This window comes from Acanthaster planci, linkage group LG10, assembly GCF_054643075.1.
Source record: "Acanthaster planci isolate LZ-2023a linkage group LG10, COTS_SCS, whole genome shotgun sequence".
Taxonomy (NCBI): domain Eukaryota; kingdom Metazoa; phylum Echinodermata; class Asteroidea; order Valvatida; family Acanthasteridae; genus Acanthaster; species Acanthaster planci.
Genome location: NC_141786.1, coordinates 12692147 through 12754310, shown reverse-complemented (window position 1 = coordinate 12754310; position 62164 = coordinate 12692147). Strand labels below are relative to the sequence as shown.

The 62164-nt window shown below is 40.9% G+C and overlaps 4 protein-coding genes, 1 long non-coding RNA gene and 1 pseudogene across 11 annotated transcripts in view; 3 read left to right on the top strand and 3 right to left on the bottom strand.

The window, feature by feature from the left end:
• The first annotated feature begins 18591 nt into the window (after positions 1-18591).
• LOC110990446 (uncharacterized) lies at positions 18592-21692 on the top strand. Of its 3 annotated transcripts, XM_087142897.1 has the most exons (4): positions 18592-18905; positions 19017-19219; positions 19317-20548; positions 21300-21692. In XM_087142897.1, the coding sequence occupies exons 1-3, from the start codon at positions 18887-18889 to the stop codon at positions 19755-19757; spliced, it is 663 nt and encodes a 220-aa protein (XP_086999023.1). In that variant the 5' UTR covers positions 18592-18886; the 3' UTR covers positions 19758-20548; positions 21300-21692. The 3 variants fall into 3 exon arrangements, with proteins under 3 accessions (XP_086999023.1, XP_086999021.1, XP_086999022.1); XM_087142895.1 differs by lacking the exon at positions 18592-18905 and having other exon boundaries at positions 18941-19219; XM_087142896.1 differs by lacking the exons at positions 18592-18905; positions 21300-21692 and having other exon boundaries at positions 18941-19219; positions 19317-21118.
• LOC147797817 (uncharacterized) lies at positions 21333-25550 on the top strand (annotated as a pseudogene).
• Positions 25551-25639: 89 nt separating this feature from the next.
• LOC110990451 (uncharacterized) lies at positions 25640-30219 on the bottom strand. 3 transcript variants are annotated; one of them, XR_015427013.1, is made up of 4 exons: positions 28666-30219; positions 27967-28163; positions 27021-27684; positions 25640-26906 (listed from the first exon to the last, which is right to left on the bottom strand). XR_015427013.1 is itself a non-coding variant. In XM_087142898.1 (3 exons), the coding sequence occupies exons 1-3, from the start codon at positions 28896-28898 to the stop codon at positions 27605-27607; spliced, it is 510 nt and encodes a 169-aa protein (XP_086999024.1). In that variant the 5' UTR covers positions 28899-30219; the 3' UTR covers positions 25640-27604. The 3 variants fall into 3 exon arrangements, 2 of the variants coding, with proteins under 2 accessions (XP_086999024.1, XP_086999025.1); XM_087142898.1 differs by having other exon boundaries at positions 25640-27684; XM_087142899.1 differs by having other exon boundaries at positions 25640-27684; positions 27994-28163.
• A 30-nt stretch (positions 30220-30249) lies between these two features.
• On the bottom strand, positions 30250-42834 carry LOC147797816 (uncharacterized). Of its 2 annotated transcripts, XR_015427018.1 has the most exons (5): positions 38327-42834; positions 37020-37140; positions 36345-36580; positions 35485-35662; positions 30250-34816 (listed from the first exon to the last, which is right to left on the bottom strand). It is a non-coding gene; the product is annotated as an uncharacterized LOC147797816 (long non-coding RNA). The 2 variants fall into 2 exon arrangements; XR_015427017.1 differs by having other exon boundaries at positions 37020-42834.
• Positions 42835-46756: 3922 nt separating this feature from the next.
• Positions 46757-51765, top strand: LOC147797815 (uncharacterized). 2 transcript variants are annotated; one of them, XM_087142894.1, is made up of 3 exons: positions 46757-50746; positions 51100-51183; positions 51283-51765. In XM_087142894.1, the coding sequence occupies exon 1, from the start codon at positions 49520-49522 to the stop codon at positions 50738-50740; it is 1221 nt and encodes a 406-aa protein (XP_086999020.1). In that variant the 5' UTR covers positions 46757-49519; the 3' UTR covers positions 50741-50746; positions 51100-51183; positions 51283-51765. The 2 variants fall into 2 exon arrangements, with proteins under 2 accessions (XP_086999020.1, XP_086999019.1); XM_087142893.1 differs by having other exon boundaries at positions 51097-51183.
• Positions 51766-57209: 5444 nt separating this feature from the next.
• Positions 57210-62164, bottom strand: part of LOC110990770 (uncharacterized) — a 10694-nt gene continuing 5739 nt past the window's right edge. Inside the window, exons 5-7 of the mRNA XM_087142900.1 lie at positions 60957-61016; positions 60537-60645; positions 57210-59648 (exon numbers count right to left, since the gene is read on the bottom strand). Coding sequence (XP_086999026.1) covers positions 59633-59648; positions 60537-60645; positions 60957-61016 — 185 coding nt within the window. The 3' untranslated portion in view covers positions 57210-59632. The remainder of the gene's footprint in view (positions 59649-60536; positions 60646-60956; positions 61017-62164) is intronic.

The window sequence follows — 62164 nt, the reverse complement described above, 5'->3', positions numbered from 1 at the left end:
ATGTTTGGTATTCTAGTGAAAGTAGATTAGTTATTGCGCCTGGTGAACTTGTTGAAGGCGATGGACAACCAAATGTTCGTGTGGACCCCATATTTAACCGGCTTTTTTCAAAGCGAGCGTTTGAGTCAGTGAACGTCTCTGGATCGTCTGGTAGTATCGTCTTAGAGCCCGGTTACTACGGTATTGACTGGTTTGATTTTATTTTAAACGCCATCCCGGGTGTTATTTTTAAAGTTTACGAAGAGTCTCAAACAGTTGCCCTGGTCCTAAAACTAAACAAACACGTGGGTCAATTGCTCGGCCTGCCCCAAGACGAACTGCAAAACTTGGTTGTACACAAAGGCAACTACAACATCGAACGCATTAAATATCTGTTTATACACTGCGAGCAGCTCGACCCAGATTATAATATTTATGATGAGAAGTCTTCAACGGTACTCAGCACCAGAGACACAGGCCTGGGCAATTTAGAGGTCAACCCCACCTTTAAAAGGCTTATGGATCGGAACATAGACGAACTCACCTTTTCTTTAAAAACGACCTGGGTAGGTTAGTAAGCAGTAAAGGAGATGGAATTTTCTTCGAGGTGAATATTTATTAAAACTCTTAATTATAAAAGTAATATTATTATAAAAGATGACGGCTAACATATACCTGGATTTAAGTAAACACCCGGAGTTGACTTTAAACTCGGCTGAATAAGCGGAAACCAAAATATACAGACTCGGAAAGATCGAAGAAATAAAATCCCAAATCCAAAGAGAACGCGAGGCGAGGGAAAATAGTTACAAAAAGATCAAACGACTTTTAACCGCGCTCGGATACGTGGAGTACGGCGTGGAAGCCCTGGGCGTTACTTCGGCAGCTGTCGGCATTCCCGCCATTTTGGGTGTTGGTACCGGGCCCGTCGGACTTGTGATGGAAGGCATCACTATCGGTGCATTTGGCGCTTACGCGATTCTAAAGCACAACTCCCGTAGATTCACCCACAAAACTAAAAAAACATGACCAAACTAGAATGTTGGCAGACGCTAAATTAAACACCATCGAGGAATACGTATCTGTCCTTATTTTATCCGAGCTGAAAAATTTCAACAAAATGAAAGAAAAGATCAGATCAAATTCTTCTACAAAATTGGAAGAAACTAAAGAAACATCTAAAGAAGAATTCGAACGCCAAGTCAACGAAAAAGCAGAAGTGCTAGCCGACGAACGGGCGGCGGTTTTAAAAAAAGATCTTATGAAAAACGTGGCGAATAAGTTTAACAAAGTCGGTTAAGTACGAAGAGAAACCAGAATCTCCACCCGCTTATCGAGAAGCGAGCAAAACGAGCGAAGCGAGCATTATTCTGATCAACCCGACCATTTTCACCCAACCGACGGCCCCTCCTTTTTAAAAGTCTTTTAAAATAAATGGGAACCAACTATAGTCAGTTAAACATTGTAGTCAACAAAGACAATTCCTTTACAGTAAACCTCATTGACATGACAACACCTTATAAATTACCAAAAGTTACTACGGACGAAGTTATAGAACGCTGGAAAAAAGTCAAGATGTCGTTTTACCAAAACCAAATTAACTTTGCGGTCTATTGTGCGACGACGGCATGCGGAGTAGACTTTGGGAGAATCGTTGACGCGGATCCATACACATCCACCTTGTACAATTTTCACGTATATTACACGGTAAGAAGAATCTTTCATTTGTGTGATTTTAAATTGCCTACCGAAAAATTGCTAAACCCGATTGATAAATATTATGATAGCGAAAAAATTTTGGACATTTGTAGAGATTTTGGAGTTGACTCGGACATGAGCTTTAGGCAAACCGTTGACCCCCATACAAATGGCCTTGGTTCAGCTTATTATTTTGACCAAGCCGGTTTGATGGACACGAGTGTTAGGAGGTGGTTACCCGTTCCAGGTGGTGACTTTAATCCAGACGCGCTTTCTCCTATGCCCAAAAAATATAAAAGATATAAAGAAATGGAAGAAGAATTGGGGGATGGAGGCTCGTTAGAGCGACTTTTAGGTTGTCACTACAGCCTTGAGTCAGAAGATCACAAGGTAATGAGTTGGCATTATACACCAGTTAACTCTGGCAAAACGGTACAATATGTAGTAGAATATATCGAGCAAGACTCAAAAGTCGCTACTACTGGATGGTGGGGTTTTATACCTCGCAAAAGGACTCAGTTGACAGACGTGGGAAATAGAAAAGCGAATGAATCAATTCGAGCTTACGTCTACGCCTTACTGGGGCACAGGCCAGGTCAAGCGTTTTAGCAGCCAGCACTGGATTAGACGCGCAACAACGATTTAAAGAAAATATAAAAGCTTTATTTAATGAAGCTCCTGACCTCGAACAATCGATCAACCAATTTCAAGATTCGTTACAGCACGCTAAAACCCCTTTAGACTATGTAATCGGTCCGGGGTTATACCTGGTGCCTTCAGACATGGACTTACGCGTAGGTACGTTTGAGGGTTATAACAATAACTTACAAATCGCGACAGCAGACATGCAGACTGGATATGTACCGGATTTAAATTTGAAGCCCGAGGTTGAGGACAGTTTTGCAGAAGAAACGGAGCGAGCGGAGCAACGAGCATTACCGAAGCGATCATTCCTGTACCAAAACCAAGCATCGATCCGGCTCCCCCTTCTAAACCGCTCGACATACACAACGAAGAAAAACTATCCTTAACCGTCGGAGCCGTTGCCGTGGGTGTCGTCGGTTTTACGTTATATACAATTTTAACTTAAACGGTTTGATTTAAGGCATAAAAAACCTCACCCAAATTTGAGGTGAGGCTTAATTTTTTTGTCCTTTTTACCCATTCTTTTGCACGTACGTTAAAATCAAAACACCCAAGCCTACAAACAAAGTCCACACGTGCTCCGCCACCCATCCGACCGCTTTACTCGCCACGTTGAAAATCCAACTCAAAACGCTACCGATGATTCCGGGCAAAGCGCCCAAAGCTTTCAACCCGGGTTTTTTCAACAGGTTTGCCAGGTTCCACAGTTGACCTTTGATCCAATCGGTATTTCCACCTTTGGAAGAAGGAGCCAGCGTACGTTTAGGTGCGGGTGTTGGTTTGCTCGCTCCGCTCGCTCTGACCCTAGCCACGATGCTACTAACGATGGTACTCACGGCTAACCCAAAAGCCGTTAAAATGCTTACGATCGTAACGCCTTGTTCTCTGAAAAAAATATTAACTCGTTCGCATCGCGTTAAATCTTTACCTAGAGCTGTTTGTATCGTTTCTTTTAACGTTTCAAATTGGTTTCTAAATCCCATGTTTAAATGTTTTCGCTGGGTATTCAATGCTGCTAACTCATTGTTAAAATCTCTAAGAATTTTAAGCTCTGAGTTTTTGTGTTCTTGCGTGATACCTGGTTCCTTCAATGCATCTTCAGTTGTCTGAATATTTTCTTTTACTCTTGCAATCTTACATTCTACAAGTTTTAATTTGCCTCTTGTTGTTTGTAAGCTTTGGTCGAGTCCTCTCATCTCTCTGAGAGTAAATTCTGAATTTGCATCTTCTGGGTTTAAGTTTCTAGACGGTTGCGCTATTTCTTGAAGTTGATCGAGCGCCTCATCTAGTTCGTCTACAGACCCGTCTTCATTTGTGATCTTTTCTATTTTGTCTGAAACAGCTTCTACCTCTTCAATTAATTCATTTGCAGGGTTTTTGTAATTTGTTAACCCTAAGGTGCCTGTGATAAAATCTATACTGCTTGCTCTTTGTTCTAAGGTAGATAAAGAGAGAAAGAGCCTTCCTCCTGGGTCTCTGGTTAATCTAGTCAGGCAGATTTTTTTTTCATTAAAGTTCGCATAAAGTCTTTTTTTTTAGAATCAACGCCAAATTTATTTGTGTCTTCCATGATCGGTTTAAGTCCGTCAAAATTTTTAATCTCCTTATAAAACTATTCATTGCATCTTTAATGACATCATTGCGTTGGTTTTCATTGGTTATCCCCGGCCTCACTATGGGGTCATCTGTGACTTCTACGAGGGACGTTTCTAGTTGATTCGAGGGTAGACTATTCTCAACAAAATCTTGATCGTCTTGTTTGTCCTGTTGTAATTCTTCTTGTTCACGCTCTTGTTCCATTTCTTCCATTTCGAATCCCTCTTCCTCCATTTTAAAATAAGGAAATTTAACTGCTACTCATACGAAAACTCGCGGGCAGGATACCTTGCGCTACCAACCAAACCTGAGTGGCCAATGAACCGCTAGACAGCGCGGTCAATTTCAACACATCTTCGGCAGACAATTATTGAAATTCGGCGGTTTGATTTTAAATAGCTTGCTCGGTAGCATGGCGTAACCGAGCGATAGCCCCGAAACGACTTCACCGTGGTAAGCAGTATTGGCGATTCCGTTAACGTCGATTGATTTAGCGTTACTCATATTTAATAATAAGGAATTTTTAAATTAAGGAATTTTTTTATTCCAAGTCTAAAATCTGTTCTTCAATTTTGTTGGTTCAGATTAATGTTCGTTGTTCGGTAATGCTCGCTCAGCTCGTTCGCTCCGCTTCTCTCTGCTCGTTCGCTTTTTGGTTGAACGGTTTTGTTTTTCCAAATTAAATAGACCGCAAGCGCTCCAATGGCCAATCCACCAAATATCAAGTTTCTGTTCTCTGTAACCGTTTGATAAATTTTATTTTCTGAGCTGAAGTTCTGGTTGCTCTCTTCGCTCGCTAATTTCATCTTGGCGAGCTGCTGCTTCATCTTTTTGTTATGCTCGGCTAATTTCTTACCTTGTTCTACACGCTTCGGATTTTTAACGTTTACTTTATTTTTAGTTACCGTCTGTACGTTCCTCTTTGCCGGACTGTTTGTTGGAGTGTTCGAGAAAGCTCGCTCCGCTCGTTTCGTTCGTTGACATCTTCTTTTAATATAACAGAGCTTTTGTTGAACTCCAGGTGTTTAGTGGTAATCAGCATAGCTGTAAGTGGTGACAGATACACTCTGTACTTGTAACAAACCTCAGTGAGTAAGTGACCCATGGTCTGACTGATAATCGGGTCGTCGTTTAGGTCTTTGGTCAGCGCTTCTTCGAACGTTAAGTTGACGTTAAACCCGAGTAGATCGATCGGAGAAGCTATTCCTAACAAGCGAGAATAAAGGCTCAAAATCGCGTTACCTAGAGTTTTTACGATCTCTTTGCCAAATTTAACTTCGTAGAGGTTAAAAGCTTTTCTTGGTCTTTGGGGGATAATGTTTCAATCTCCTTGATTGAGTATTCTTTACCTAACTATTTCTTTACTTTCACCAGAGGCAGCTATCGAACAGAGTCTGTCTTTGACGCTCGCTTCGGTTGGTTCGCTGCTCGCTCCGCTTCGCTCGGTGGGAATGCTTTTGATGTCGTCCATTTTAATAATAAGTACTCTTTAAATTTGTTGTAGGTGTGCTTTAGGCGTACATACTCAATTGTGTAGTAGGTCAAGTTCATTGCTATAACTAGTTGAATAAGTAGTTGAACTAGCTCTAACATTGTTGCTTATTTGTTATAAGCAAAATAAAAAAAATTGTAACTGGGCTGACGTAGCCTAGCTATAACAAAAGTTAAGTAGTTAATAGATATTTAGTAGCCAGTTTTTAAATCATTAGACGACGTGACAATTAACTTATCACTCTTTTTAGCGAGGTTACACTTTAAACAGCAAAGCACAACGTTAGCCTTAATGTGACCAATTTCGTTATCTAATCGCTCGATGGTGCATAGATCATCTTTATATTCGATAAGTTGCATCTGTCAATCTGGGTAAAAGCAGCAAGGATAATTTTCAATTAAGCCACGGCAGAAGTCCGCATCAATAAAATGGTCAGGGTCAAATCGATTATATTTCTTATCTTCAAAGCGAGAATGACTTATCCAATTTCGAATCGTCACTTCAATTGAATCGGTACAAATTTTACAGTGTGATCTCTGTTTCTCGTGAATGCAAATTGATGACCTGTTACATTCAACGCATTGAGATCTTTGTTTTTCGTGCTCACAAATTGATGCTCCTTTGCATTCTTTACAAATATCTTTCTGTCTCCATGGGAACACTTGTTAAGCTCTCGATGGGCTCTTACTTTAGCAATGCAACCGTTACAAGTCGCGTTAATTTTACCCGTTCTCTGTATGGAAAAGTTTGTCAAGTCCAGGAGCCAACGACACTTAGCGCAGTTTTTTTACTTTCAATCATTATAACTTTACTTTTAATAGATTTTAAAAATTTTTCTCATTTTTATTGAACGCAGAAATGAACTGGTTTTTCCGTATTTAAAATTAGCTTACTAAATTTCACGTCTTGGAAATATTTTTTGATTTGATCTCGTTTTTCGTCAGGAACTACGTCGTTTTCGTCTAGACATTGGTCGAACGAACCAAGATCCTTGCAGTGAAATATCGCAGTCCAGGCAGTTTTCTCTCTGAAATCTTTTAGCACCGAATTGTACTTTTGCGTAAGTAGCCAGAACGAATGGTTATAATGTCTACCTGAGAACGCCATCTTACTGAGAGCGCAGGTGTTACTCGCCTTTGACCTCTTTCTTAATAAATTGATCGGCCGCACAGTCGTCGATGATAAACAGAGTATTCACCCCGTCAAACATTTTTTGGTAAAGTTGGATCGCCTCGTTTAATTCCAACTTTTCCCGATCTAAATCACACAGGTAAACGTTTTCGTCGGTGTATATCCACAGCCGTTCTAAATAAGTTTTATTCTTAAAAAGCGTCGGAAAGATAATCACGATAGCTTCAAACGCGAATTGATATTCAGTTTCTAAAAGATTTAAAATCCAGTTGGTCTTCCCGCTACCCGTCTTACCCACGATTAAGGCGAAATGGGGTAATTTATACATCTCGTTCATTTAATTTAAATCCAGTTTAATAAACCAAACTCTTGAAGTTTCCTTCTTTGTCCCTGAGTTGAAATCCATCACCAAAAACACGTACATCGTCAGAGGTCCGCTCGCTTTGCTTGCCCTTTCCATTTGAATCTATATACCTCCACCGCCGCCGAGTGGTCTACCCTATCCATGAGCGCTGTTATCGTCGGGACTTCTGAAATCGAGCCAGAGACCGTACTTATCTCTTAAGAATTCAGTCATATCTACTCTGGTTAAGTTTAAATCCTTGGCCACCGCTCTAGCTGACTCGTTACCCGAATCGCCAAAATATTTTGTAATTTCGTTCCAATGTTCATATTCAAACAGACCCTGCGAGTACAATTGATTCGGTTTACCTTCTACCGTGATGACCGTTTTAGTGATATGCGGATTATAAAATCTCTGGGGATTTTAATGGTCGGGTCTCTAAACAGGATCAAAATTCCTTTCAAGCTCTTGATTGTCTGGTTTACCGCTTGCTCCAGGAATGCACTCGGTCGAATAGGTAATACATCGAAAGGGAATACTTTGTCGTGCCCGTTAAAAACCAGTTGATACGTCAGAGGCTCTTAAAATCACGACGGGTAAAAGGGAGAATGATCCGTCAACATAGGCGTGTCTAAAGGAATCGCGCATCTGTTTTAAAAAGCGTCGACGATTGCCTTGTCTTAACTGTTGTTTGCGGCTTCGTCTTTATTGCCACTACCGAGACGTATCTTGGCCACGTTTTCCTTTTCCAAACCAAAGTACGCCATGTTTTTAGTCTGCGACAGCGGCAACCAATTGTCCTTGAAATTGTGAAATACGTCCGCATCTCGGTAACTTACGATCTTGTTTCCCTGTAGACTACGTTTATTTCAGAAACCAGGTTTCGCGCCACGTTGTTATAAACCGTCCTGTTATTGTCCTTGATCGCGCGAGGAACTTTAAGTCTGCGACTCGGGTTTAGCTTTTTGGTGTATTGTTGCGACATATTACTTTTATATAATACTATTCTTAATTACGATTCGTATTGAAATATTTTAAAAAGAAAGGAAAACGCGATTAAGGATACACCGACCGTAAAAAACAGGTCTTCGTATTTTTCACTTTGGGTCTCTGAAACCATATCACCCATGTGATCTATATCTGCGCGAATATCACCCTGCATCTGCTCGATGTTGCTTAGGTCTGCTTGAATCTCCGACAATTGATCTTTATTTTTTCGGTAACAATCGCTTCGCTTCGTTCTATTATTTAATTTAATTATACCTTATTTTAAAAATGGCTAGTATTTTGGCGACGATTGGATCTGGGATAATAAACGCCTTGGCATTTACGGGCTCAAATATTTTATTTAGCAGTTTATCAAAAGCGGTAAATCGAGCGCCGACGAAGAACAAAAGCAACACGACCTAGTGTTAGAGCAATTAGATCAAGCAAAACAAGAGTGGGAACAAAACCGCGTACAAAAACTCGACTTTTTAAACGAACGAATTCAACAAGAACGCGCGAGTCAGCAGACCTTTGTAAACGTGGACGAAGCTTTACAAGCTTATTCGGAAATTACCGGTATGAGTATTACCCCATTACCGCCAAAGCCTACATTGTCCGACTTTTACGAGCCTTCCAAGGATCAAAAGATTCGCGAGTTTGTTTGGATTTTAGGCGGAACGGCTTTGGTGGGGCTGTTAGCTTATCGATTTGCGTAACTTATTTTAAAATGGAGAGGGAATTTTCAAAGTTGTCGATCATCTACACGAAAAGACCGGTGCCGACAAATCAGTTATCAGGAACTGGCTAAAAAAGCAGGCCATTTGGCAAATGTATTTACCAAAACCAAATTACGTACCCAGACCTACAATGTCGCAATCAGAATCGGTCAAACCTAATTACGCGCATCAAACGGACGTACTTTATTTACCCTGGGACCGACTTAAAAGAAAGACGTTTAAGTACGCTTTGACCGTGGTAGACGTGGGTTCGCGGTATAAAGAAGCCAAGCCGTTGACCAGCAAAACCGCCGAACATGTAACCGAAGCGACCAAGAAAATTTACGAGCGATCACCTGTGACCTGGCCCAAATTCGTAATGGTAGACTCGGGATCTGAATTTAAAGGCGACTTCAAACGGTTAATTACAAAACACGGGGTACAAATTCAAGTGGGTGAGCCGGGTGTTCACAGATCTCAAGGAATCGTGGAAAGGTTTAACCGCACTGTAGCCGAGCGTTTATTCGGTCATCAATACGCTCAAGAAATGATAAACGCGGGTGAGCGAAACGTTGATTGGGTAGAACGTTTGCCCCAGGTCGTGAAATCGTTGAACGAGGAAAAAACGCGTTTAATCGATGCCGTTCATGCAGAAGCGATATAATTAGCAAGCGGAGAGAAACAAGCACCGAATGAACCTGTGAGCGAGCAAAAGCGACCAGAGGTAGGAACGAGTGGAGCGAGTATTACCGAGCGTCAAAGAGAACTTCCTCCAGAAGCGGTCGTCAGGTATCTCTATTACCCGGGTGAGCAAGAGGGCGGCACCGTCAGAAGGGCGACAGATCCGGTCTGGACCGTGGACGTTTACCTAATTGAAAAGCGCACCAGTCAATTTAAACGGGTGAATGGCAAGCGGATAAAAACGGGCCCAACTTTCTACTGTCTATTAAACGGCCCAAATAGAAGTTTCGTCAAAGAGGAACTTCAGGTAGTACCCAAAGACACCGAAGTACCGAATTAGCTTAGGTTCGTTTCGGTAATACTCGCTTCGCTCGTTCATTCGCTTCGCTCACTTGCTTCGCTTATGCCCGTAAGTCAACGTATCGATTCCATTTGATAATATGTAGCGCTTTGTGTCCAACGGTGACAGACTAAGTTTATTTTGTTTATCTGATCTAAATAATTGCTGTTTATTGAAATAAGAAACCCGGTCAAATAGGCAGCTTTTATACATCTCGTGGGTTAACCGTTTCTCAGTTACTACTTTTGTGACCCCTTTCGCCTTCTTTAAATTGTGATCGACCGTCAGATTCGAATACGTTTTTGGTCTGATGCAAACGGCTTCTAAAATTGTTTTGCCACCAAATTCGTCTTTCATTTTGCCTATGACTTTTTTTATTTTTGGTGCTGTAAAGTTGATGATCGGGTGGGTAATTACTAAAGTCAAATAATGAACGATTTTTACTCAGGTAGTCGACCAAGGAATGCTCGATCTGAACTAATAGAGAATCCGTGTCCGTCCGTGTAAAGTAAGCGTACCCCCTCACCAAAATTGGCTTTCAGCTCGTTGTAATAAAAATCGTACATCAACGTTTTTGAGATATCGAGAATACCTACACCGCAGTAAATTGGCTTATTTAATTTTGTTTTGGTTCGGTACATCTCCACAAACGAAAGCTCACACGCCTCAAATGGTACCGTCGATTTGTAAGTCGGTTTATAAGTTAATTTTCTGTATTTGTTGGAATCCTGTACGTCCCTCAGTAAATGACCGTCAATTCGATATCTGACATTTTCCATCGTCTTGCCAAAGACCGAGTTGTTCATCAATTTGAAAAAGTCTTTCTCAAAATCAGACTTGGCCAACTTACGCAATTTTGTGTGTTTGTCAATATAGCTTTTCATCCACAGCTTTTGACGGAAACGCATTACCCGGTGAACTTCTTTGATCAACAACCCTAGTTTGAGATATTTTTGCAATGTACGATAATGGCACACATATTTTCGTTTGGTGTCCAAAGTAGCCACGAGTTTGTCTACCGAGCTCGCTTCGCTCGCTACTGCGTTGCTAATTAAATTTTGTTGATAGCTCGAAAACCGTTTAATGTCGACTTCCGCAATTTCCTCGGTTTTAGTGTAAGCTTTAATCGCTTCAATAAAGTCCTGTTTGAAGTATATGTCTTTGTTTGCAAAAGGTTTGCAAAATTATATTTTTGTACCGTTTTCAACAGCTGCCGATATGACTGACGCGGGAGGTACCTAAATTGTTTTTGATCTGCCCGTATAGCTTCAATGAGCTCGGGTTTAGTGTGAGATTTACGGGTGATTGCCGGTAATGGAATATTATACCGCTTAACAAAATCTTCTAAAAACGCCTTCTTAAATCGATTAAAGGTCGATAGTAGAGGTCGGTGTTGTGGTTTGCTCATGTCTCTATTTATATATAGGTTTCTAAAAAAAAATTTCTGACGACTTGACTTGACATGTTTTTTGTATATTGTTATTTTTATATATAGGCCATTTGTTTAAGGTGGTTGTAAACATAGCGTGTTTTGCTTTGAACAGAGCCATGCTTTAAGTAGAGGTCACGAGTTCAGGTCGACGGGAAGTCCTTTTTTGTTTGTGAGTGATTGCTGGTGCGATCGGTGTTGGTCACGAGTTGTTTACACAAAAGTGTGCCGGGGTCAAAAGTTCCAAGGTCATTGAAGTGGGAATCCCCGGCGCTAATGACGAGTTGTTTACAGGAAAAGTGCGCCGGGGTCAAAAGGTGAGTGGGAATCCCCGGTGAGTGTGGTGGGTGAAAGGGGGTTTTGGCTCAGAATGTATATATTCGCCCGGCACATCAGAGCCGGATTTTTTGGGCCGATGAGGTACCGGGGGAAATCTAGAATTCCAGATTTTTAGGGGATTCCCCCGATTTTTTGAGTCGGTGAAAAAGGGTGTTTGGTCCAGAATCGGCTATTTCCTACTCTGATAATGTTGGACATTTAACATTGTTGTGTGGGTTGATGTATTAAGCTCCACCTTTCATTATCCCACATTGTATTGAAAGCTGTCATTTTTCACATAGAAAGTCCTGAATGATGGCACTGTATTAGTGTGTGGAGGATGAATAATTATCACCAGTACTTGTTAACTGATGTGTGTTATTTACAGGTGAGGACTCGGACCAGTCAAGTGATGATGGAGCAATCTTATCTTATCCAAACGAAGGTAAATTTACATGTGATTTTCTCTCCAGCGGACGCCCGTGCCCCCCAAAATATGTGAGCCCCCAGGTGCCCCCCACACATTTACCATTTCCAGAATGGCACCAGATGTACCACATCAAGTGTTCCATCGTTTTTGTTTTAATTTTCAGTTACAATGAGTACATTTGCACCTAATTCCTTCTCCATGCAGTGCCACTGAAACCACTGAGTCAAACCAACGGGATTTTTTAGTAATTCTTTAAAAAGTTTCAGTGTTGAAATTCTCATTTGAAATCTGAAAAACATGGTCAGCAATGACAAAAAATGTTAGTGAGAGAAAATCGGAGGAAGAAAGAGGTTCTGATGGCCAACACACCAGTTTAATCTTTTGTACAAGCAATATTTGGAAAAGAACTATTCGGAAAATAATTTCCCTCTTAATTGGGAGAAATGGTAGGTAATCTGACACTTTTCATAAAAACCTGTTTTTTAAAGATGCATTTCAAGGTATAACTGCTTGACTTCCAATTGTTTGATTGTCTTATTTCTACAAACGTTTTCCTGTATTGAGAGAAAGAACATGGCGCAACATAAAGGACTATTGCCGCAACAATAGGCAGAAATTGACACTCGCACAGTAGCAGACATCGAAATTGCTTTTTTTCATCATTTTGATGAGAAGACATATTTAACAGACATATTTATTAACTTTTCAAAGTTTAATATTTTTGAAGTTTATGGAGTAAAGGGTTGGAATATTTCTTAAGACGTACACGTTTTTTGACTCATGTTTTTCTAATGGAAATGTAGAAATAGAGTACATGTACCTCGTTTTTGAATTGAGGCAGAGGACAGGTCGATGAAGATGCACACCTAATTTTGCTGGATCAAATTCATAAACAGTTCCAATAGGCAGCTTGGAGGGCAAACATGTTGACTAAACTCTGTTTTGAAATTTGTGAAAATGTGTTGATGCTGAATTTGTTATACTAAATGCATATTTTTTGTGTTTTATTGATGGGAACATTATATTTCTTCCCATAACGCTTTTGGATCATGCTCATGAATAGATATTGTTTTGGAATTACTATTTCATCATGTTGACAGGAAAACATCATTTTTCCTGAAATTGTTTTCCTTTTGATTTCAGCATCATTAGCTGCAAGGACCTTCATCGATTGTGTGATTTTTGTTGTAAAAGTTGTAAAATGAACCTTGACCCCTAAAGGGGGCATACTTTATTCTCAGCTACTTTACTCGTAAAACGCTATATACTGTATTTTGTTCAATCAAGGATGTACCACGATTTTGGCTTAAATATTGACAATAAAATCCATCAAAGCCCATGTTTGGCTCAAGGTGTTATACATTTTGTACATCATTAGTTTATTTCTTTCTTTTCACTTTGTGTTTTAAGGGTGCTGTTTGTGTAGAGGGGGATTATACGTTACTCATTTCGGTGTCCAAGACACTAATTAGACACCACTGTTTTGCATCGATACAAAGAGTGCCTTGAGAAGCTGGGTTTATTTCGAAGTTGAGTGTGTCCCTGATTGGATGGTGCGGTACACGTCTGATGTGTATCCTAGGTTTACTGCTAATCCAATGTGGAATGTGTGTCCTCAATAATAATGCAACAATTCAAATGTGCAAAAAAGACTTTATTAGACTTGTCCAAGTACCGGCGTACTCCTTTTGGAGGGAGGATCAACTCACGTAGTTTCCGTGCACTCAAATGGTTTAGTTTGCTTGTCCTCGGCAATACACACTCTTACAGATGTCCTCGGTGTACACCATTTACAAGTAGGTGTGTGTGAGTATAAATGTATCTGTGTCTAGTGAAGGGGTGGGCATTCCACCGTCTGCAGACCAACACCGGCTGCTTAGCTATTTTGCTGTGCCCAGAGTATTCAGACTTTGTCGTACACTCTTGCATATTGCAACATAGCTGGGCAGTGTTTTCGTAAGCAGTGTAGTGCAGTTTCTGCTAATTTATGGCTCTGCTCCATCTTTTGCTGGTGAACTAATGACCAGATTGGAAGGGCCTGCTGCAAAACCATGAGTCTTTTGAATCTTGTGATTTTAAGTGATTTAAGTCTGTAAAATAAAATAATTTCTTGAGCCTAGCTTCCCTTGTACAGCATTTGTTAGGAACTTGCCAACTCTTACACACGTTCCCAAACATAATATTCCTGAGATTCATTGATTTTAATTTGAAATTTTCCGTTGGAATCCCGAGGTTTCAGCAAAGGGTCTCGGCCTTTATCCTCCGAATGCTACCAAAGCATAACTAGGGTGGGCAGCTTAAGTCACGATAGTTCGTGTAATATGACCCCACTGGGAATCCGGTTTGAACATGCGCATTGTGTTAATGAGGAACTCCCGCGACGCGTTACAAGATTTCAAAAAAGCAGAGCGCCCTCATGGGATTGACACCGTTGCTAGTGGAAAACATTTTTTAAAATTTTTTAAGATGCAATCGAAATTTAATTCGTTTAAAGTTATGAATAAACAGTATATGCAAATGAATCCTATTGACCAATTAAAATAATTTCACAATCCAGAACCAATCATATCGAGTACTGGACGCGATTTGGACGAAGGTTTGCTAGGTAAATTGACACCAATTTTGCTATAAAAGTCTAGTTTCTCAATAACCGTCGTACAAACTAAATTTAGTCCCCAAATTAACTTCTCCTTCCTCTGAAACCGCATTTTTTATTGCAATATTTTAGATATAGACTTTTTCAGAATTTGTTACCCAATTAACTGCCCACAATACGAAATCAGCTAAACATTTTTCTTGGCTTCATGTTGCAAATCTTGTTATGATTTTGACTCGGGCGTGTTAAGGATTATGCACAATGTTTAGGTTGGAAGGCTAATTCACCGTGTGCGCTCACGACAAAGCACCGTGAATGGCGGTGCAATGTCGGTGTACTTTCACGCGCTCAGACGGTGCTTTGAACAATTCAGCGCTTCATCACGGGCCTCTTAATAAACATGTTAGAGCAACACGGGAATTGGTAATGATTGTGGGAACTATACTACAGGAATGAAGAGTCCAAGATCAAGCAGATATCCTGTTTAGGCTAGGAATAAACTCAAAAGCCTTAGCATAGGCTTGCCTGAGATCTGTTATCACAGAAAAAGGGCGCAGCTGAACTTGCTCAACTAAAGTTCCAGCCTAGAACTAGGCCCTACCTTCTTATCAGCACTTTGGAGATTAAGCTTGGCCTAGGACCGAAGTTATGCTAGGCATAGCCTTGGAGGCTAGGCTTGACCTTTAAACATGTTAAGTAGGCCTAACTCCCCTTTTGTCTTGGCACCATTGCAACAGGATTAACAAGTTAACTATAGGCCAATTATCAAAGTGCGTGGAAAATTAATTTGCCAGCACAGTTTTACTTTTCTGTATCAAAACAATAAGGCACACCATATAGCAAGTCACCATAGGCCCTCTTAGTACTAGTACGTCTATGCCTTGAGAAGTGAAATTGAGTTGAAGTTGAGTCAAGCATGCTGAAGTAAAGAATTCCATCATTAGATTTACATAGATGATAATAAAAAGTACAAAGCAACCAAAATCACACATTGTATTAATTCAAAGAAGGAACATACATGCAAAACAAAGCTGGACACTGAAAAGTGCAGTAAAAGACATCTAAATACACGTATTTTAGAGCCGAAAAGTCTTAAAGAGAAAAATTTTGTGAATCCCAACTCATTTAATTCTTATGTATTTCTTGTTTTCATAATACTGTTGCGTTCCCTAAATATCAAGTCGATGGTAGCATGGACTTCATTAGTGTCTACGGGATGTGATATTTGGGGTCAACAAACTATTAAAGGGTGGACGTAAAACAAAGGGGTTTGGGTGACAGTCAAACTGTATGGTTGGTTTATTGCTCTCACTTCTCTTCATCAAAGTTCAATGTGGGTTTGAAGAAGGTGTAGCTTAACATAATACAACACACAAAAGGCAAAGTTATAGAGAGGCGAAGTTGTATATGAGTGTAACTAAACTACGGTTTGGCAGGACCATTGGAAATGCAAGTCAGACGGAGTGGGTACGGTACGTGTGTGTAGCATCGCACAGCTAGGCTACATTCATTGGGCCGGGCCGTGGTGGGAGCTGTCCCGGACCACCACGGTGACTAGCAAGGGCTGGACGGGGCCAGCGCCGGTATGTACCGACCGCACTGCCGCTCAGACCGCAACGTGATGAGCGCAATGATTAAGTCGCCGCACTGTGCACCATTGGCTCAGCGTAGAGACGGGGAGGACTGGGCTAGTTAGCAGGACAAGGGTGGCGGGGGACACGGGGGTGTCTCGCCCGGCAATCGGTTCGGACGTAGCGGTGACGGGCCGCTACGACTCTCACTAGCACCCTGGGCTAATTCGTACCGCTCTCGCATCGGTCCAAGCTAAGCTAGCTGGCCATTCATATGGTTACATTTCTTCGCCATGAGAATGGTTATTATCGCACTTCTCTCGGTAAGCGTCCAGCCGCCGCACTACGTTGGGTTCCTCTCTCGCAATAAGGGTTTGGTCCGCCGCACCTGACCGACGAGCTAAGGAAAATCTGCTCTATTTATAGGATTCTAGAGGCTTAGGAATTAATAAAATATGAGCGTCGCTGAACAGCTCAACCAATGAAAATCTTTCATCTCAAAGGGTCACATGACTTCCTGCTAAAGTTGTGCGCAAGAATCTAAGGGTCGTGTGTAGCAATGTAAAATACAGAATAAGAAATCACGTGTACAAAGTGTAGAGCCGGGTGCATGAAAGTGCTTACCCGGTCATCTCTAGCGAATGATTGACAGTTACAAAGTTTGAGGTTTCTGGACATTAGCATTTCAGGGAACCTTACCACGCCCAACCACGCAGCCACATGGAGGGGAATTTCGACATGCCAAAACTGAGCAGAGAAAACACAAGGATAAAGGAGTGAAGGAACACGCGATCATGCCAGAGTACAGCATGAATAACTTAATACAAAATTAGCGTCTCTGCTACATGTCCATAAGGCATAGCTGAGCTAAATAAGAGACCCTGAGAAATGCAAGGACCGAGAACAAGTAAAACTAGGGGGCGCTAGAATTCCAAGATTTGTGGGTGCGCAACACTACTTAATAACATTCCCCGATACAACAAACTATTTTTATCGTTCCTGTGTCTTGTTATAACAGAGTAAAGGACAGGGGTTCTTTTCATGAGTTTGTTTCAACACCTCTACAACAATTTCAGAGATATAATCTTTATTTTGTATTTCCACTTTTTTCAGCAAGATGGACAGCCATCAAGTGATACTAGATAAGTTGTGTAGACTCTGTGGGGGACGTTGTCTGTTATCAATGGCGGCAAAAAGTGGTAAATGTGCCAAATTGTGTAGTTGAGTGCCAAAAAGATCATGGCAACATTTCACATTGATGCCAACAAAGATAACAAGTACATTCACCCCTTCATATGTGTCATTCTTCGGTTTCTTTGGTAATAACTGCTCCTAACTGGCCAAGTCACCCCAGGCTGGGTGCCTGCCCTGTGTGTACAAACCTTGTCCAACAGCCCAAGCCAGGAAGAAGGATGACTAAGGTAGCATCTTGTGGTCGGCCACGAGCACCCCCCGCATACAGAGAACATTTTCTTAGCCTCCCCCCTCCCCCACAGTCTGCAGGGATAGGATCCCCCAATTCGAGCCATTGTCGAGCACTGCCCTGTGGAATGTAAACTGTGCACCATGTTGCTTGACAATGCCCTGGAGGCTTCTTGCAAGCACTTGTTCTGTCGTGAGTACTTGGCAGTGCAGTTTGAATCTTATGAATCCACAATTCCTTGTCCCAACTGCCAGGCACCTGCACACTTCAAGGATGTCACTGCCCCCGTAGCTACTTTGCATCCTTATTTATGAGCCTGGTGATGAAGTGTACAGCATGCAAGGAGAGCGTTACTGTGGGGGGTGTCAGTTCACACATTTGCCAAACACATGATAAATCTTCCGTTGCTATTAACCCATCTCCTCTTGTGTTTCATGATCATTCTTATGCGGCGTCTTACGAACCTCCAAGTGAAGTCTCCCGTCTTCTTCAGCGTCCCATGACTGCCCCTGTTACCCCCGTGATGGAAGAACTGGGAACCCACATCTTGAATACCAAGCTGGCGCAGTCACAGGATGGATTGACAACACAGTACAGAACCGGCGGCCTGGCAAGATTTAAAACTGCATTTTCACGCCTTTTAATACATACGCATGTAGTTTAGTATAGGTTAAAGCATCTTTGTTATATCATCAAGTGTCTGACGACACTTTGTGTTCCCCAACCTCGGATGAGCAATGGGGCGGCATCCTCCAGCACCATCAGACAGCGTTCCAAGGTTCTTGATACCACCAGAGGTCTTGTCAGCATGGATGACAAAGAAATGCAACGAAAAGATGAGCTTTTCCCTGCGAGAAAATCTGCAGGGAATGTTGCAGGACCTGAAATTAAACACCATCAAGATCCCTGCCATGAAGATGCTTGCTGCAAATTCTCACCTCGGAATCTCTTGGGTGCGCATCACGGGATTGAAGAAATGGTTGAAGGGCTACAACATCTTAACTGAAGGTGAACAGGCCATGGGTCAGCAATAACATGACGTAATAGCTGACAACCTGTTCGCTGAAAGCCTCCCCTTTTCCTTCCCAGATGAAATCAACGGAGGAGTCACCATCAAGCAAGCCCGTGCGATAATGTGAAGTCCCTTGTGGCCAAGGTCACACAGCAACTGGATGAGTAAGACAAGCAAGAACAATAGTTTCATTATACATGTGTACTACATAAACAAAGAATTAAAATAGACACCTGCACTTGTATGCATTTATCTGTACATGTCTTCATATTGCAGGCACAATGGCACCATCCCAAACAACGAGGTTTGGGTGACAAGGGAGGCGGGACGTTTAAACAAGTGATTCTAGTCGGCAATGTTGAACGTCCCAACTCTCTCAGGCACACCGTTGTTGTCTGTGCTTTTGCAGCCAGGGACACGAGTGACAACCTGAAGACGGGACCAACAAGTTGCTGAATTCCAGTCGAGCACATGGAAGAACCATAACATCAGGCTCTTCATGTTCACCGGAGCTGGCGGTAAATAACGCTTTTTGTTTACATTCTGACTTAAAAATAATTTCTTGTGACTAATCTTCTACTGCATGAAATTCCTGAAAACTTGCAGTATTTTTAAATTCCTTAAAACAGGCCGTCACTGTTGCCTGTACTGTAACATCAACAAGGACAACATGTGGCTGCCCCGTGGAGAAAGACCACCATCCCAGCAGAGAACTCTGGAGTCCCTGAACCAAGACCTCCACAGATTTAAGACAGCTGGTTCCAATATCTCGAAAGCCGAACATTTCAACAACGTGATTAACGAGCCAATGTTTGCCATCCCACTGACACAGGTATTAATTTTATTTCATAATATTTGTTTTGTAGTTGATTGATGTTTGTTAAACGAGCGTGTAAAATTTAATTTACCTTCTGCACTTCTGACAACAGGTCTGCCCATCCGGGCTTCACATCAGTCTCAGGTTATACCTCAAGTATTTCAACAGCTTTGAAGGTGCAGGCCACGACCTTGACATGCAAGCGGCAGCTGTTCTAGCCGAGAAAGACCAAGGCGATCATGGTGCTCCGGCTCTTGGCTCTGGCTACCAAAAGCTCATCTCCGTGTTGAAGGTGGCACAGAGGTTAGAACAGCAGGCAGAGGCGTTGGATGAGGAGCTCAAGCTAATGGAAGACCAACTGACTGACATCATCTTGGCATTGGATGTATTGTTCCATTTTAATGTATCACAGAAGAAGTTGACTGCTCTCATCAAATGGTACAAGCAAAGAGGCCTCACACCAGTATATAGACAGTGGTCTGGTCCAAGCAATGCAGTCTCAGCTCTCGATGTCGATGGATACAGGTACTTCGTGTCTTACATGAATAGGTAAGCCGAGGAACATGCCCTGGTACTTTCTGGAATAACTCCTGGAGCGAAATTTGATGATGCAGGAACCATTTTACCCTCTTGTTCCCCTACAAAATCGGAGGTCGGCAAGTTGTTCAATGCAGCACGAAAAGCAAAAGGTACATCATAAACATTGCTTAATGCCTGTGTGTTGTTTAAATAGCTAGCTTTAGTAGACTGGAGATCCAGGTCGAGAACTTCCATAAAAGTTCACCAACTTGTCAAGACAAAGATGTGACCTTACATGAATTTAATTCTGGCTATGTCCTTTTTCTGCTGCAGTGTTGTCCTACAATTGTCAAGACACTCAGTAACTTTGTTGTACATGTACTTACAACAACCAATAGATCCAACCTGCAAGGAGATATCTACTCTGACAATCCACCGGCTCTGGAGGCAGTTGTTTCTAAATATCGTCATAGCCTACCCAAGGTCAGATCTTTGTAGGACCTGCCAGGAAAACACAAGCCTCCTTCTAAGATGTACAAACCTGTCAGACGGGGCAAAGTTGGAGCGAGTTGAGGCAGCACAGTGTCACCTTTGCCTTGAACAGCGTACACACTACAACAATGCTGTCTCTGACTGTAAACTTCAAGTTGGCAACAATGTCAATCTTGGCCTCTTGGCCTGATGGATGAAAAGGTGCATTTTGCTTTTGACTTTGCTCAGTAAATGCAGTTTCCATCGGATCCAATGCAGGCAGGTCCGACTTATTTCTTGACTCCTCGGAAGTGTCTTCTGTTCGGTGTGTGCTGCACTGGCATCCCACAACAAGTGAGTTCATTTTCCCTTTTATTTGTAAATGTTATTACAAACCATGCATAGCATTAAGAAAACTGAGTGTCCATCTGATTACAACGAGTGTAATGTCAAAATGTTTCATCGGAATTGATGGCTCTTTTTTTCTGTTGGACCACACATAATCACATGTAAAAGTAGTGTCCATGAAAACTAATCACCTTCTCGGTGTTCACCATGCATGAGGCCATTTAGCAAGGAGGGCTACCCTGCCAAAATTTCAAACGGCCCTGCCAAAGTTATCCCACCCCGTTAAAATCTTCACCGCCCGGCCTTTATTTTCCATTGGACTTTTCCTTATTTCAGTATTTCAACTGATTATGAAGTTTGCTGACTTTTTTTTTTAATGTGAAGAATTTGCCAGCAAACTTTCAAAAAGTGTATTGTTCTCACCTCAGACCAAAAGAAGACTAAGCGTACGAAACGTAATGCATGCATTTGCTTAGCGCTCTATCAGTCATTGTATGCAATAGACTTATTTTCCTACGTGGTGTCCCTATTTTTTCAGCTCCGGATAGCTTGAAATGAAAACCAACCATTGTTTCCAGTGTGAAATTTTATAACAAAGCTCCGTTTTGAAACGTTGAAAGTCTTTGAGTTTCTTGGTCTTCAGTTTTGTCATTAAAAAGTTCTGAAGGCAGGAGTTTTGGCCAGATTTTTTATTTTGATATAATTAAAAATATTTTTCTTATATAGTAATTTCTAACATGCTGCTGTTTCACTTAAGGTGGATGCTACAAATTCTGAAGGCTTTGGGAGAATGGTCAACGATGGAATGGGTTTTATAGACAGTTGCAAGGTGCAGTTGATGTACGATCACCTGTGTCTATTTGCTACAGTTGGTATACCACAGGATACAGAACTGCGCTTCGATTACGGAGTCACCAACCAGCCATGGAGAAAGGTTTGACATTGTTTAGATTACTATTTGTTTATGGTTCACTGGCCCCTGATGACGAAATAAAAAGAAGTTGCCCTGTTGCCAAACTTCCAAACGAAAACGCTGTTGTTCTTGAATTACAAATTATTTTGCATGGCAAGGCAGTGAAGGCTGTGTGTGACTCCCAGATTATGGCAATGATCCCTAAAATGTTATCACATTTACACATTCAGTATGTATGCGTCCTTATAAGTCAATTTGGCTATCACTCGTAGTGCATAAATTTGAACAAATTAACATCAACAAAATGAGAGTGTAGAATGTCATTTACATTTCTCTACATGCTTTTATTTTAATGAGATTTTGTGAATGTCTCAAAGTCTTGTTAGTGCCATTGTTTATAGTCCAAATACTGCTCAAAGATTGAAAAATGTTCCCTATGTAAAGACAGTATAAACCATAATGTACCATGACAACAAACTTTTTCTGATTGCATTGAAACTTGAAATATTTACTGAGGATGCTACTTGTGGTGCCATTACCATTTAAAGTAGGCCTACTTTTATTTCAAAATTTAAAGTAAAAACAAATCATGTGCTCATTAAGTTAATTTTCATGACCTTCTTTGTGCCTTTATTATTAGTGTTCAGCCTCACTATATTATGTAATATTTGTTAGAAACGAATTATATTCACTTTAAAAACTACAAGTAATGAGGTAACAGGCGTGGCAGAGGACCCATCCGTCCTTTTGTGGGCTTAAATTTGTAAAGTTGAATTGCAAACATGTTTGGAGGAAAAGTACAGTTTAAAGGTATTTGTTATGATCCCTGAAAAAAAGTTTTACTTCTTATTCATTTGGATAGAGCCACGCGGGGAAGAAATTTCACAAAGCGCATTGCCGTCCACGCCCTTTTAATTGCCACAATGCCCCTGTAAAATAGCCGTTTCCACGGCCAGTTTTGCAGTTCAAATGCCATTTCAGTACTTTGGTAGTACTCAGTGGTGCCCTTTTCATTCAAAACAACAATTTTAAGAATAATACAGCGCACACATTGTGAGCGCGTTCTCCTAACTGCAGCGGCTTTAGTTTTTTCTATTGATTTTAATTTAAACAGGGAAATTTAATTATTCAATTTTAAGAAAATAAACGTTCAATAAAGGAGAAATAATATTTGTTTGTGTATTTTTAATGTTTTTATTGATTTGTCTTGTGTTATGGAAATATATATTAATTTGGCAGATTTTTGCCCTTCCCTACGTGCACTCTAAGAAACGGAGTGCTGATTTAGCACCTGAAGATCAAAAAAATTAGCACCTACTGGAGCTCGTAAAGTGACTGCACTCGCTGTGCTTAGTCAGCACCAACAGTAGTGCTACAACAGCAGCACTCCAAATGAGCTACAGACAGTGCACCTCAGGTGTTATGCTTTAGAACACCTGCAAGGAGCTACATTAACTATGCACTTCAGGTGTTGGGGCCGTTTCCTACAACTCCTGCACCTAAGGTGTCATTTTTAAACTTTCAGGAGCACTTGCTAGAAGCTAAATAATGCACTCTTCATGTTCGGTGTAATGTCCTATATTTTTGCACTCCTGGTGTTAATTTGTACTGAAGAGTACCAGAAGAGTAAACAAAGGCTCGAATGAAGAAAAACAAAGGATCTTTCAGCATCTTCATATCCATCATTTTTATTTCATAACTTTCCGAGCAGAAAACAATGTCTTCATTATTAAAAAGATGATTAAAAATTCTTAAGATATATTTTAAAGTAACTCAGCCTCTTTTGAATCAATCATGTCATGTCTTTTAAAAAGTTTGCACTTATTCTGCTATGGATTTTATAAAAAAGAAACTACATTTGTTTTCATATGGTTACTTTCACTTTATAAAACTGGATTAAGCACTGAACAGTTAAAGTAGAGCCGCTGATTGAAAAAGCTGCCTGAAATAAACTGTGACGATTTTGCACTTACTCTGCAGTGCATTTTAATTAGTAAAATAATAATTTGGTCTTAGTACTCAATTGTGAGGGGAATGATTTACATGTGTGATTCACTTAACAGATTTCTTTGAAAGAACTCTTAAAGTTTCTTCTAGTGTCTCCCAAAACATGTCAAACATATTGTAGCGGTCTCCAGCGACGGAGCCTCGGGCGTGCCTTTGGTCGACCCGACGAGCGGCTGTAGAGGCGACCAGGGGGGCAGGTCCGTTTGGAGGCAGTCTACCGCCAAGCGCCGAAGCCTAACAAGTTGCACCCACGGGTCTGGTCTTGGGGGCTGGCAGAAAGGGGGCCGGTACCGTGGGTTACTGGTACTGGGGGATTTCCTGGACGAACTCAATAAAGACTCTGGTTGGCTTCAAATTTGATTGGCTGATTATTTTAATATTGGCACTCTCTTAAACAGGAGACTCCTAAATAGGCAACTCCTAATTAGGCGGCTTGTGGATTTGCAAATTGTTTACACCACCTACGTCTTGACTTGCACTGTTTACTGCTGAATTACATAAAAGATGACCATAAAAGAGATGTGAGTGCTTATCAGGACTAATTACAATAACTGAATGAAGTCGGCACTAACCTAGTGCCCAGTAATCACTCTCCAGCACAGCGTTCTGCTCTGACAGCCAAACCAAGCAGCAGTACGAACTCGTCACGCACAAATATGACCGAACAACAGAAAGACAGGAAAGACCGCGAGTAGCTCGCTCGCACTCCTTATATACCCATGCGCGGGTTATGATTATGGGATATAAATGGTTAACTGCAAATAATTAAAGAGGACGCTCTAACCACCTCACTATTTCGCTACAATATACTTGGCCTTTTTATTTTTTGCTTATTTTGAAGCCTGTCCTTACATGTAGTTGATAACGTATTAGAGAGGTTTCATTGGCATACGGTTAGAGAGACGACGACATTTATCTATAAACGCAGTCGTATACTTTGTGCGTTTAGTGTTGGGCGTTTCGTGGGTGATCCCGGTTACGCTTAGAATGAGCTCTATAGAGGGCGCGTATCGGCGAGGGATTTAAAGTTGGCTGCGCCTAATCTCAACTTGATTGATTTGGCGATTGAAGACGAAGATGTTGAATTTATTCAACTTCTCCTTGCAAATGCAAGAAGAAAAGTGACCTACAACCCTGCATGGCCAAGGTTTAACTTAGCAGAATTGACAGATGATCAGTGTTTGGATAAGTTTCGATTTAAGAAAGATGATATTTATCGCCCGAGTAATTTACTTGGTGTTCCAGAGAGCATACAACTGAAAAATGATTCAACTTGCAATGGTATTGACACTGTCTGTGTATTGTTAAGGAGATTTGCTTATCCAAATCGGCTATCATACCTGGAAGAATTGTTCGGCAGACCCAAATCAACTCTATCACTGATTATTAACCAGCTTGTTGACTTTCTAAACACTTCTCATCACCATCGGTTCCTGTCCTTGGACAACCCATGGCTTGATGCGGCACACCTTCAGCTCTATGCAGACACAATACACAACAAAGGGGCGTCATTGCAAAATTGCATTGGTTTTGTGGATGGAACAGTTCGTCCAATCTGTAGGTCAACTCGTTTTCAGCGAGTTCGCTTTGACGGACACAGAAGAATCCATGCACTGAAATTCCAGTCTGTGATGATACCATGTGGTTTGATCACATCTCTATGGCCCAGTAGAGGGACTAAGGCATGACAGTGCACTTCTCCGTATCAGTGGATTGATGGAACAGTTTGAGGCAAGGGATTTCACGGATAGGAATGGTATCCCCTATGCACTTTATGGAGACACGGCGTATCCTCTCCGACGCTACCTGGCAAGTCCTTTCAGAGGGGCAAACCTGAGAGCTGAAGAAGAAGAATTTAACACTAGAATGTCATCAGTGCGAGAATGCGTGGAGTGGGAATTTTGAAAGATGTTGACAATCTTCGCCTTCCTTGACTTTCGCAAGAATTTGAAAGTTCTATTGTCCCCAGTTGCCAAGTACTACCTTGTTGGAGGTCTTCTTAATAACTGCCACACTTGTTTGTATGGAAATCAGACAAGCAAGTTTTTCCAACTGGAGCCACTTTCCCTGGAGGACTATCTAGCGTGATATGCATAGCCCCAGTATGCCCAGGCAGTGTTGCTGACCAATCAGCTATCAGATGAACTTGCAATTTAAGATCAGACCATTGCTCACTGTTCAAGAAACTGTTGATTTATCAGTTTAATTCACAAAGTTGATCTTTTAACAAGTCTAGTCACAAGTGACTGGATGATTAGTGACAAAGAAATGCTTGTTGTGGGAGTTAATTTGAATGGCTTTATGAATAGGCTAGCTTGATTTGAGACCGAATGTTAAACTTCAATCCAATGTTTGAACCAAGGGATTCTTCAGATTAAGTGTTGTGTCTTAAATTGCAACAGGATTGTCATTTGGTAAGTTTAAATACTGTGTGTGGCCAACTACATTTATTAAGTCAAGACTTTGATGTTAGATTTCCCAAGGATGTCAATTCTCAATGTACAGGTATATAGTTAACATATACATCTAAATTTATTCAAAACAATAATTATGCACAACATGAAATTGCAGGGGTAATATCTAATAGTGAAAATGTCCCTCAATGCAGAACTTGTCCCATGACCATAAAACGGCAAAATTCATCAATCATACAAGATTTATCTTACAATTAAATTTCCTGACAAATTCTTATTTTACACGGTCAAATTCCTTTATACGAATTACTCAATATTTGCAATGTTCAATCATCTATTCAATTCACGTTATAAAACTGTCAGTTTCTTGCACACCTTTCTTCATATAAAACAGTTCTAGAATCCTTGATTTGCCGGTCAATTCTCCACGCTCAATGTTAAAACGTCTAACCACACAATCCATCCGCACTGTGGAGGATATATAGTAAATTTGCCAGAGTTACTTCAAACTGCAATTCCTTTTAATATCTAGACAAGTCAAACAATTTACACGTTTATGACCAAAATATCACAATACCACAAGTAGTTTACCACAAGGGTGGCACTTAAACAGCAAAAATCAGTAAATTTCCCACGACGTGTGACTTTTAAAGAGGTGCAACAAACCAAATAAATCCAATATCTTGAACTTTCAATCCTATTCACAAGATAAGGCCAAACGAAAGGGAATCAAAAAAATTATCAGAATGTTATACAACAATAAGAAACTATTTATGTAGGGGAGATTTGCAGTGGTGCTCATCACAGTTACGGTAGTTCCACACCCATCGTCCAGATCGCCAAGGCTAGTTGGATCTCAAGAGCAGGACGACGCTGTGGAGAGCCGCCTGTAGTTTCATCTACACAGGTTCGGGAACAGCGAGGCTTCACTCCACCAATGGAGTTCCCAGTAGCTAAAGACTCTCTCCAAGCTTCACAGATTAACTGGCATTAGGGATCCGCTGATCCATGTACTTCATACAAGGACGATCTACAATAGAAAATCATCAAACTATGCCTTGCCAAAACGAGTACAACTCTGTCAAGATGGCACATTAAATCAATTCCAAACAATTAAAATAGAAAACGATAAGATATAACTTACGACTGCCGTTATTCCGCCGACATATGCTTGTCTGAGCCACCCCGAAGACTTCACAGAGCCTCAATCATCTGTGCCAATAGCCAAGGGACGGCACAAGCTAACCAAAATGGCTAAGTCAGCATAAATCAGAACACCGTGTTCCCTCTACCGCAACATGTAGCAAATCTCAGACCACACCCTGTTTAATAAATTCTTATATACATTCACACCCACATTCAGCGAGTGCCAAAGGTGCACTCATGCACGCCCCTGCATTCCAAAGCTGGGCTAGGGCTAACACAAAGGTGAACTAAGTTAATACAAAACTACAATGGCCAACAGCAATCATGGTCCTGCCATGGAAAAGACTATAAAAAATGGTTACTCTGATTCAGCTGTGACAAATCTGAAATGACCAAAATTACATGTAAACCTTGTCTCTTTTATTTACAAGACTTGCATCTCACTGAGCAAACTGTTTAGCTCTCCTTATTCTTTCCCTTAACCAATGCCATCATCATCTTAAACATTTCGTTTTCTCTTTCCAGCCTTAATTCTCTCTCCCTTTTTTCCAACTGAAATTTCTGTTGTTCAAGATCCAGCTTCTATTGAAGATACTTGATGTAGCTGTCAGTAGTCTCAGTACCTGCACGCTTCCTTTTTCGTTGGGTGGTCGCTTCTTTGTCTGTAAGAAATGAGCCATGAGCAGCATGATCAAGGTGAAGGGATGAAGACATGTGAACTACTGTACATGTACAACTGGTCTTTAAATTTAGAAGCTTGGCTAGTGCAAGGTTATTATCCACATGGCATTGTAGATGAGGGGTATTATTCCCCATTGTAAATTACAAACCTAAACAAAACAGCTTAAATTTGCAGTAAAAGCTAGTTTTATGATTTTCAAAAATATTGATACAAGTAAAGACCAGTCACAGTAAACGATTCATATTTTTGATGTACTCCTCACGTATATTCCCATCAGTATTCATCTTACTGGTCCCAGCGAGGGATTCCATTGCTGCCATTCGGATTTCTTTTCCTTGAATTTCTTTGGCATGTGTGTCTTTCCCAGATGTTTCCTTGGCTTTCTTCCGCTCCTCATCTAACTCAGCCAGTTCGGTCAACAGTTGTGCCCTTTCATCATACTCCTCATCCGTTCCAGATCTGAAGAAAATATAGCATTCATGTACTGGTCAAAACTCCTACTGCCACCGAACCCCCTCTCCGAAGCCTTCCTCAAACCTAACATTTTGTTTACAAACAAATTTGTGGATACACATATGCATGTAATTTTCTTATTGACTACATATCCGAAGTCAGCCATGAACTGATGAAAAATGTGAAAAATCATTCTTAAATGGCAAAAAAGACTGTGCATCAGATTAACCAGGGCAAAAAGTACCCTAGATCTTACTGACTGCATTAATAATAAGTGCATTTAACAAGTCTACTGAATGGATAAAAAATATAACCCTTAAACATCTGCCATTTCAAAACACCTACATGTAAAAACCTGACTCTCTAAAAATGATCCCCCAAGATGCCTCAAAGCAGTATGCACCCATTATATCTCTGAATATAATGTCCAAAGACTCTATGGTTATGAAAAACCAAGTTTCACTAAGTTCATGAAAACAATTCTCAATTTACCAAAATAGATACTTACGCTTGCAATGAATTCATTTCCTGCCTGCGGTGTGCCTCTTGTAGGTGGCGAAGGCGATCCTTGCATGCTCTTATAGTGACATAGGCATTTCGTTCTTTCAAGACGTCATTCAACTTTTTGTTTATGGCCTCCCACATTGATTTATTTTGGGGAATGTCGGCAACTATCTCCCTTAGCAGGAGTACGTCCAACCCTGGATAAAATCTGATGCTTTTTTTCCCGTCAGATTCCATTCTGAAAAAAAAGAAATGAAAAGTTAAAGTAATTCTTAAGATATTGGTATATAATTCCTAATTTGTCCACGCTGTATTTGTCATATAAATGGGTAGGTGTGACCCAGGCCATGACCTCTACATGCATAAATTATGCATGTGCTTCTACCCCTAAATCTATGATAAATGTAGAGAAATTATTTTCCATAGCGTTTGACAAAGAACTCCATATTTTTCTTAAAAACAACAGCTACAGTTGGTCTTGCAGCTACCCCCCAGCTTTTTTTTTTACTGTTTTCATATCAGAGCTGCACGACAATGCGTTTTTTTAGAGTGTGTGTAAATGCATTGTATACTGTCAGCTCTCCAAGCCCTGTGGAAAAAAATGGCGATTCAGGCGCAATGTAAAAGGGTTTTCAGAGGATATTAATGATAAAACTGGAAATATGTAAAGTAATTTTTAAATAAATCTGTTTGCATGCGTGTCCAGTTATGCAGGATATGGGTTATTTAGGAGCATCTTTGACAAAACCAACGCTAAAATTGGAAGTAAAATATCTTTCTATAAATTGGTGTTGTAACATTAAGTTCCTATTTTGCATAGTTTCCGGGGATTGTTCTGTTGATTCTCTCATAATGGACGTACTTTACCTTACTTTCCTTTACGGGGAAGGTTCCGTCGATTTTTTCATTACGAACGTACTTCACCTCCCTTATGGCACTCTTTCACGAGAAATGTCTTGGGATGATCCTGCCATTTATTGCTGTTTCATGAAGTAGAACCATCTTGCACGCGCTTTACCTAACTTCACTGTCATTTTGGGGCGCGTCATAGTAAAAGATATCGCAGTCAAGGCACTTGCTAATTATATTGAAATCGGCTTCAACGAAAAGCTGTTTGAAGACGATATGAGACCTGATTGGTTAAAGATAAATCGCACCTCATCCAAGCCCTGGGAACGTTAGAGGCGGAAGATCTGAAGACGTCCAGCCTGCTTGCTGCCTGCAAGCACCTGACAGGCCCGGCATTGAAAAGGGAGAACAACAACAGCAACAAAACCGGCTCTTTTCAGAGCCAACACATCTTCAAAAAGAAGTTTGATGGCATATGTCTGTTTACTGGTTATTAAAAAAAATTTGCCCACCAAAACAACCAACATGTTCTTATTTATTTTTATTTGCCCACAAAAACTGATTAAATTTAATTAATTCTTTTATTGCCCACAAAAATTGAAAGATTGAATCTTAGAAAAAGAGATACAACGGCTTGTCTGTTTGATTTAAAAAAATACATTTTATACTGCCAACCAAAGACATACAATTTTTTAATTACCCACAAGAAACTGATTTATTAAAAAGATACGTTAAATTTGTTTATTGCCCATAAAGAATCAGAAAGATTGAGGACTATTCCAAAGTTGGAAGTAAATGTCGCAGAAACATCCAGCATCTGAAAATGAAAGAAAAAAAATAATGTTCGAATCGAGCACAAATTTATATGAGGTACGACTTGATTTGGGTACAAGTTTACCTGGCTACGAGTTAACTCGGGTACAAGTTGACATTGGGTACGAGAATACCCAAAATTCTGATTATAGCTTGAGGAACAACTTAGTCTTAGAATCCATAAAAACCACCCACAGCTTGTCAAGAGTAAGCCTACTCAAACTCGTTAGTCTTGCCCAGGTTGAATTAAAGAATCGTTTTTTTACAAACAAATGTTGTTCTGTAACTGTGGCAAAAAAATAAGACAAAAACACACCAAAAAAGGAAAATAAAGAGAAAAAAATGCCTGCATTATTTCTTTTCATATATCGTCACTGGCACCATGAAGTAGCACGCTCCGTTCAGGACCTTTTTTTTAGTTTGAATACAGGGTGCTACTTCGTGGTGCCAGTGATAATATATTTTCATCCTAAACATATATCCCATGCCATGGAGTTTTTCGAGTTGTTCTTGAGTAGCGTATTGTAACCTCTGATTGATGATTAATTTTATGAGGCTGACATGTAATACCATGAACATTTAAAAGCCAGCTTTTTCTGTAGGACCAAGGCCTAAAAACGTCAACATCGAAAGGAAGTGGAATTTTGCGATTGACGCGATGAGGCCTTTTTATCGCGATAAACAAAACATGGTTGAATTTTGAAAATGCTGGGGAGTTGTATGCTTATCGCGTTTAACGCGTTTCGGCACAAAGTGCACTACGCATGGTGTGACACAATGAGTATCCTATGCTTTGTGCGATTGACGCGTTTGGCTCTACAAGTGATAGTGTGTTATTGCGCAGTTAAAAACGAGAATTTACGGTCCACAAACATTGTACGAAGTTGTACAGGTCGATGCTTATCGTGTTAAGTGCGATTTAATGAGAGGCGGCACAGCATGAAGCTTGAGAAAAAATAAAACACAGAGAAAAATCCGAAAAATGTCCCTCAGCCTGGCGGCTACGCAAAAGAGAATCCCTCAGAAAAATGTCAACAACAGGTGTTACAGGATTGCTGATAAGTGTCAATAAATTTGGGAATATCGAGGCCACAAATTTGACCTATGACCCACGAACTAGACAATAAAAGGCATTCGTATTGGCTACGATCACCAGTGCTGTATTGTGCCAAACCCGCGGTATCCTCAGAGACTTCGGCCGGAGTTAAGAAACCAGTTCCATGACTAATGAGCTGTCAATCAATCCTTTCTGCAAGGCTTTTCCAAAGACGAATTTATTGTTAAGAGGATTTTTTGCTAAGCTAGTATAACCGGCGGTTGGTGTTGCTGTTCATAAGATGAAGTCTAAATTAAATGAATATCGACATATGACGATGTAAGTGCGATTTGTGTATCGTAAATTGGGAGACATTATGTTTCAGAGTTTTGTTTATGTTGTCACTGGAACATGCAACTAGGTCATATTTTGCATTTGCGTCAAATTTAGATACAGGTATTGGGGGTTTCCCGTGGAGGAGCAGAAAATTACGAGGGATGAATTGAATTAGAAAAACCCTCCACCCCCTTGTGATGTTTCATGTGAAAATGGTATTTTACCCTGGGCCTATTGACAGATTCTGTCAAAGAATGAGCGACAGATAGGCACTTTTACTTAAATTCATACAAGGCACTTTTAATTAAATTCATATAATATTTTCATCTCTTCTTGATACAACCAAAACGGCATTCAAATTTGAGCTCAGGGCTTTCATAGTTTAAATTTTTGTTAACGCAAATTTTAAGCGCAGTTATTAATTTCGTTAGTTTTCCAACATGACGAGTGGGATGGTCTGTCCACTCTCCCATAAGCATCGCATACGCATCATAAATCCATGAATGTACGTGTGTTTTATTTGAAGACATGTGAAGGACAAGACCACCAATCTTCAGTGTTCACAGCACGGACGTCATATAAAAAAAATCTGGACTCGCAATGCAGCCAATCAGCACGCGTCAAGCGTTGAAGCTACCGGAGGTGGAGCGGCGGCCATCTTACCGGGCCAAACAAGCGCGAAATTTAAAGGCCCAAAACATTGCATAATCGCTGCGCAAGTGTATACGTACATCTACGTACCGGTAGGCTATGTGCTCGTCACTCATCCGCTGTTGGTCAAATTGTTACAAGCCAAGGAATATATAATATCCAAAATATTAAGAAATACCCGGCCTGGGTTGTTTCGACGTTGTTTCATTCACGAAAAAAGGGAAAAGGAGGAAAACCATGCCACAGTGTGCAGCATTTGGATGCACCAACTCCTCGGGGAAAGGACTGCCTGTTACATTTCATCGGTGAGTTATTACATTAGGTTTAAATTATGGTTTCAACCATTTTACGGGGAATTGTGCAGTAGGGTGTCTTGTTTCAATGGGAAGAAAATGAAAACCTTCCTTAAAAATTTGGACTTGGGCCTGAGCCTAGTAGGCCCATGGAGGAAGGAAAAGACGTGGTAGGCCTAGGCCTACTTTAAGTTACTTAAGCAAACGTCATAGTCCCGCATTCTGAGATTTTCAATTGTGGTGCATTCATTTTGTGGTAAGGCATGAAAGCGGGCAGGGTTTTCATGGTTTTTAGGTTCCAATTTGTTGATCTTAGGCTTACTCTTGGAAATAGTGTTAGAGTGCTGGTTGAATACATGACCTGATGACCATAAGCAGTGATCTAGGCTAGATGAAAATCTAATTTTCTCGTCACGCTAGGGCCTATAGGCCTATGTAGGCCAACCTGGCTTTCCTAAAAATTTACAAAAAAATTGGGGCAGGAAAACTAAGCATCAAAGAAAATATTGCCTCAGGTTGAATACTTTTGGAGGGAAAAATTTTTTTGCCTGACCTAATTTAAGCCTTCTTGCATCCCAGACATAGGCTAAACTAAGGTTGAGGGGTCCCAAACAAACGCAATGACAAGTTGCATTATGTCATGTATGTACCTCTCATATGACTGAAACCGTCACATATTTTTCTGACTTACTTGTTCAAAAACACATGGGGTTGTATTCGTAAATGAGCAATGTTATGGAGAATTTTCTTTTATTTGTCATTCTTACAAAAACAGGGCCAGGGTGATTTGAAAAACTAGGCGATAAAACAATACAAGTTAATGAAATAATCCTAACGCAATAATTTAATTAAGCAAAAATGAAACACACTTGCACAATTTAGGCCTATAACATTAAGCAAATATATTATAAGTTGAATTAACTTTTCACAGAAGGTGAGTGGGATGGGGAGAGGGGTGAACAGGACTTTGAACAAAAGCAAATTTACTACATGTAGTTCAGGATAGACAAAAAAGTTTAACATAATGATGACCTCTAAAACAAACTGTAATGCTTACATGTACCTTTTGGATTTAAAAAATTCATTGTACATGTACGTGATAACTGGGGCTCAAATAATATAAATCAAATACATTTTTGTACTGCATACAGGTTTCCCAAGGACAAAGAGCTGTGCTGCAAATGGACTGTAGCACTGCGAAGGCAGTCATTCAGGTCAACACCTGGTGTTACTGTTGTATGCAGTGTGCACTTTATGGAGACTGACTTTGACAGGTCAGGGCAAACAGTGCGCCTCAGGCATAATGCTGTGCCAAGCATCTTTCCAGGCTTCCCAAACCATCTGAAAAAGGTCAGCATTTCTTTTCAGTCTGAAACTTTCACTAATTAGCCACAATTAGAAAGTTGCATTTAGATGTACATTGAACGTGTATCTCATGTACGTAGTGAACAAACAAGCAAAATTACAGGTTAAAGTACTCTAGGCCCAAGAAAGAAAATTTGTGGAGGTGGAGTGTGACAATGTGGAGATGTGGGTTCAATTCCCACCCTGTTTCTTTGAAAAGCAGGTAGTTCAATGAAGAGCACCACATAACTACACTTCTGAACAGCCGGACAAATGATAGTAATTATTAAATAAAGGAGTACAATATTGAAAATTGCATCAATGTACCTGTAAACTGTGTATGTTAAATAGATAAGTATGGTTGAATTTTAATGAAAACCTTTTCTCATAGTTGTGTGTAAATGTTTATTTAACCAAGGGTAATTAAGAAAGAAAATGTAAACATTTACTCCTATTTGAGGTCATTGCTATTATACAGGGACAAGGATATTTATACATGTAAATTAAAAGGACTATTCTTGTTATTTTATTCCTCTTTCCCACAAGAGAGTTCTCATTTCACTCCCCCTTCATTCTTGTTTTCACTCTAGGAACCCAAACCCCCAAGAAAACCACCAGCAGCAAGATTACCCCTAGCTGCCCGCAATTCAACACAGAATTGTAATGCTACAACCAACCAAAGATCTTCTGCAGTCGCACCTTGCACAGCAAGTGATCATCCGTATGCCCTAACGTCCAGTCCAATGACACTCAAAAGGAAGATTGACCATCTGCAGTCAGCTTTGGAGTCTTGCCATAAAAAACTAAAATGCAGCCAACAACAGAGCCGACGCCTGAGGAAAAAGGTTGAATCACTGACATCAGTTGTTGCGGAGTTGAAGGACAAAGGGATGGTGTCTGAAAACTGTGGGCAAATTCTTGATGCTACATTGTCTGGGGTACCAAAAGCTGTCATGAGTTGACAGTTGAAGTATCATTGCACTGGTAAACATACCCGAGAGGAGTACAACCCCATGCTGAAATCATTTGCTCTGACCCTGCACTTTTATTCTGCAAAAGCATATGAGTATGTTCGAAATACCTTTGAACTTGCCTTACCAAGTTCGTCCACAATAAGAAAGTGGTACAGTGCAATTGATGGGTCTCCTGGATTCAGCAAAGTTGTATTCAAGGCTTTGAAGACAAGATTTCAGGCAGAAAAGGAGGAAGGGAAAGAAACCCTCTGTGCTTTAATGCTTGATGAAATGTCAATCATGAAGTCAGTTGAAATGTGTGGAGAAAAAATCATGGGATATGTGGACACTGGCAATGGAGTAGAGGATGACAGTCTTCCACTAGCAACTAATGCCTTAGTGTTCATGTTGGTGGCCATTAATGGAAGCTGGAAGGTCCCCGTTGCCCACTTCATGATAAATGGTTTGACAGGCAAAGAGCAAGCAAATCTTGTCACCCAGTGCCTCATGAAATTACATGAAATTGGAGTGTCTGTGGTTTCCCTCACCTGTGATGGACCTTCAGCACATATCACCATGCTGAATGAGCTAGGTGCAAGCATTCGACCTGACAACATGGACTCCTCATTCACCCACCCTGCAAATCCTGGCCAGAAAGTTTGGGTGATGCTGGATGCTTGCCACATGTTGAAGTTGGCAAGGAACTGCATAGGGACCTTGAAAGTGCTGAAGGATGGAGAGAACAGACTAATTGAATGGAAGTACATTCAGAGACTGTATGACATGCAGAACAAGGAGGGGCTGCGATTGGGAAACAAACTCCGTCGAAAGCACATAGGATGGCAAAAAAATGTGATGAAGGTGGACACAGCAGCACAGACTTTGAGTGCAAGTGTGGCAGATGCCATAAAGTACTGCCGTGAGAGCCTGAAATTGCCAGAGTTTCAAGGAAGTGAGGGAACATGTAACTTCATCGAGATATTGGATCATCTTTTTGATATCCTGAACTCCAGAAACCCACTAGCCAGGAATTACTAGGCACCACTCATGTTTGCTCGTGAAAGGCTGTTTCTGCCATTCTTAAATTCTACCTACAACTATCTTGCTACAGTCACAAATAGTGATAAGAAGGTTAAGACTTCAACACGTCATAGAACATCTTTCATTGGCTTTATGGCATGCATCATGAGTGTGAAAAATCTTTACACAACGTATGTTCAGGCAACAAATTCACCACTGAAGTACCTTCTGACAGACAAGCTAAGTCAGGACCACATTGAATTGTTCTTCTGTGCAATCCGCCTGTCATGTGGCTCTAATAACAACCCAACTGTACGACAATTTACATCGGCATTCAAACGTCTCCTGATGCGGCATGATGTGAAAGTAAACAAGGGGAACTGTTCACCTCAGGATGCCACAAAGATTCTTGCAGCAGCATCTTTCAAGAATGTAGTGAAGCAGGCTGTTCCTGATGAAAGTCACGACATGCTAGTTGCAAGACGGTATAACCTGGAGCTGCAACCACCCGTGACTGATGATCATGACTATGCAGATATTCCCAATGTTGCTGCCTTATCTGCTTTTGCTGAATCCTGTGTTGGGTACATTGCTGGCTACGTTGTCAAGATGGTGAAGTGGACACTGAAATGTAGAGAATGTTTAGATGCATTAACTATTGACACCATCAGTGAGGATCCATCACCCTCATACTCCCTCATCAAAACAAAAAACAGAGGTGGACTCATCCTCCCGGCACACAGTGTAGTTAAGGTTTGTGAGGCAACTGAGCGCTACATCAAAAGGCTTCTGATCGTCACTGAAGGAAAAATGCCCAGGCAAACTGGAATAAAGAATGCCATATCTAGTTCCGTGCTATCTGAAGTGGGTGCCAGCACATTTGAAAGTCTCCATGAACATATGCTAGATGTAAAGTCAGATAACAACCACATTTTCAGGCTAATATGCCACATATCACAATGCTACTGCAAAATCAGACTTCATCATGCCACCAAGATGCAGAATGATGACATAAGAAAAAACGCTGACCAAACTCATCTTATTCTCAAGTCAGTAATCTTACCTCGGCACCTCAGCACCTCTATAGAAGTATTCCGGGCTAGATGTCAATGAGAAAATCACTAGTCACAAGAGATGACACTGGCTTGGACCTTTTTCTGTAAGTAATCAGTATTCTTGTTTGCCTGAATGTGAAAATTAAAAAAGATTACAATGTACAACCTGTTTCAAAATCAAACCACCCGTATACAGAAACGAACGTGCACAAAATAAATATACAAAACAGTTGATTTCATCTAGAATATCTGGAAGAGTGTCGGTTTAATGTGCTTTTTAATTTGAATATGAGTCCCAAAAATATAGGTTATCCAGAGTCATTGTGTTTCAAGTCAGTGAGATTACTATAATTTTACTCTAATTGTCCCACACAGCACTTGGCATGAAACCTTACCTGGATGTCCTATTACAGCCCATCAATTAGAGCATCAACACAATACAACTTTCTGTAAGTAGTTTGTTGCTAAATATTTTGCTGTTCTTGACTAACTGACTAATTCTGATAGTCAGTAGGAAGACTATTATCTTGTGGTTTCTTCACTTTAAGACCCAAAGTTCTCCTCTGTAACACAAATGACTTAATGAACTTTGAGCAATCGTTCTTTTATCCCGAAATCTCTTACTCGGACAAATTTCACAGACAAAAAATACAATTCTCTCACAGTAAAGAAATTGCGTCTTTGTCAGGCTTAAGCGTCAAATTTCTGTAAATCAAGGACATAAGTCTTTTCCTTCCTCTATGATTCTTTCAAAAATGCAGACAAAAAATTAATTTTGACCCTGAAGTCCAAAGAAAATGCCAATATTAATCACGTACCACCATTGCGGACACTGCTGAACTCATCCATCCAACATCTTGTGGGCGAAGTGGCAAATGGGCGAAGTGGTAAATGGGCAAAGTGGCAAATGGGTGAAGTGGTTGTGGGCGAAGTGGAAAATGGGTGAAGTGACCTGTTACCGTCACTGTACATGTATGTGTGGGGCTAGGCCTAGTTGGAAATGAAAACCCTGACCATGCTAACCCTTTTTACAAATATAATTTTAAAAAGGAAATCACAATCATCAAATTTAATTTTAAGTGAGTTGTTCTGTAAGTCAAATTTGTTTTCTTTAATATAGGAACAGCATCCTAAAGTGAACACACATTATCTTTCACATCGCTGTGCCATGTTTTTGCTTGAATTTTCATAGTATTACTGTTTTATTAGGGCCTAACACCATAATTTGTCAGGTGATTTTCGAAGTGCTCTGTCATGTGTCTTAACGTTGTCAATTTCTCTGAGAAAATGGTAAATCCAAGCCTAGTTCACTAACCCTGTATTTGAAAGTTGTAGTTGTCCGAAGAGAAACTGTTGGAAAGTCTGGTCGGCTAGCTGTGTTAGATGGATTCCCGTTTAACGTGAAGTTCTCGGTCGGTCGGCGATGACCATTCGTGCCATCGGCAAACGAATCATGCCAAAGCATATGCATGGCGATGACGACGCTTCAGCTTCATCAGTTGTGTGAAATTTGTGCTCAAATCGGCACTTCTCTCGCAGATCAAAGAGATACGAGCATCATATACACGCACTTATTTTTACCTCAACCTTTGGATATAGAGTGAGCCAAAATTGTTGAATTTACAGGCAAAAAAAAGTAAAAAAAATTGGCAGTCATTCGCAGTCTTCCATAGATTAGCGTTGGTTTGTTTACAAACTTTCGGCACGGTAAAATGGCCGCCACGCCACATCCTGTCGCTTCAGCCAATCAGCTTCATTGCGAGTCCAGATTTTTTTATATGACGTCCGTGGTTCACAGATGTTAAGAGTGATGCCACATGCCGAAGCTGGCAGAAGCCGGAGCGCCAGGATACGCTGATTGGCTACTGGTGCTACTGCGAGCTGTAATTACCTGTACAACGTCCGCAAAGCATGCACAAAATAATTGCACACACTAATTTAATTTCAGTTCGTTGCTGACAAGCACGAAATTGACGCGCTATTTGACGCGCGACGAAAAGCAATTGTGGAAGTACGCTCCATTTAGTTTAACTAAGGTATTGTGGAGGTACGCTCTTGTATTTAGTTTAATTAAGGTATCGTTTGTGCCTTGTTCGTTAGAAACAGCTGGTTTGCTGAAGGATGATGTACCCCAGCAAAAGTAGTAGATGCATCGAGTCCGCAACAATGAAAGCTAGTGAATGTCAAACTGTACAAGTCGGTGGTCCCAACAGCTGCTCGTACGTGCATTTGCCACTTTAAAGATCACCTTCTTTCAAGATCTGTATACAAGATTCTAGCCTGATAAATCAGATACAGTTAGCTTCTTATTGAATCCCTTGTCATAATATTTATCCAACATATCTAATGGGTTCTGCTCCCACAGAGGGGTGTGGCGACACACTTAATCTGGGATATTTCAAGAACAAACAAACGCAAAACCTACTCCCAGCTTTTTTATAGCATCATACATTCGTGAGTACATTAAAAAGTGATGGGGGGTGAACAAGTATGTCCAATTGAACACTATGTCAATGATTAAGAATAATGCAATTCATCAATCAGGATCTGATTCTCTCATCTGTTATTCTGCTTTCATGCTTTCCATTTATTTACTCTTTTGATGTTGGCATTGATGTACACTTGTTTCGTTCGGTTTGTCTCCCTTGTTTGTCTGGCCCACACTGGATTGTATTGTCCATCTGTAGGTTAGGGTACAAAAGCGTTCCTGTAAAACTTTACACCTGAAGGTTATCCAATTTCTGTAGTACTTGAGTAACGCATGCATGTTAAATTGCATCGTATTAATTGGCAGCATTGAAAGTAATGTCTGAATTTGTAAGGTTTTTGTTTTGATATCTTACTCACACCATTGGCGGTACGACATCAATTGCCAGAGTAATTATGGTTTTCCAAGCAGTCCACCCCAACTGTTGGTCACGTGAATATTCGCCATAGAAATTTCACACAAGCGATGACTGGGATTGTACAAAATGCGTCTGTTGTAGCATTATTTTTATGACAGTTCACGTGTTCACAGTGATGCTCTGAGCTTTTATTACATTCTTTTCAATATTCTCGAAATATAACCTGTACCTCTACATTTTTCTTTCGTTTCCCTTACCCTAAGGGGTTTACACCACTTTGTGTACAAGGCGGAGTTGACAAGTAACCAAGCAAAATATTTCCCATTTTGTAGTATAACATCATTTTTGATAGTACCAAAAATGTACGTATAATGCTCCTTCAATTGGCTTAAACATGTAAATCACTTTACAAATATTTCTTGAATATTAACCAGCTTTTGTATTTAGCTACGTGAACCGACAAACAATGTCATCAATATTTCTTCTGTTTATGGACTCGAGTCTACAGAGCTGGGGGGCACCGCAGGGAGTTAACGTCCTTGTCAGTAGAAGCAGCCCCTTTAGTCGGTGGTTCACCACCTGTTTGTCTAAAGAAAGCATTGGGTGGAATTTGTCATTATGTGCTTTGGTATTTTGCACCTATTGAGGTTTTCTTCTGGCGTAGAGATTGTGTCGTGGAAACTTCATTCTTGCAGGCAAGATCTCTCCTGGACATCCTAGAGGATTTCCACTTCGGGCAATAGAAAGGCGCGTCCTCATCTCCTGATTTCTGCTCAAAGCAAACGCAACCAATCAAACTGGCAACACATCATGGCATTTATTGTACTGTACATAGATAGGCTCGCATTATATTCTTCGTGGAGTCTACATAAGATAGACTTAAAATAAACAAAGGATACATACAACAATGTTTAGGTGGCCAAGTTCAAATGATACAAAACTCGGTAACAAAAATAAATTGTTTTGCATATCATGACAACTGGAAATGAATTGAGCCTAATACTTCAGTGACGCGTATTAGCAATTTCAAGCAGGTTGGGAAAAAGACTGTTAATCTGCAATGCAAGTAAACGGAGAACGTACACAGAAGGCAGTTTGTGAGATCACGAATAATACTACTACAATTCAGAAAGGCAGTTACAGTGTACATGTGGTTCATATACAGATTAAAGGTCCGCGTGCACAAGGGACTTCAGGATATTACATCTCTATCATGTACATACGAAAACTTACAAAAGCGTTGTCTCTAAAGGTGTAAGGCTAAGCTGCTAAGGTTAAATACCTCAAAGGCATAGTGTATAGAGTAAATGACTAATTAGCAGTCGGAAAGTAAATTGAAGTTTGCAGATATGCTAATATTTATATTAAGGCAAGGCCAACTACATGTACGTAGTCCATAAGCATGGAACTTTACAAAAGGCTGAACTTGCCTTATGCAAAACAATACATCTAGGCTTACGTTTCTAGCCTTAAACGTTGATCCAAATAGTCTAATGAAAAACTCAGTACACAGGTTTATTCATTACATTAATACAAGCAGAGTACAAACGAACATAGCTTCCCCCTGGTGACCTTAGAAATGACACACGCATAATTATTGCTCCAGTTTCAACGTTGTTTCCATCTAAAACCAAGGTTTACTTCAAATTTTAAAGGAAACTCGCTTGCAGTTAGGGAAGGCAACTCCAGAAGAACTGCAAAGAATCCCCCCAAACGGGGAATTAGACAACTGAATCGGCCAAATGTCTTGCTTGGCTGCCGTCTTGCACTCAATTCTGGAGGGCTGCACAAAAATGAAACTGCGATCTGCGCAGAAGGCTCCCATTGTATGTACTGTCTAAAAATACTCCGAGGATTGAACAGCGCAATGTGTATTTATAAAGATGTGAACACCATTACTAGGAGAATATTGTAGCGTACACCTGGGTGATCTTGTCCCTCAAAACCCAGTAACGTAAATGAGAGGGTCAAATACAGGACTTCCAACAACGAATTTATTTGTCTTCATTAACCAACTCCGGTGCTTTACCCTCTAAAACGGCCGTCAGAACAACTGCTACGTAACACCTGAGCTCTACAAACAAACAAAAACCGGCGTATCACAATGTATAACAATTTCAAGGCCGCCCTGGCACTGTTCCAATTTCCCTCCCGCGCCCGCCAAACCACGACGCCAATAGAACCCAATTTCTGGTTCGCCCCTAGCGCCGCCGGCGGCGTACGAAAGATTAACATGGCAATAAAACATGAAAAGGGGTATACAATTGTCCGTTACAATACCCCCTCCTACGAAAAAAAAAACCCATTCTCCAGAATAGGGCACAATTCTAAGATTTTACTCAATTTAGAAAAACAACTGTCTTGATTAAAAGGAGAATTTTATACTCAATTAGAAGAAACACAGAAATTGAGTGAAACAATCATTTCAAAACAACAATGTTAATGTTCACTCATTTTCAAAAGGCTTAGGCCTACCTGGGTGTCCACAAGAATGTTGGTCAGCGTTGATTTAGGCCCAAAGTTGGTTCCCAAATCAAACAAGAACACAACAGTCAGCGAGGTCTACCCACTGCATAGTCACTTGTTTATCTGGCCTTTCGCCGTTTAGACTGTCTCTGTTCCAGGTTCGCCACCAAATATCTCGTGGCTCTCTGAGGCCGACTGATTCGGTCTCCCTGTACGTGCGCAGGCCAGATTGCTCCTCCAGCGTCTCACGTGTAACCGTGGTGAATTCCTCCCTCATTAGTACGGCCTCCATTTGGGTTGCTGTGTCCACCCTAGGGCTCCGACGGAACTCCTCCGGCGGCTCACATTCTCTCAGGCCAGCTGTGTGAGTTCTGCTTGCGGAAAACCATCTGCCTCCAAAGTACAGCCTCCCCTCCGACGGTAGTTCCTCTTCTACAGTGCCCACCCGTCTGCCTGGGACACCGCCCGCTGCTCCTTCGGCATGGGTGATCAGTTTCCCTCTATATTCCAGTAAGAATTCTCCTTTCAGAAAATTCCTGGTTGCAAATGTCCCCGACCAATGTAGTTATTTATAAACTGCACCGAAAAACCCTGATAGTCGGTTCCAGTGATACATACTTCTGATGCCCGTTGTAGAGGTGTGCATAATTTCTGCTGCCTGAGTCTCTCGGAACGAGACATGGTTCTTTCTTCGTCAAATTCCAGGTAACGTTTTTGCCATGGCACATCTTTGTCATCATAATCATATCTCAGCTCCTCTCCTGCCTGCATGTCTTTTAGAGCAAAAAGACAAAGATGAGGCCTGCCTTGCTCTGTTATCGCCGTCATTGTTGTGTTTGCTTCTCGACCCCTGCCATCATTGACCATTCGACAAGCACCAGTTGAGTTGGTTCCGTCAATACAAAGTGAAATGCCTCCATGTTTGAAAAAGAAGAGAAACCATCCCTTTTCGTCAGGGTAGCTTTCCTGTCTCAGTTCTCCTTCTTTGCTTCTTGTCCACGATGCTGTGTTTGCAACAGTTCTCGCAACATTGCCGCTACGTCCTCAGTACCCGAGGGGCCCAGGGATTTTTCCTCGTTGAGCTCTGCTGTCAAGGGTCTGGACCGTCCAATTCTCTCGGCTTTGCACCAGGCTTCAGCCTCGGCCACGATCTCTACTGCCTCATCCAGTGTCGACGGTTTTTCCCTGAAAAAGGGCGCGCTTCAGTTCAAGATCCTCCAGAGCATTCTTTAACATCTCGATAGCAAAGTCCTCCTGGAAGGTCGTCCCGCTATCAGGAAAGGCACGTCGGACCAGTCTCCTGATGACCTGCCCAAGTTCAGCCACGGTCTCGCCCGGACGCCTTCTTCGAGATGTCAACTCGGCCGATGTCTGATCCGCTGGCTTGCTGTTCCAAAACGACGTCCAAGGGCCTTCACCAGTTCGCCATAGGACGAAAGTACCTCCTTCGGCAATGAGCAGACGACCTCCAATGCAGGCCCCTTCAGCGCCACCAGCAGGTAGTCGGCTCACTGTTTGTCACTCCAGCCATTAATCTCACTCACTCTCGAAAAGTGAACAAGGTAATCCTCAATGCAAGAGGCACCATCGTACTCCCTGGCCTTTACCCGCGGTACTGCTCCAGTGTATGCCACGCTTGCGTGCTGGCCAAGCGAATTTGCAGCACTGGATCCGCTAATAGCGGTGTCCGTGTGCACTGCCGTGTGACTGCCCGCATGACGAGGCGTACAGCCGCTGCTTGTCCCGTTAGGACAGACTGGGAGCTGATAAACATTTGCATCAAAGCGGTGCTCACTGTCTGACTCGCTACACACTGTCCGCCACTGTTTACGAAGGTCCTCAGCGAGTTGTCTCTGGTGTCTTCGCAGGCTACGAGGTTTCTTTGGCCGGTCCGACTCGTCCTCTGTAAAGAGGTTTGGTGTCTCTGACAAAAGCCGCTGCTTCTTATGTCCAGATTTGGAACCATACGTGCCCCGTCGTGAGCTCTCTGTCAGGGAGCGTTCAAGCCGTTCAATGTCCCTGGAAATTCCGTCGATGGCTTCGGCGATGCTCCGTGTGGACGCCATGCGACTTGCCATCAGCTTCAGCGTCAGTGGAAATCCTAGAAAATCCCGCCGCTGCCACCAAAAGTAGCGTACACCTGGGTGATCTTGTCCCTCAAAACCAAGTAACGTAAAGGAGAGGGACAAATACAGGACTTCCAACAACGAATTTATTTGTCTTCATTAACCAACTCGGTGCACGACCCTCTAAAACGGCCGTCAGAACAACTACTGCTACGTAACACCTGAGCTCTACAACCAAAAAAACCCGGCGTATCACAATGTATAACAATTTCAAGGCCGCCCTGGCACTTTTCCATTTTCCCTCCCGCGCCTGCCAAACCACGACGCCCCGAAAATAGAACCCAATTTCTGGTGCGCACCCAGCACAAGAGAAACAGGTCAGGGCACTCCGCCGGAGGCCTTCCGCCGGCGGCCCCCAGCGCTGCCGGCGGCGTACGAAAGATTAACATGGCAATAAAACATGAAAAGGTGTATACAATTGTCCGTTACACTAAGTTTCTTTGCGGACAGTGCAGGAAAATTTAGGCAACAGTGTCGTGATAGCTGGATTGTTGAAGGATGGAAATTTACCATACAAACTAACACAACTACGCCCCAAGAATTTAAGGGGGGAGACAGGATGGTGGATCTGTTATGTGTACATGCACTTTGGCCAAGAGTACGAAGTTTTTCTTTGTTACATTGTTCGGTGAGGCATGAACAGTAACATTATTTGACTGGGTTAAGGATGCACAATTACTGTGAAGACTTAGGGATAAGATTAGAATCTCTATTCATCCCCGAAGGGAAATTATTTTTCTCGCACATAAAATAACATGAAATACAGAGCTACATAATATACAATTCAGGTATATCAAGCTCATTAAAATACCTAAATACGTCTAAAGAATGTATGTATATAATTAAATACATTTGCAATAATACCATTGTGGATTGAGTTTTCAGTCCCTACTTGATTTCGTGGGTTTTAGAATATTCTTTAGGGGTGTCCTCCCACGGCTAAAACAGTACCTTCTCATTGTCTGCTCTCTAAAGGTTCTATTTAGGCCTTCGAGCTACAGTGTCTTAAGCACTTATGAGAATCTTAATGTTCTTGTTATTTTGAATGTCCTTGTTATTTTGTACATAAATCAAGCAATCTCCAACTGGCCAAAGACTTCACTTTTGGAGTTTTGGTCTGTCTGTTGAAAATGATAAATTAATGTTTTACTTGATTTAGTGGCAAAACATTTATATAGTAAAATTATTTACATTCCCATCCATGACATCACTTTAATCTTCTTCCTTTGATGTCCGAAGACTTTCTGATGAGGCATCCTGAGAAATAAAGGGAAATACACACAGAGAAGCAGGTTTCTGCAATATTACTATTCTCCAATCGAGTCCTATCGTAATTCACGGACTGATGGATCAATACTAGTAACTAACCTGTTCAACGGATCCTACCTTCATCCGACAATTTACCAGAATATAGATAGATCCTAGCATTTACAAAGTAGATCTGAAAAGAAAAGTCACCACCTTGCAGAAAAGCAATCTTTGCGCTTATAAATGACAACCTCAGACTTGAAGGTCTGGCTGAACAAATTATAGTAAAGTACAAACTTGCTTTCTTGATTGGCTCATCAGACAAGGAACTGTAGAATAAAAATGAAATCATTCAGATCAATCTTACATTGACAATCAAATTTGACGCCAGGAAGAAATTTCATTCACCTCGGACAAAATGTGCTGCTGTTTTGTCCTGACAAGTTACAGGATCATTTATATTTGTACGCAAAAATAAGACTTGTAACAGTAACAGATAGTTGTGTGACCAGTTACAGGGCCATCATTGTGTGTACGCTTCGCGTACGTGTAGTATACAAATATTGACTGTTGTTTTTTGTACATGTAGTAAAACCACACATGGACACACTTCGCTGTCAACTTTCACATTGTGCATTGTATTTTGATCCGAGTCATTGATGGACATGCGACCATTATCTGCTCAATGAAACTCATTAAGCTTATTGTGTAAATCTGACCCTGTAAATTTCTTTCCTTCCGTGTCCACTGTACAACATGTCTTGAAAGCTGTGAGTGGCAAGACGCCTTTCTGCTGCCATTGGAAAAACAGTCATGATCACCTTGCAGTCATGGGTCACACAACATGGCCAAATAGACAGCCAAAAAAGTCCGCTGTTCCCACAACACGCCTAAGAGCTCAATACTAACGTGCTTAGCAAGTTATTATTATATTGAAGAAAACTTGCTTGTATGAAAATTTCCATGGAGAATTGGTTATTTTCCCTGATTGGCCAATCTAATTGTTAATTTTCTTGTACTTTTTAAACGAAAGATTTTTTTTTTCAAAAATAAAGTTAACAACGAATACCAAGTTTCATTTCCAATTTCACGTTTCGAAAAAATTCTTTCCCTGAACGAGTTCATTAATAAGTATGTGTACGATTTATGACCAGTAGATATTAAATTAATCAACCCTTCTCCACAAACATCAGTCTGTGCATAGTTGATCGTGAAGTCAAAATCAGTCAAGTAATTGTGGCAATTGAACTCACATTCTGTGCATTGGCGGAGTGGGTTCTATATTGATGGCTTTCATTGATTAAGAAGCTGATTAAGCTTCAGAAGATACAGGGTTTGATGTTAGATTTGTAATTGACTTAAGTAAATTTCTGGAAAGGGTTTTGGAAGTTGCAATGCTGGATAAGGTTACGATTTATTGTGTGATGGTTCACAGATAACATAAAGTTTGAGGAAATTGACGGTTTTGCCATTAATAAGAAGCTGCCGGGATTGATTTAAGATACAGTTTGAATAGAGTTTCAACGATTTTAGTGTTATCTGGAACGGACTTAGCGGAGATGATCAGACCATCGTCGATGTAACGCACGAACAGAAAAATTATGATTGCGTCTGTAAGTTGACAAAACATTATATTCCCGTAGAGCAAGAACGAGATTTGCGATTTGGGCAGAGTGGTAGTTTTACTCCACGATTTTGTTTAATCAGGTTTTTGCCTACCGAAAAATGGCTGAAGTTTTAAGGAAGTAAGAGAAATCATCGCGACAGAGGTCGTAAAGCGCCGTGATTGGGAAGAGGGCGTCATAGATGTCACTGTGTTCAATATTAAAGTCGAAATCAAATGATACGAAGGATAACTCATTACGAAAGCCAACGTTTAGAGTGTGCAAGGAGTCGATCAATGGCATTGAACTGGTTTTAATGGGCCATGGAAGTTGTTTTTGGTGAATTTGGTTTTAAAATCCCGGCGCAGTGATACAACTATGTGCGGTTATAATGCATCTCTCTTTCAGAGTTTTTTTTTTCGATTTCAGGAGTTGGGGGGTTTCAACCCATTTATGGACTTTAGGCAGTAGATTGATGGATGGGAGTGTGTGTTAGCAGCGAGTACTCCATTAATAGCTGTTTGATCAGAGGGGGCGTGAGGGGAATTACTGTTGGCAAAAGATAGTTTTCAGCTGTTTGTATGCGGATGCGATACATTACATTACATACGTACGTACGTATGTATGTACGTACGTACGTACTTGTGAAAGGTGCAGACGGAGCTCTTCTATGTATTAACACAGTCACGAATCGAGGTCGGATTGTAAATCGAGGACGTCCTCAGTTCGCAATAAGGTGAAATTTGAGGCCGCAGTGAGCATTTATGAGGGTCAGCGAAATTTCAAGGCATTTGGAAGCCGTCCTCGGTGTACGCATTTAACACGCCGGGTGTTTAAAAACACCCGCTCGAAATGGACAGTTTCGGCGCATCCCTGGATGGAATAGCGCCCTCCCTAGCTCTTTTGCTACCCTGTCCGATCTGCATTGGTGAGCACAATAAACGTCGCCAAGTGCCGGGGACGCATAACCCCCAACAAATATAAAAGCCTCCAAACTGTCGAAAAGCATCATAGCGTCACCTTGCCATCACGCCTGTGGACTTCTGTAGCCGTTCTGAGATGTAGGTGTCTTCTAGTGGAAAATATGGTGAGTAAAAACGATTTCATTTGAAGTAGAATGTTGAGCATGACCAGACCCTATCTTGGTACGGTTTACTACATCATTAAATACATGGGCCCCAGTGCTGGCTATAGTACCATGCTATTAGTTAGAGCGTGGTTAAAGTGTGGCTGCTATCCACCCCCCCCCCCAATTTTGTCGATAGGCTAATGTAGATCTTGCACCGCTGTTCGAGTGAATGTGCCAGTGGAATAGGTATACGTATGCAGTCCGAAAAGCTCAATCACATAATCCACTTGAACAGGTTCCTTCAACACATTTTTCCAGCCGCAAGTGAAGACTTTTCTGTCGTCCATATGTGGTGGTTCTAGGCCTAATTGTGTTTAAAATTTTAGTTCGGGGTGGGGGTTTTGGGTGGATGTGGCTCTTGGGAGCCCTGATACCTGTTCCCCCCCACCACCACCACCAGTCCATACCAAATTAAAAGAAAACAAGCGGCTTAATGAAAATAATGTTCAATTTGTTTTCTTGCCAGCTGACCTGCTGACCATAAGTGGAGACGTTTGGACAGTATGGCTGATTCGTCCACCGGTTCCAGCAGTAGGCCTACTTCATCTGTTGCTCCAAGTGATGACACGTCTGACGTCCAGCAGAACTGTGGTGTGACCGTAATGCAAACCAGTAATGAGGTTGGCTGCAGGAAATGGGACAAGAAACACTTCTGCTTTTACTGCGATGTACCCCAGGCCAAGCTCCCCCGTCATCTCCAGTCATGTCACAAGGAAGAAAGAGAAGTCATCGAGATCGCCGGTGAGCCCAACGCTGGTGTGCGTAAGAAACTTCTGTTGAAAATTCGCAATATAGGCAATCACAGGCACAATTGTCAGGTTCTTCGTGAAGGTCGTGGTGTGCTCGTTGTCGGGTACAGGTCAAATTGCAAGGTATCTCCCGATGCGTATGGACCATGCGTATATTGTTACGGCTATTATGTGCGTACCGATTTGTGGCGACACGTGTGCCCTTTGAAGCCAGCACCCACTCCACAGACTGACAGCACCGGTAAGAGGGCTCGTGTGGGTGGACGGGTCGCTCACGAGTGATTTGTTGAAACCTCCTCCTGTTGGCGTGTCGTTCCAGTTACACCAGGTTCTTAGTCCAATGAAGAGAGATGATGTGGCTTTGGTAGTCAAGAATGACACGTTGATTGTTGAATTGGCCAAGCGTGAATACATGAAACTAGGGCACGATGTAGATCAGCATAGCTACATCCGTAACAGGGTGCGTGAATTGGGTCGACTCGTCCTACAACTCCGAAAGAACACCCAGCAACCAAATGCATCACTCGAATCATTTGTCCATCCGCACCACCTTTCTGATATTGTGAAGGCCGTCCACGATATTGCCGGCTTCAGGGAAGACAAACAGTTGTACGATGTTCCGTCACTAGCGCTGAAGATTGGTTATTCCGTCAAGAAGTGTGCACTCGTCTTGAAAGGAAGTGCCCTAGAGTCCGGCCAAAAACACAAAGCAGAGCGTGCGGAAGAGTTTCTGCAGTTGTGTGAATTGAACTGGCGAGACCTTGTGTCCACACACGCACACAGAACGCTGTACCAAGGAAAACGCAACAAAGTCACCATTCTCCCGACAAATGCCGATGTAGTCCACCTGTCGTCGTTCCTTCATGAAGCTGGCAACCGGGAACTTCAACTCCTGCAGGGTGCTCGGGGCAGACAAATCAGGCCAGTTTGGCAGAAGTTGAATGAGGTCAGTCTGTGCCACCTCATCATGTTCAACCGAAGAAGGCAGGGGGAGGTTTCAAAAATGAAACTTGACGATTTCCACAAGCACAGCACCGCCAAACTGGAGGGGGAATGCCTGTTGAGTGATTTAGAACGCCAGTTGTGCAAGATGTTCCGTGTTGTCGAAATAGTCGGCAAGAGAGGCAGAACTGTTCCCGTGCTCCTAAGCAATGAGGCAGTAGCGTGGTTGAGTGCCCTTGTCGCCAAGAGACATGAAGCTGGAGTATCCCAAGACAACAACTTCTTGTTCGCACGGTGTTGTTATGGCGGGAGAGGCCACATACGAGGGAGTGACTGTTTAAGGGCATATGCAGATAAGGCTGGCCTTGACAATGCATCCAGCATCCGGTCCACCAAACTCCGTAAACATGTAGCAACTGCATCGCAAATTCTTGCATTAAAGGAACATCAGCTTGAAACTCTAGCCAACTTCATGGGCCACGATCTGCGGGTACATCGCGAATACTACCAATTGCCAGATACTGTACAGCGGGTCACCAAACTGTCCAGACTTTCCCTAGTTCGGAGAGGGGCAACCTGTCTTCCCAGCAGGGCAAATCCTTGGATGATCTGCATGTAACTGGAGGTAAGGGCACCTTGTACTCAAACCATGTTTCCCATGTTCCGTCTACCCAACGCTTGGCTTCGAACCAAGTCAACCCAACCCAGACTCCCATTTTGTAGGGCATCGTACTGGGCCAGAAAGAATACCTCTCTTCCTATTAAACCCCCCCCCCGGAAGAACAGACCAGTACAAAGAAAGACGGGGGACAAAAATCCCCCCCATAAATGTATCTTGCGTCAAGAACTCCCAAAATAATGTTCCATTTTGGCCGTCCATCCCCCCCATATCTCAACACCAAGCAGAGACTGCCAGACACCCGTGCATGTATGTGTGCTTTAACTGATTGATCTCAATTTGGGGTTTACTCTCAGAAGGCTTCACCAGTGAAGAGGACAGCAGCGAGAGTGGGGACAGCAGTGACAGCAGTGAAGACTCCTGCGATGAATCCGTCAAAAACGGTAAGATTTGGTCTGTCTATCTGTCTGTCACTCTGTCAGGCTGTCTGCTGAGGTGTCACCTACATTTCTAATGTCCTTTTCTTGCCTCTACATTAATAGGACAGCTTCCTGGTGTTGCTGCTGCATCTCGAACAAGGGAACCCTCTCCGCCATCGAGACGAGTGAAGCGGCGTCCCTGGACTACAGCGGAGAAGACAGACGTCCAAGAAGGCCTGCGCAAATTCTTCCAGTTGAGGAAAGTTCCTGGCAAGCTGGACATCGAAGCAGCTTGCACTGTGGCACTGCAGACCCGTACTTGAAGAAACATCAAAGACTTTTGTCGTAACACTATGAAGTTGTAGGCAAGTTCAGCTAGGATACGCCACACCAGCCATTCTCTCGAGACATTATACCACATTGATGCAGAATCTTATAGTAGTAGGCCAATAATGCACTCAAATTTTAGCGGCCAAAACAACCAAAAACTTGTGAGTGTTGTCCTCGGTGTTATAGGCTGCACTCACGTGGACGAGAAGTCCTCCGTCTGATAGTTTGGAAAGTATGCCCTCCATTTGCAGTGTCTACATGTATACGTGTGTGTGTGTATGTGTGTATATATATATATATATATATATATATATATATATATATATATATATATATATATATATATATATATATGTATATATATGTATATATATGTATATGTATATATGTAACTAATAGGCCGACCAGACAAAAACCGCCATTATGACGCCCAGTACATTTTGGATCCATTTGTAAGTGTTAAGGGTTGCACTGCTAATATATTGGTATGCAATTCCTTTTTTGATGTCGCTCTTTCAATTCTACCCACAATTTGCTTGTTTTTTCAAATGCCCTAAAATTTTCACCTTTTTTAACCGCTTCACATACGGTTGTTTCGCTCTTGGGATAACCGTTACAAAAACTCAATATGCACAGCCTCTTGAGGACGTTCTTGCAAACTATACTTTTCCGCGCCACGTACGCCAGTGTCCCCGCTGGACAAAGTTGTTCACCAATACGCCGACCAGATTAATGCGCCGTTATGACGCTCGTCACCTTTTTGATACTTGTGTAACTCTTGTGGGTTGTACTGCTATACAATTACGTTTTTGATGTCGTTCTTTCATTTTACCCACATTTGGATTGTTTTTCCAATGCACTAAAGTTTAACATACGTTTTTTAACCGCTTTCACTCGTACGATAACCGTAACAAAAAAACACTGTGAACAGCCTCTTGAGGCGAGCTTACAATCCATATTTTTCCGGCGCCCGAAAAAAAAATTAAATTCGTCGTCGCCGAGTGTTTCTGCCCAACCTCAAGTCATGTATTTTCGTGATTTTCCAAAGTATAGGCAAGCGATAGATTTCAGCGCGCTTATGATTTGCGTCCTGCTTGTGACGCATTAGTGCTCTCAAACTGTGTTCCCTTTTTTTTCTCGTTAGTTCTTGGTCCTCTTTCCTTTCAGTGTTGCATCTTTATCGTATTTATTCTTCATGTTCTAGATTAAGTATGTAGGATATTTTTTAAAGAGTTGACTGTAAATTGCTTCATAGAATATTGTGGCTTGAATTATTCGACTATGCGTAAATTTTGCCCTTAAGTTTGGATTATAGTCGGGTGCCCCGCAGATCACGAAAAACTCTGTAGTTTTGAATAGGATCTGGAGGTCTGTGCATTTATGTATGTAGTTTTAGCCCGCGCCTAAACCTAGCTTGCACACACGAGCGTGTGGATTATAAATCTGGGCTAATGACGTGCTCATTGTGAGCGAACATCGAAAAATTGCAGAAAATGCAAGAAAATACAAGGCACTCTACTCAACCTCTCCCTGAAACAACTCCTGGTAGGCCTAGGCATAATTGGAATGTCATATCATAGTCTGGTGATGATCTCTCTGTATCGTTGCCATCAAACAGAGACAGTTTGTTTCTCCATGTTGATAATATTGAGTGGGAAACAAACCAGCAACAGCGTTCTGTTTGCATAGGATGTAGTCCACGACAAAAAAAATTAACTATGGAAAACATAATTTCATGCTGTATCTTGATACTCCCGGTTGGAAGCCTTCTTGTCATCATACTACTCCTGCAACAACTGCATGGTTGTCTCGACTCATACTACATTTACTAGTCATAGGTAAGTAGAGCAAATGTACGCCTACACAGTGTCATCAATACATGTAGTTCACCTGCATTGAACAAAAGTCATCCCCATTCATTAATTTTTTGAAAACCTGAATTAATGACCGAAGTCCACTTGATTCTGAGGACACTAAAGAAGATTATTTTTTTCATCAATATGAATTATAGGAGTTCAAAGTGCAGTCTGTGTTCAAATTATGTAATATTTCATGTGCATACCGATTGAAAAGTATAATTAATGACCAATTAAATTTTTTGCAATTATAGTGCAGTTAATTATTACGTTTTACAGACTTCCAAGCAGAAATTATTTTAGAAATTCATCACATAGGTGTATGTCTTTTTGTCAGTGAGATACAGATGCAGCCAAAACAGTTGGCACCAGTGAATGCAAGACAGATGAGGACTGAGGCTGAGAAGGAAGCTGTCTACTTTCAACTGGGGATTTTCCTAAAAGCACAAAAAAGTCCAGGAAAAGGACTGATCACCACAGCAATCAAAACTGCACTGCACATCTTCAAGTATAACACAGTATAGAAGTATCAAGACTTTGTCAGGAACCAAATTAGATAAAGATAAAGAACGATTTACATGCTTATCCACTTTGGGATGAAATTGCCCAGTTATTTAAGCCTTTGAATTGAGTAGTTTGTTGGCTTTTTTGGGGGTGGGGGAGAGAATAAGATGTTTGCAGAAGACACATAATGGTAGTAAGTTCTTGAGGAAGGGAAAGCTGCCCTTCAGTTTTGTATCCGTCATTTGTGGCTAATGCTCTTTATTTAACCACTTTCCTAGCTTGCAGCAATACTGTGACTGGTTTTCTATTTTTTCCAAGTCAGCAATAGACGGTTCAGATCCTGAAAGCAGTGCTGCAGGACTGTTGTATTTTCTCTCAAGCGTCCCTTTAACATTTCTATGGTAAAGATTTACCAATTGTACAAACGACTTGTTATAATAAGTGGTTCAAGTTCTGTTCAGTCAGGATATTTATTGTATGTTTCACTACCATTGGTATAGACTCTTCTGATTTTCATTTTCGAGGCAGATATATGCATAACATGCAGCAAGTGTAAATTAACCATCAGCAGCTGCAAAGTCAAATTTTAGATATAAGTTACATGGTAATTTTTGAGATGTGATCATTTATAAGCATTCTTTTCAAGTATTTTAATTGATATCTCCCATATTTCCTGTACATCCAAAACAGGTGAAAGTGCCCATCATCAAGTAACATACTGAAATGCCCATGGTCACTTGACAATACAGAGGAAAAGTTGACAAATAGTGTTCAAAAGACTATTGTTTTCATTTTTTAGCAAACATTGTTTGAAAATGTGTATTATATAGATACAATTCCAAGTGCTTATAGGTTATGAGAAGTTCCAGTTATTGACAAAATAATAGTGTTTTTTTAATTGTTTGACATCCAAGTCAATTCTGGAAACATGAGACCATGTTTATGTTTTGGAGGTTGAGGCACTGTCCAAGCTAGCATACTCTCAAATTCATTAAGCCAAACGCTATACATGTTCAGCACCTAAGGGTTGAGCAAAGTAAAACACTTTACTGCACTAGCTAAATTCTGAAAGTTTATTTTAGACAACGGTGGCAATTTTGTTTTCAAAAGTTATAAAATGCAGGGAATGGTTGAAGAGATAATTCCTTTTCTTTTTAATGGAAACCTTATGTTGAGGGTTGAAAATATATATTATGTGACTGGTGACTTCTGCCGATGTTACAAGTTTTACTTAAATAAACCATTTCGCATCATTTATGGGCTGTACGTGCCACCATAGGCATTCAGTGTTGGGCTTGACAATACAAACCCTTTCTTTTCAAACGTGCAAAGTGGACCCTTAGATAGAAAGTTAATTGTCATTTTCCTTCATTAAAAGAAAAAAAAATATTTTTTGGTGTTACATCTCAAAGGAATTCCTGGACCTAAAGGCAGCTTAAGAAATCGTACACAAGTACGGTGACTACACTTCAGTGTTGACCAATCATTCATATTATGCGCTCTTGCATCGACTGATCGAGTAAAAACATGTCTTAATGCGACCAAGGGATAGCGGTCAACCGCACGAAATTCAGCTTGCTTAATATTGTTGAACTTAAATGCAGTCTTTTCAAGGAGGGGATACATCCCCTTTTAAAATTACAATTTCACAGTATAAATGTAAGCTCAATGCATAAGACCCCCTTAAGATGACTTAAAACATCAAAAACTTTTCATGTGTTGACCAACTTTGACCAAGACAGTTTGTACTGAAACACAAGGCAGTTTGTATTTGCCGCATTGTATAAATGTTCATAAGCTGTCTTGGGAGGCAGGGGGGCAGAGGTGGCATATGGACACTGAAGGAGGGATTCCAATTTGATTGCGGACCAAAAGAGAACAACCCACTGTTGAGGACAACATTTTATATTCTTTTTTTTAATCGTGAGAGTTATCTGAAACTCATGTCCAGTTTAACCCCATGATTGCACGGTTTGTCTCCTCTGTTGGTTAAAGAATTTCGCCAAACAGGCCTGTGCCTATACTAAAGTAACCCGTCAAATAAGACACTAGAGACTGCCTGGAGACACCTTCCAATAAACATCCCAAATTCCGAAAGAGGGCAGGGGAAGCGGTTCCTGGAGAGGGGGAGGGGCATATTCGTCAAATTTACATGAAAAAGTCCAGCTTGCTTTCACGTGAATGCACGTTTGTTTGCTGGGGATGTTGGGGCTGTTTGTTTTCAAATGAGAAGTGGGGGAAAAATATACAGCCTTTAAAATTTTACAGTTTAGTATAGGCTTAAAGTGTGGCTGCAGTGAATTTTTCTAAAATACAATTTTTCTTCGTTATATTGTGCTTCAATGTATGAAAACCCTCCATTTCCAATTTGTTTCAATGCATTAAAAATGCATGTTTTTAAACAAAATTATCCACACCTTCCCAGACAACTGAGGCCATTCAGGGGAAGACATGGTTCAGTGCGTAGGTGTTTCTGTTCAAATTGGAAACCCAGAATTTCTGGAAAGGTTAGCTCCGTGACCTTACCCGTCATTTGCCCCTCTATCTCTGTCGGTGCAAGAATATTGCTTAACAGGCGAATGCAATAGCACTTGAGTAACCCATCAATTAAGGGGGTAACACACACTACAGACCGCATGGTGACATTGTGAGAAATTTTGAAGGGGATAACCATCAGTTCCCAGGCAGTAGGCCATTTTCGCCAAATAGGTCACGAAAAAGCACAACTTGATAGCTCGGAGAAATGCATTCTTTATTGGGGTGCGGGGGTGTTTGTTTATTGTTCACATATGGGGGTTGGGGAGCAATACACTCCCTTTCAAAATTTCAGTTAAGTGGGCTTTAATGTATAACACCCCCTTAAGATGACCAATAACTGAAAAACTTGTACCGAGTAAAACCCGGACGTACGTTGACTACATCTTGCATTGAAACATCAGTTTTATTGAACAATGAAACATTTGAATAGATGTTTGTACATTTGTTTGTTTCCAAAAACGAGATGGGAATCAATACACTCCCTTTCAACATTTTACAGTTAAGTAGGCTTTATGTACATGTATAAGACCAGTAAGTGATGCTGCATTGGATGAAATTTTAGTGGAATCTCATTGGGGTGTGGCAAAGGGGCTTGAGTGTCAACTGTACGTCCTATGTCCAGTCCGTGTGTGTGTGGGGTTTAACAAAAATAGGGGGAAAAAGAATTGAAACTATTGGACTGGGTGTGTGTGTGTGGGGCAATAACAAGAAGTAGGAAGGTGCTTAACTTTGATATCTGGCAGCATGGGAACTTGCCATCAACTTTTGTGACAACCTTGAAATAACTTTTTCAACAGTAAAAAGATAGGTGGTAATGTCTGGTTTTGAGGCCTCGTTAATTAATGTTTATTGGTTCTTTTATTTTTACTCCCCTTCTATTCAAATTTGTATAATGTTTCAAAATACCGAATCTCACAGATCACTAAACAGTAAGAACATGACTAATATTCACATCTCTAATTGTGTTTCAGAAATTGAATGCTGGTTTCACAACAGGTAATACTTGAGTTTTTGTATACTGTAAAAAAGAAGGAACATACATGTAAGTAAAAAAATTTGGCGATTTTAAAAACATCTCATAATACATGTATGTCCTTTTGTCAGTTGGCCTTGTCAAAAGTATCCCATTAGTGCAATTGGAACACGGAATACATGAACACACACATGAATGTGGTGCATGCACAGAGTTTAGAACAGTCTGCTTCAAGTTGAGAACGGGACTTTTGCATCAAATTGTAGCAGCTTACATCCATTCAAATTTAGATTTCAGACACTGAGAACCAGACTGGAGCAACCAACATTTTAAAAATAACCTCATTAAAGAGTTTCTAGGGTGAAGATTTGCTGTGGCAGAATGCCCTAATATGTATGCTCACAATGTAGCATCAGCAGCAATCAACAAATTGATAATTATACTCTGGAAATGCTGAAGCAAACCTATAGATAGATCAAGTTTGAGAATTGCAAACTGTTTTTGGAATACACCACTAGTTTTGAACGTGTTCACAAAATTTCAAAATAGTAATGAATGGGGATGGCCGACAGGAGTGCACTGAAAACTTTTAGATACATTCTTCAACAGTCAAATTATGTTGGTTGGTATAACGTCTGGTTCCAACAACCTCATTTTTGAGTGTGTAGTCCTATTGGTTCTCTTATTTTACTCCCCATTCCAGTTGTATTTGTATGTTTCCAAATACTGAAAGTATATCACTAATATTCCTAGTAGTTGTTCCAGTAGTTGAATGCTGGTTTCATAACAGGCAATTATTAAGTTTTTGAATACCATAAAAAGAGGGAACAAAAATAAAACAAGTGATTTCTAGAATAACACTTAATACATCTTGTATCCCTTGAGTGCAAGTAGCACACAGAATAGTATTGCTTCCACGTTCCATGACATGAGGCCTAAGGCTAAGTGACATATGGGACACAGACACCCTACATTATTCCATGTTCTACTCACATTCATGAGATAACAAATTTATCTCTACTGAAGTAAACTTGATTTGCTGATGCACATACAGATCATGCTCATGCACAATGTTTTTAACAGTGCAGCAGCCTGGTAAACATGTACAATTAATAAGTAGCTGTCAAACACACTGTAAGCTAAGAAACCTGACATTTCAGCATACACACTGTACAATATGCTACCAATTTGCTTAACGATAATATTCAATATTTAACTTAAGACTGCAGTTACATATTCAGGGACCATTTCTTAAGTTATCAGATTACTGTAAAGTTATTAAATGAAGTTCACATACAATTCCGAACAACTGTCTACAGGGAACTGGGTTGGTAACAAACAAAAAGTTTGAAGTGGTAATCAACTTTGAATAATCAAAATCTATGGTTCAACCATTATACATCACTCTCCTACATTATCTGTGATTGAAACATCATTATTTCTTATACCATCTACAGAGACATGATTAAGATGCGTGCTGAAAATATAATTAGTTGAAATTAGGTTTCAGTTATCAAGAGCCTGTTACACTAAAGTAGATTTTGTTTAAAATACAACCATTCAGCATTATCAGTGACTGAAACATAACAATTCTTATGTCATCTACAGAGACTTGATTATTGCTGAAAATATAATTAGTTGAAATTACGTTTCAGTTATTAGGAGCCCTTTACACCAAGGTAGATTTTGTTTATAACACAATCATTCTGCCTTATCTGTGACCGAAACATAACAATTCTTATGTCATCTACAGAGACTTGATTAAAGATGCCTGCTTTCTGGGATGAGGATTTAACATATCCACTGGCCTTGATGCGTTAATGAATGCTTTGGTGCCATGAAAAGTTTAATGTTTTTAAGGCCAAAGTGGCCTTGCTCCTCAGATGACGAAATTCCTTCCCTGGTATTTGCAAACGAACAATGGGTTGATCTGTGATCGCAACACACCTGGCATACTGTATTGACTAGCTCAACATGGCGGCGCAGTGGCTTTATTCACAGAGCTACATGCCCTATGGAGATCAGTACTTTCATTTAAAAAGGAAAATTTTGGTTCATCCACCTGTTTTTCAAAAGCACCCTAAACTGGTGTGCTAATATGGAAATGTGCTAATTTGTAACAAAACGCTCTCTGTCCCTTTTTTCCAATTCTTGGTCTCTTTTTCTTTCTTTTCCTCTTTCGTTGAAAACTTTTGTCTTTATGAGAGCTATCTTCTCTGGTGTAGTGATCCCTGCTGGGTCAAGGATGTGGGGGAATTTACGAAGAAATTGCTTAACTTCGACCTTGCCTGGAATTGGAAGTAATAAAATAGGAAATGCAGTGTAACTCCTTTTGGCTCGGAATATATGCCACTTTCACCTCCTTGTACATTTACTGCTTTATGGACATGCTCAAAGTAAGCAAATGATCCACAGTGTATTTCCTCTAATAATTAGGAGCACCCAATTAGACAATATTCATGTATATAATTTTGGTGATTTTTTGCCCTGTGCACATGGGAATATTCATGTATTAGAGCACTAACTTGTCAAGTCCCTCATACAAATAACAAGTAGCCCGGGTGCAGCCATCTGTTTATCTCCTATGTGCTGATCAACGTTGCATGAATAAAGAAGTTAATTAAATCATTTGGAAACTACGTACATGAGAGGTCATGCATGTTAAAACCAGGGAATACTGAGTGACAAAGCAAGTCATAAGCATCCCACATGCATATAAAACATGTGCCTCATATACTGCAGACAGATACACAAAACACTCATTTTCATCTTTAGCATTTCTATCAGAATGATGACATGCGCACAGGAATAAATGTGAACATGTAGCTGTACTCGAGACGTACTACATTTATAAACCTTCCATAGGTTAGAGCGCAGGTTAGTGACAAATCACCGTTTCACCAGAACTTCAGTTTCTAAATGTATCACTGTTTTGAAGGTAATTTGTTTCTTTTGTACCAAAAAAGTAACTTAAGGTAAGACTGAACAATTTTTGCAGAATGATAGGAAAGTTACATGGATTTTTCCGAATGGTTAGGGAGGTATCCTTTTATGTCCTGATTTTATCATTTAAATACAGGGTTATGATCTTTAAGATCTTCAAAATAACTGGAACAAACATTTGAAAATAGCCTAGGCATAACGTTTTTCATTGCAAACATAGCAAATACACTTGCCTGGCAAAGACCCTTTTAGCCCCCGTATGCGTCTTGTCCATTATCCAGTCTTTGAAACCATTCCTGACACAAGCTGTGTCTCTTTCCTTCCACCTAGTATAACCTCTATCTGTGAAATAAACAAAAATCAGAATGAGCACGATCACACGTGTACTGTAATTTAATTACAGTATCAATGAGTGATGAAGTGGTTAAGTTAAACTACTACATGTACATGACATTCGTGTACATGTATTTATACTGGCTAGGGGTCTCATCATCAATGGTAACTGAGCCAAAGCTTCCTATTCACGATGTTTAACTTCTAAAAAAGTTACTGTAACCCTACTGTTCCCATCATGCACCACAACAAACATAAATTGCTATGTCAGTACATGGGTCTATTACTTGACATTACTGGTATGTAAACAAAATCCTTACCCTTTCGAGAAAAAATTAGAGAGTGCTTTGTCTTGGATTTTGAATGTGTGGAGGTCAAACCTGTAGAAAGAAATATGATTTCAGTAAGTGGAACTTGCAGTACTTTGCAGTGATGCAGTGAAACAACTATGAGCAGCGATACTGTCATGGCTTGTCAAAGATATCAAAGTTAGGTACATGTAGGTATACAAAGAACCATTTATTGTCACAGGTCTGTATTCTGCTTTGCAGTATATAAGTTCTGCAAAGGTTTCAATGATGCAATGGAACAATAAAGAATTAAGTGAAAATAGAGTGATGGATGAGGGTGGTGCCTGCATGGTGGGGTTTGCAGGGTCTATTCTACCATGAAGTACAATTCAAGTATAAGTCTAGGCAGTGTACTTCAACAAGAAAAACCACAACCAAAGTTTGGGGAGGGCTTGCTAGGGTTTCGTGCAGGTCTGCACAGTAGGTAGAGACTGTGTGGTCTGTGTTCTGCTATGTAGTAAAATGTATTTTAAATTTAGGTGGTGTTTTACCCTCCCGATGTGTACATCAGACAAAAACACACTTAACACCAAATTGCCCGCCACACGATACATAAATTAACGTCAGCAGAACACAAGTAAAAAGTCCTGCTGCAATAGGAAACAAGGAAAACAAACAAGAGGGTGATGGATGTTTCTAGGCCAGCCAAATCAGACCAAGGAGGCATCTGTCTGTATGAGATTTCCACAGTCACTTCAAACCCTCACATGGTCACTTAGCCATCACAGCATCACACACTTTAACACTTTTAAAGATACAAAAAAACTGAAGATTGACCTGAAAATTTCATTTTGACTTGAGCAAAGACATAATATAAGCAGCAAATACTTCCTAAAACCTTAACATTTCTTTCCAATACATACTTAACATCCCTCGGGAAGCTGCACTGGGATAACATTTACCATGTTACCATATTCGGTCACAACTTTCTGCCTTAACTACGTTAAAAAATATTGGTTCAGATTGATATGTTCTTAAGACATTCCCAGCAAAAGAAAAAATTAAATTGAAGCTTGTCAGTTTTTATTAGTTCTAATGGAATTAGAACTTGGATATTGGTTAAAGAAAAACAATAAATCAAAAGGCTGATGACTCCTTTTTCAAGGTGGAATTAGAGAGAGAGAACTACGATCACGCCTGCATGGATCACCCACATATTTATAACTCCGTGTTCATTC

Coding starts and splice junctions, on each gene's coding strand:
- LOC147797815 (XM_087142894.1), top strand. CDS start 49,520: ATGAAGAGAGATGATGTGGCTTTGGTAGTCAAGAATGACACGTTGATT.
- LOC110990451 (XM_087142898.1), bottom strand. CDS start 28,898: ATGGAATCTGACGGGAAAAAAAGCATCAGATTTTATCCAGGGTTGGAC. Junction 28,164..28,665: donor GAAATGAATTCATTGCAAGC/GTAAGTATCTAT, acceptor TATTTTCTTCAG/ATCTGGAACGGATGAGGAGT. Junction 27,685..27,966: donor GAATACTGATGGGAATATAC/GTGAGGAGTACA, acceptor CATTTCTTACAG/ACAAAGAAGCGACCACCCAA.
- LOC110990446 (XM_087142895.1), top strand. CDS start 18,971: ATGAAATTCCTGAAAACTTGCAGTATTTTTAAATTCCTTAAAACAGGC. Junction 19,220..19,316: donor TTGCCATCCCACTGACACAG/GTATTAATTTTA, acceptor TTCTGACAACAG/GTCTGCCCATCCGGGCTTCA.